The sequence below is a fragment of the Rattus norvegicus genome, chromosome 6, assembly GCF_021556685.1.
Source record: "Rattus norvegicus strain SHRSP/BbbUtx chromosome 6, alternate assembly SHRSP_T2T, whole genome shotgun sequence".
Lineage (NCBI taxonomy): Eukaryota > Metazoa > Chordata > Mammalia > Rodentia > Muridae > Rattus > Rattus norvegicus.
This window is the reverse complement of record NC_141539.1, coordinates 132,029,586-132,101,674: the sequence shown is the minus strand read 5'-3', so window position 1 is coordinate 132,101,674 and position 72,089 is coordinate 132,029,586.

Here is a 72,089-nt window from a genome sequence, read left to right as displayed (position 1 = left end):
ACCCATATACATGTACACATACATATGAACACATAATGAAAACAGACATATGTGCATATATTCACATATTCAGACACACAGACACACAGAGACACATACAAGTACAGATGAACACATCCACACATAGAGGCCCACAGACATACTTCTCTAGCAACATGCTGTCTTGTGATCTTAGAGAATTAAAGGTGAGATGACATTTTCTCATCAGAAGGGACATTCCCTAGCTTCTTTCACAAAGGGAACAAAGACCTTAAACTACATCCGTGCTTTTTCTTCTGTCTTACTTCACGTTACATAATCAAAGCTGTGTTCAGCTCTTGGTGTCTGGGGGAGAGCAGACTTGAGTCTAAATGGCTGCAGTGTCTTTGGCTCTCCTCAGAAGCTCAGAGCTCTGGTCCCTTCTCCCCTGTGAGGTGAGGCTAACCCTGGTCAAGTGTCGGGCCAGACAGGGTGCCAGCTCATAGCTGTTTCTGAGTCTCCTGAGGAAGTAAGTGGAGGACAACTAAGACGTTACTGGGGATGTGGTTGTCTACCAGGAAAATGTGCTACTTCGGTGGCCCAGTTCCGATTGACCTGAAGGGTGGTAGCATCAGAATATGTGACCTGATTAAAATACACACTACTCCATCGACAAGTAACTCAGCAAAAGTTATGACCACATGAAGACAAGTTGCCTGACCCACACTGTCTCATTGTTGCCTCTTTGTGGAAATCCACCTTAGTGGCACGTCTCAAACCACCCATCCTCAAGGGTCTTGGCCATTACTGTCAGTGACAGTGTCCCTGAAGGCATGGGTCCTACCTGGTCATCTGGGTACATGCCCACAGCACCGATTCAGTGCCAGGTACAAAAAGGCTTCCTGTTTATACACCTGCCAACTGCACAGGAGTGTGCACAGGGTCAGGCTAACCTTGGGGTGATGGACAGGACCCAGATCTGTTTACGGTCAGATTTCCAGCTGTTTCTGTAACTGATCTCCTAAGAGTCAAGTTTGTAGGAGCACAGCCCATGGTCAAAGCCTGCAGGAGGTTTGTCCTTTTGACCCAAGGCATTTGGTGGATCTTTCTAAGAGCTGCACCACGTAATCTACCCATAACCAACTCCAACTTCACCCTTCCTCCCTGAAAGCATTACAAGGAAAAAGAAAAAAAAATTATCACCTGCCATGAATATCACAGGAAAGAAATATTGGCAAGAATGCGAGGGGAGGGGATCTCACACAACAACCCCAAAGAGAAATTCCAGCTTCTAGTATAGACATGATTTAAATTTTCATGAACAAATCAGATGGTTCTCACAAAGGCAGCAGTGATGGGGATAAAGAAAGAAAACATAAAACACACCACAAACCACAGGGGGCTGTGTGACCTGGCAGGGTCCCCCCGGAGGATCCTTCTGACCAGGCCGTGGTGCACACTCCTTGTCACGGAATACACCTTCTGCTCCGGCTAATTACTTTTTTAAAATTCATATCTAGAGCCACGGGCTGCCTCGTGGGATTAAGCACAGTATGCTGTGCAAATTGAAAATAAGATAGCTGTTAGGAATATATGCTTGCCTCTATGATTACTGTAGCAAACAAAGGCAAAACATTAATTTACATCTATTATAATGGAGAAACAAAGACAGAGACACTCCTGGCATCTCAGGCAAGAGATGGATTTGCAAAGGTGATGTTCTCCAGGGACAGTGGAGGTGATGCTCTGCAGGGGTAAAGGGCTGCTGGGATGGGGTTGAGGGACTGAGGATCCCTTTGGAGGTTGCCACACTCCTCACCTACCTGATGGACAAGAGAGGAGCGGAGAAGATGGAGAGACGGCATTGCCTCCACCCAGCAAGCCGGGAGCAGAGGGACTTGGTTTCTCTCAAATTCACACCTGAGTTTCTGACAGGACATGTTTCAGACATGGGGTTTTTGCTTTTAATCAAAAGACTGAGAGAACCACAGAGAAACTCATGACAAAGTGTGCTTAACACCCCTCGGTATATTTTGGGAGGCCATTATATTTTCGTGTGCTGCAGTGTTTCTTTCTATTGTGGCAGACACTCAGGTTGCTTTTCTCCTGGCCCTGGCTGCAGTCCTTGGCCTTGATGACATTAAGAAATCTGTCCAGATTTCTACAGACTGAATGGTGTCACCTAGACTGTCTGTGTGACACTGGAGTGGACGTGGAAGTTTTATGGTCCCTGGACAGGTTTTCTTGTCATTTTTTACTTCTCATCCTGAATGCTTTTCACTCAGAGAGAGAGAGAGATGCCTGGTCTCAGAGTCTCTCGGAGCCATGAATAAATGTAGAGCATTGCTTCCTTGAGGTCTGCCATTTTGCATTCCCCCATGGAGGTAAGGTACAAGGTGTTAGGTATCAAGGCATACCCCCCAACGGAACAGTGGTGTGCAGGAGGGCAACCCATCTGTTCACATCAGAGGAACCAGGTCTTCCTTAGTCAGCGCTTGGGGTTTATCTCATAGCCTGGAGCACTCTGATGTTTTTCCAGAGGCTTGTCTGTCTTGAACCAGCTGTGACCCAGACCTTCCTGCATTTAGCCTGTGTCCTAGACTTTTCCCTGTTTTCCCATGTCAGAGCCTGGTCCTCAGTACCTGTCAACAAGACAGTGTATAAGCCTGTCCTTGTGGGGATATTAGTGGGGCCTCTGTGAAGTTTCAGGGTCCAGTTAAAGCAGAGTCTTGTAGGATAGTTTCCTGACGGGGGTGGAGGGGGACTGAAATAGCTATTAAAGATATTTGTAATGCTTAGCTCTTCCTAGACAAAGGAATAGCAAGCCATGCTAGACTTCATCCAAACACTTGAAGTGGACAGTTCTGACTCTCAACCACAGTTGTGCAGCCTTCACTAAGTCTCCTGGTGCCAAACACTCTGATGACCTCCCTGTCACTCAAAGGGTATAAGGCTTAGGAGGAAATAAGCTCTACACGCTGCCTACTCATTGCAATAGCTTGATGTATCAATCACCCGGTCTCTCGGACCCTTTGTTTTCTCTTCTGCCTCACGGGCTCAGGGCAAAAGTCCCCATTCTATTCTACACCCTTGTGGCTGAGATTGGGGCTTTGAGCAATGACATTAAATTGTAGCAGGGAGGAGGAAGGACAATTCCTAGGGTAAGAGGGGGTGAAGAGGCAGGGGGTGGGCAAGGTCTGATCACCAGGTCCTGGATTTTGAAGTATTTTATCTGGTAGAAATGCAGAGAACATTTACATATTGGAAATAACTCTGTCCACCTAGATAAGATTGTGCGGGTAACAATAGGCAGAAACAGTTCGCAACAGCTTCCTTTCAATTAACCATTTAAATCACAGCCCATACAAAGCCCCGACCCCTGTCGCTTTGTGATACAAAAAAGGAGAGTTCACACGGCTAAATGTGGAAGATGCACAACCTTCCCCTGAGGTCCACGGCTCTCTTTGAAAGAACTTTCTCCTGGCTGTTGCAGGAGATATGTTTGCCCCTGCCCTGGAGCAATTCCTTACAGATAGCCCCTCCTGATTCATTTTGCTTGGACTTTAACGTTGACATTAAAGAAAGAAGAAGATAGGGCTGTAGAGGTAAAAATCTCCCCTCTCTCACTCAGTGCTTAGGTATTTTTAGCCAGTTCTTGGGTTTGATGCAGAAAAGGGGGGGGGGGTGTGCTTAAATTTAGAAAGAAATGACATCGTTGATTGTCATTAAAAGTCCTGACTGTCAGGTTCGAAAGTCATCCTGGTAGGCCCTCTGTGGTAAATAACAAATCAGTGATTTCCTCGAGACCCATTTTAAGGTATGTCAACTAGAAGTGTTCGAGGAAGGTTTGGACGGGTGGGTGTGAGCTGGCTGTTCCACAGCAGGTGACTTCCCAACACTAACAGCAGATATGTAGGTCTGGAGGGACCACAGCCCGGTAGAGTGGCCACACTCAGTTGTCTGCAAAAGTCACACAACAGGAGCGAGTGATGCTGAGACTGAATTCTGTAGACAGCCATGGTGGGCAGCCAGGTCCGTGTCTCCTTCTGTGATCCTTGGTGTTCAGATTTGAAAAGGGGTTTGAACATTGCAAGCCACACAGGGATGTCAAGAGAGTCAAGATGACGGGAAATGGGTGCCCAGGAAGCAACTCTCGGAGGGGTCTTAGCACGGTGACAGGTGCCATGAGTGTAGAGTTAGCAGACAGGCACAGTAACTTCACCACACGGAATGCACAGGGGACTCCAGCAAGGGACCATCCAGTGAGTTTTTCCATCGTTACTCAGAGTTAATGAGTAAGTTGCTCCACCTCCCACCCCTGCTTACAGATGCTCAGGTGTCACCCGAGGTCAGAGTTCTACCCCACCACTGAGTGACAGCCGGCCCAGTCCTACTCACTGGGACAATGGCCACAGCCCACAGGGAGGGGGCATGAAATCTAGCCCTCTGAGGGGGCGATTGGGCCACTAAGAATAAAGCCAGTGTGAACATAGACACTGAAATTTATCAGGAGTCCTCTCCTGACACACGTCTTCCCTCTGCTGCCTCCCGGCACAGGCAACTTCTGGTTCTTCTGTTTGTGCTCTAAGGTCTTACAGAGAATAGAGTGTGTGAATGAAGGTTGTTCAAAGAAATGAAGTCTAGATAGTGGGATGGGGGAGCTAATAAAGGAGGGGAGAGAAGGAAGAGAACCAGAAGTGGGGTTGGGGGGGACAAATTTGTGTGTGGTAGGAGTACCTTACAGACATGTTTCAACATTTCATAGTTTTTAAAGTTAATTATGCATTTAAATCCTCGCATATATGTGGTGTGAGGGTCTATGAGGGTTCATTCATACCATGTTCTTTTGCTGGCCAGAGGACACCCCGTAGGGATCCCTTCTCTCTTTCGTTCTACCATGTTTGCCCAAGGGATGGAACTTGAGTCTTGAAGCCTGACAGCAAAAGTCCTTATCCACTGAACTGTCTTTCTGGCTCTATATTTTTTAATCAGTTTTGAGTCATGGAGTGGTAAGTTTGCTCTTCTCTCCATGATACTACACACATGAAAGTCATCCGATATTTACAGGATCCCAAGTGAGTTTGCATTTCATCTGGGTTGGTAGTGGTGACTTTTATGATTCCGGATGAACTCCATTCTGCATAATGCGTGCGTCATAGTCTCTACCGTTTCTCACTCAGGCACATTTAAAAGAAGGCTGGGTTGATTTAAGAAATAATAAGTAGGCATAACATGCACTGGCTTTTAGAAGTGTAATATTTAAGGTATAAGACTTGATCTTACATGCACATACACATACATGCATTGTACATCGCACAGATAAAGCCAACTAACATAATAGTCACCTTGTCTAGTTACTAGTGTAGTACCAAGTGTGTGGTACACATGTTAATGGTGTGTGTGTGTGTGTGTGTGTGTGTGTGTGTGAGTGTACAGCTGTGCCTCTTTCACTGCGTTCAGGTCCAAGTTGAGTGGGAGCCCACATTCTCCTCCTTTCCTCTAAGGTAATCTCAGCCCAGGTAGGACCCTTAAATTTTTGCCTCCACTGGGACTTGGTCTGGGTCTATGGCCTCGTACGTATCCAGAGAGGGCTTCCAAGGTGAGGGCTCTCTGGAGTATGGTATCATGCTTAGCCCATCCAGGGATGGCATCACCCTGGCCTGAGGAGAAAATGCTGCACCAGGCTGTCTGAACAAATTAGAGCAAAGATCAGGTTCCTCAGTGAGCCTTCCAGAACCTCTTGTAGCACTCTTTGATCAGGGCACTCCTGCTGTTTATAAAAGGTGTTGGCACTATGCCTGGTTAGAATTGGACTTTCAGTTTGTCTGCACATGGCTGCTGTGTTTCTAGAAGTTCTGAAAGTACATCCACCAAGAACCCCCTCAAGCTGGGGTAGAGCTCCAGACTCCAGAACTATGCCCTTTACTAAGGGAAGCAGAGTCCTGAAAAAAAAAAAGGGTGTAGGTTCTGCTCCTGAGATTGATGCAGAAGCTGAATTTCCAAAGATGAGGTACGCGAACAGATAACACAGCAACCCTGCTTGCCTCTGCCTGGCATCCCCACCGTTCCGGTCAGTGCATCCTTCCCAGAGGGATGCATGGACAGGGCAGGGCTGTCTTGATTTGCCTTGTGCTGCTATAACGAAACACCGGAACCTGGCTGTGTTATTATGAAGGAAAGGGGCTTTTCAAACTTGGAGGTACAAAAGTGTGCTGCCAACATCAATCCTGCCCCACGTGCCAGCATTCATTCTTCCCCGTGAGGGCTGGGTGGGGCTAGTATCAGAAAGATGGAAGGCCATGGCCAAAGCTCAGAACAGGAAGCAAGAAAGCTTGCTGAGAAACCCAGGTCTCTCTGCAGTGGGAGCTAACCCACTTTGTCCGATCAGAGCACACCCCTTCTAAAGGGGATTCACCTTGACTTGCTTGCATCCCGCTAGACTCTGCCTCTTAAAGTCCCACCACCTGTGAATAACCCTCCACCCTGAGGGACCAAGTCCCCAGCATGAAAACTTTTAAGGGGACACACCCAAGGCCCATCCAGACCTCAGCCGAAGCCTCACCCTCTGTCTAACAGAGGCAGAAGCAAAGCTTTGCATTGGGGAAGCTGTAAGGCCACGGATCACACCTCTTTGCCAGAGCCAGCCCTGTATCACTTCTGCAGGATAAAATCCACCCCTGCTTTCAGCATTTGTGACAGCTGTTTGGCTGTGGACACAGGGTAAGCCCAGACCCGTCACCTCCCTCCTAGCTCACTTGCATCACCTACATCAGCCAGACTCTCTGCACCTGACTCATGTCCGAAAGCCAGGTCCCTTATATATATGTAGACAGATTTGTATCAACACTGCATTGTTACACTTGACTTCCCCTTTTTTTTAATTATGTAAAAAAAAATCACATTAAGCCGAATCTAATTACTGCAATGTATATTAGAAGCAGGGCACCATCAAAATTTTATTTAAATTAATCAGGTTTTGATTTAAGATATTAAATTCAAATTAATCATGTAAAAATGGAAATGATCCTTGACGGGTTTCCAGCTGTGACTTCAGTCTGTTTCCTCGTGAGTCACTTTCGGGATGTCTTGGGGGGAACATTACAAAAATTCACGCCGGAGCTATTTCAATTACAGTTATTTAGCAGGACAGATGTAAAGAATATGCTATAATTAAGAAGGAGCTGATGACATGGTCACAGATTTTCAGGATTAAAAGTGGAAAAAACCATAATAACCCTACGTGGGCCAGAATGAAAACTGGCCGTGCTGCCCAGGTTCGAATGCAATGGAGCAGAGCGTCCAACGCAGACAGACGGAGAACGGCAGAGGCATGGGACTTTCTCCTCTGAAGCTATCTGCACCCTCCGACTTGGGTTTCAACTTTGAAGTTTCATTAGCAGGCTGCTACTAACTGATATTACAATTCTTATCACTCCTTAAATTGTCTTCCCCCATGGCTATCATAGCCATGGACTAATTTGATTCCAGGGCTATCAAAAAAAAAAAAATCTCCGAGAGCTAAAATAACACTTGAAGACCCATCTGAAATCAAATTGCCTATATTGGCATGTGTGATATCGCTTACAGAGAGATAACTTATTATTTATGCTCACCCGTGATTGTATCAAGATCTCCTTTTAAATTAATGCTAATTTCTCTTATTGGTAATATGTTTCATGGGGTCATAGAGTGCTTGGACATACCTTAACCCGATTTTAGATGGAGTGGGCTGTGGTGCTTTGTCCTTAAATGGTAAGACCGATGCATTGGTAAAGGCTTTGTGGCTCGCCCTGAGCCTTGCAGTTAATTGGACGCTGTAAGTCTCCCGTTTTTGTTTCTCCCAGTATTCTCTAGTGATGTGCCTACCTCTGACGGGGCTCACCTCAGGAGAAGGCTGGCTTCCAAAGCCTTAAGAATCCCTAACGATCACCACATCTTCAAGGGCCTAGCAGCACGCTTGGTCATAACAGAAACCCTTGCTTGGTGGCTGTGAGACTGGGCCCCCCGGTCTGTTTCCAGTGTTTTGGCTGAACCCCTGAGAAGGACTGGGGTAGGGGCTTTCCAGCCCCAGGACATGACTCATGTTCAGTTTCAGAGTCTTCAGCCATTGATCAGTGTTTCCATGCAGTGAGCAGTGCATGTGTCCTTCCTCACATCCTCTCGGACAGACAAACAACTCTGATCTTCACCTGGGCCCTCTGCTGTCCTCTGTCGCCACATGGGCCCAGGGACTCTGGCTGTATGAGCCAGCATTTATCCCAAGCTTGAGATGAGCAAAGCGTCCCTCCGTCCTCAGTGCTAGGCTTCCACTCAGCCTCAGCAGCTCCTGTCAGGCTGTTAATGTCCTTCCACGCTGTCTTTTCCTCTGGAAAGTTGACCTCAAGCATGGACTGCAGCTTTGCATGCAACCTGGCATCTCAGAAGTAAACTTGGCTTGAGAAACTGGAGGGACTTTGGTTTTTTGTTTGTTTGGTTTTTGTTTGTTTGGGGTTTTTTTTTTGTTTGTTTTTGTTTTTTGTTGTTGTTAGACCCACATCCACTAGTGTGGCGCTCAAAACCCAACAGGAACTCAGAAAATTTTTCCTTAATGAAGATGGAAAAAAGAGGGAAACACAAAAATAATGGGGGGTGGTGGGCAGATGAGTAAGTTTTCTGCCTCTAAGTTTGTCCCTAGTGCTCAGTGTGGAAATTATCCTCTTTATCCAAAACTTCCTCATGGGATTGTTTGCTGGGTGAGCCTGTCTACTCTGTGAATTAGGTGTCCTGTATTAGGGGTGTGTGTGTGTGATGTGTGTGTGTGTGTGTATGTGTGTATGTGTGTGTGTATGTGTGTATATGTGTGTGTATGTGTGTGTATCGGTGTATGTGTGTGTATGAGTGTATGTGTGTATGTATGTGTGTATGTGTATGTGTATGTGTGTGTATGTGTGTATTGTGTGTATGTGTGTATATGTGTGTGCATGTGTGTGTATGTGTGTATATGTGTGTGCATGTGTGTATGTGTGTATGTGTGTGTATGTGTGTATGTGTGTGTATATGTGTGTGTGTGTGTGTGTGTTGGTGGGGAAGCTGTGTAGAGTAGATACCTCATTAATGAGGTCAGAGTTCCCATGTAACAAAATTACATGTAATGAGTTCTTTTCAAAATCACCTTTTACAATTTAAAACATTGAGTCAGGTTTGAGGGTGACATCTGTCTTGCCCTTTGTGGAAATGAAGCTTTGTCTGCGGCACTGACTGTCCATGTATCCTGTCCACCTATCTACAAGGTGTCAAGTATTAGTTCAGAAGACGAGCTTTTCCTGGTTCCGATTTCCCTTAGTCTCCCAGTCGTACTTTAGACTTCTACCCTGGCTTTATGTGACACAGCGACAGAAAACAAAATGGCTTTTAGCCACTGAAGAAGAAATGTCTCCCCTGGGATTCCATCCCTCACTGAAAGTCACCAATTCCTTTGGGACTGTCTTGCTTCTGCTTGATAGTGGCGGGGATCTAGACCTCAAGACCATAGCTGTGGCATGTGCTTCTGTCATCAGAAGCCTGGTGGTAACTTTTCCTAGACAGGCCCTTAAGAGCTGTCTGTAACTCAGAGTCCCACTGGATATTTTCTGTTTGGCCCTGGCTGTCCTAGAACTCATCTGTAGACCAGGCTGGCCCTTACCTGGGAGATCCACCTGCCTCTGCCTTCCAAGTGCTGGGGTTAAAGGTGAGTGCCAGCACCACCCAACACCATTTGGTATTCTTTCCCCTTGTACCAAGGTTCTGTGGAATGCCCTCTGCTTCTTGCAGAGGGCCAGTTAGAATCTCAGCTCGGTAACACCAGTACAATTTCTGTGAAATCATTTGATGATAATCTCTTCATCTGAAAGTCATGGGTAAGCATGAGGCCTTTCCTGTCATGTTATCATGCCCTGACTGCTCTTCCCTTGTCTCTAAATACACTCAGCCAGCTTCTACCACAGGGCCTATGTTCTGTTTATTACCCCTGGCTGGGATGTTCCCCAGCTGGTCAAGGCTACACTTCCCTCAGAATGTGGCCAAGATACCTTGTCTGCAAGCCTGGTTGTTTCCTATTGCTCCCAACAAAGCCTATTTCCATGTCTGGTTTTATTTTCCTCATGGTATTTATTTCCTGACACAGCATTTTTACTTATTAATATTTCTATCATCTTATCCACCTCCACTTTCTCTCTGTCCTAGTGGTGGACCAGGTCATGGGTGCTCCACAGACATTTCCTGAGTAGATGTGTATGCTCGAAATGTGCTACAAACCCCTTCTCTTTGTAGAGCTCCCAGGCTCCCTTGAAAAGCAGGGAGCAACAGCTGTGGTGTCCACTTATATCTGTTGAGGGCAGCCAAGCACCCTCAAGTGTGCTCATGAGAAGAAATAGCCCAGGAAACACAAGAAAAACACACAAGGTCACAGATGAAAAAAAAAACCAGAGGAGGAGAGAGCTAAAGAGAGACCCAGAGCAGGAGAGAAACAAGCATGAGAGCAGAGATCCAAGGAGGAGAAAGACATGCCCGGCCCTGAATACAGGAGTGGACAGCTGAGGCCCAGCCCAGAGCCTCAGGCCATGCCTCTCCAACATCCCTGGCACCTGCACACAGGGAGTCCTTATTACATCATTTCCTCGCCCTTTGGAAGCCAAGTGCCACCTTATTTACTTGGATCTCCTGGTCAGCTCTGAGCCCTTTGTGAGTGGCGACGTCCCTGAGTGCTTCCCTAGAGACCCAGGCGTCCCCTGTAGCACCAGGTCAGGGACAGCCAATTACCACAGAAAAAGGTCTTGGTGACTCCGGCTAATTGCTGTGGCCTCAGCAGGTCTTAATTCTCTCTTCCCTCCTCCCCAGCCCCGGCTCCCAGGGGCCCTATACTTCTCCAAGCACACAGATGCAAACTCTGGAGAGATTAAACTTTCACTGCCTCTTTGCCCATGACCTGCAAGTCATCACAAAATGCCTAGAGAAGGGAGGACCGTCCCCCAGTACCCCTTTCTCAGGAATCTTCCATGTATGCCCACACCCAAAGCCTTGCTTGAAGGAGGCTCCTGCTCCTCTCTGACACTGGGCCTCAGTCTCCCAGGAGCTCCCAGTTGGCTGAGGACATCACAGACCACAGTTGCATGGGCCAGAATTGTAGTCAAAGCCACTCCATGTGTCAAACTGCCATGACTGACACCACCCGAAGCTGTGAAGGGACACAGCTCTGAACTGAGCCTATGGATTTGATCTGTGAGTCCTCAGTCTCTTTCACAGAACCCTGAAGTTGACTGTATTTTATAAATCAGAACCGCGTCTCTTTACTACACAGTGCAGGGTCAAGGTAACACCCAGGGACAGAACGTGTTTCTACGGACGCAGCGGTGAACATGTTTGTTCTCACCACGAGGGGAATGCGGGCTTTAGCTACAGACTTCAAGGAGTTTTAACAATTCGGGTCAGGTTTTACCCACAGAGAAATGGTAGGGAGCTTTGAAAACCATTTGACTCCAAGATCACAGGCCAGTCACCCGCCGAGCGGCACGAGAACAGCTTTCTTTGCTCCTGCTGCATATACGCTAACACAGGGGTGAGTGGAACTTCTGTTTATAAACCAGCTCTTCAGAAGCAGAAGGCGTGTGCAAAGCAGAGATAGTCCTTGCTCACAGCAGTGGAAGGCAGACCTCTCTGCTGCCCTGACTGACTTTACTTCACGCATTGTCTTCTGAGGTGGGTCACGTGGCCTTGGTCTGCACCCGTCACTCTGACCTCCTTTCGTGGAAGGCAACTGGGATTGAATGAAAGCATCACTTCAGGGGCTGAGGTCCAGACAGTGTCTGGTAATGTAGCCTGGGGCTGTAATGACCTAGAAGATCCATTAGAAGTGACCATTGCTTTAGACCTATAGTAAGTAAGTAGGTCTATGTGCCCAGCTCGATAACTGCTCGCTCAAATTGCTCAAGCCAGGTCCAGTCCACCATCATTCTGGGCATGTTAGAAATGTGTCTTCCCATCACCCGGCACCATGCAGCCCTCTGTGAAAACTAACACAGTACAGCTAGGAACAGGGAGGGTGGACTTCAGGATGGATCTTTCCCCAGGACCTTAACTCGAACACCTCTCCAAGAATTCTGGGAGACATTTTCACCTGTTCCAGGCAGTTCCCAGGGCAGACGGAGACCTATGACCTCGGAGCAGGTGTCCAACTCTGACCTTGTGGGAAGACAGTTGACTTGTCAAGCCTTAAGAAGACCTGTCACACCTCTCCTCTGACAGAGTTTCGACTTCCTTCGCCCTTCACCGTGTGGAGATCAGAGGTGCAGCTCCCATCCCCCAGCCATGTGACAGAGGCAAGGGCAGAAAACAGACTGGATGTCACCCAGGAAGGCCAGAGGCTGTGATTATGTATGGAGGTACAGCGCTTGCCTGTTCAGGGGCAGGCAGGAAGGAAGATAGTCATGGGGCTTTGAGGAGCCACTTGCCAGCAGTGACTGTGGTTCTAGCTGATAGAATTAAAAGCAAAACAAAACAAAACAAACAAACAAAAATAAAACAAAACAAAACAAAACAAAAAAAAAAAACCCAACAACAACCAACCAGGCTCTCTGTGCAGTGTGAACTCTCTGGTTTGGATTGCTTCAGCTACCCAATCTGTGAAATGAGCCGAGGATACCCCCTTCACAGGGCTGCTAAGTCATAGGATCTGGAGTGTGGGCAAGGCTCTGACAGGAAGCACCAGAGCTGATGAGTTTCCAGTTCTCAAGATTTGGACTTGGCAAACACAGTCCCATTTGAGCCCTTGTTGGCTTACCGTGTCCATCCTCTTACCCCTGCTGATTAGTAGGCTCACTCAGACACCATGTGCTGATAGAAATTCAGATTTGTCTGACTCTGAGCAAAATCACCGTAAAACAAGGTTGGGGGCGGCTGGCTGAGAGTTGGCAAAGTGCTTGCTTTGCCCTAGTTCAATTTTGCCTGAGTTCAGTTCCCAGAAACACCAGCATCACCACCACCACCACCACCACCACCACCACCACCACCACCACCACCACCACCACCACCATCATTATCATCATAATTAGCCAAATACTTTGATATGGGTTTGTAATCCCATCCCCAGGGAGGAGGCAGAGAGAGGTGGATATTTTGGACTCTCTGGTCAGCCAGTCTAGCTGGCTTGATGAGTTGCAAATGAATGAGAGATCCCATCTCAAAGGAAATGTGGTACCTGAGAAATGTCCTCTGACTGGTCTACAAGTATGTGTGCTTGGACAAGAGTGTGCGTATGTCCATGAGCACACATGTATGTGCACAGGTACACAAATGCAAGCACATACACATGTACACATGCAGTGTGTGTGTGTGTGTGTGTGTGTGTGTGTGTGTGAAAGAGAGAGAGAGAGAGAGAGAGAGAGAGAGAGAGAGAGCGCATCTCTGTATAGTTAACAACAAAGGAGATAGCTGATCATTAGTATAACACAAGGAAACAATGATTCTATCAGGGTCCTGCTTTGAAGAGACAATTACTTTAAGAATATAATCACTGTGCCTGCTGGGGAAAGCATGCTTAGTTCCCTGCCCCGAGCAGAAGGTCAAGAAGTGTTGGGTTACTTTTCCTTCATGAAGCAACCTTTTATGCACTCTATGGCCCAAAGGACAAAGATGAGGTGTCCCCTGAAACACATCAACTTCTCTGCCTGGCTAAGTCTCCAGGCCTGAAGCGAAAAGGGTGAAGCTTTGAGGCATAGTGAAGGAGAGCTGTGTCTTTAACAGTGAGCTGTCCTTGCCTTCTCTGGGCAGAGCACAGCAGCTGGGCTGCCCCCCAGGCCCAGGCCTCCTGTTTTGCACAGCCTCTGAAGCCAGCCTGACTGCTGCCCTGGGAGTCTCCCGGCCACAGGTGAGGTTCCATGGCCCTATCAATGCCCAGGGGGCCAATCAGGCTGGGCCTGCATGAGGTAAGAATGAGAGTCGCCCTGTGTGCTCTGGGCTCTTTCAGAAATCTCAGCAGATCAATGTCACTGTGGCTTTTAATTACCCCTCCTAGGCTTCATCATTATTTCATGGCCGCTAATACACCCAGCAGGCAGCCCTGGGCTTACAGATAAACAGTCACCCAGCATGGCCAGGCCCCTGAGGTGGTACCCACTGCAGCTGTCCAGGCCAAGGGACAGTAGCCTGACAGGGCCCTGGCCTTGCTCAGTAAAGACAGAGACTGTCCTTGGGAGGAGTTCTTCTGTGATTCTGACTTTACCAAGAACTTACTGGGAGCCAGGTACTGGTCCAGAGACTGGAGACACTGTAGTAGCCCCCATATGATTTCCGTAGGCAATCCTCAGTAAGGTCTCTGTCACCCACTGTCTGCGCACCCTGCTTTCCTCAGAATAGTATGCTCAACTAGGGATGATTTTTGCCCTCTGGGGACACTTGACAGTGCCCAGAGTCACATCCCCCTTGTCACAACTAGAGGAAGGCTGCTACTGGCATCTAGTGGGTAGAGGCCAGGTCTGCTCAACATCCTGCAGGGCATAGGCTGGCCGTGCCTAAAAAATGACCAAACAAGATGTCACCAGGGCCTTGGATGAGCAGCTCTAGAGATGGCAGGTGTTTTCCACTGCCTGGCCTAGTCAAAGCCATGATGGCGGGAGAGTGGGCCACACCAGCAACTCTTGGTCATGACTCTCCTAACAATTGTTCAGGACCCAACAACCCTTCAAGGACCCTTATGAACCATCCACAGCCATGTTTGTGACAGGCCTTTGAGGGAAATGATTCTTTCAGTTTTTAATTTTCTTGGGTTCGTAGACTCTCTCCGGCTGGAGTAGAATCTAAACCAGCTCTGTTCTACGTTTTGAATGAGTGAGCTTTTTAAGCGCATGGCAAGAAAAAGAAAAAGCACATGTCACTAATTCGTAGGGGAAAGAGAGAAGCAGCAGGCAGAGAGAAAAATGCTGTCAAATCAGGAACTTGCAGGACACAATGGGAACACCTGGGCGAGGTGAACCAGGCAGTGCGGGTTCCACATCGAGCTTTCTCTCTCCATGGACGAGTTTCCAGTTCCTAGATCCCATGGCAGGCATTCCAGATAAGCAACATCAATGTCTGCTATGACGTTTTAAACTTTAGCTGTCTCACTGTCCTCTCTACTGTGTCCTATAGTTAGGGGACAAGCTCTTCCCCCGACAAGGAGCCTTAAAAGGCACATTGAGACAAATCTGTTTGGGTCTGAGTGGAGGAATAGGCGCCCCCATTTTCAGAGCCATCTTCTCAGCAAGCTCCAACAGCACAGGAATGTGCACTGATGGGCTGTACACAATAGACATGACAGGCTTTGGCCGACACAGTCTGACTTCAAAACACACGCCCTCTCCTGCTCGGAAGAGGCCATTCACGCATCCTGAACCCGCTTCATTGGCGGCTGCACCAATGGACTTTGGAAGTCTGATCTGAACTTTATGATTTGAACTTTGCAGTCTTTGTTTTTATTTTCTGGATTAGACAAGAAAACTTTCATGGTTTTCCCATAATGTGGCATTTGAAGCTAGATGAACAAATGTATACTTTCTTGTGCTTCTTGTTTTTTTTTTTTAAAGGAGGGATTTTTCTTTATATGAAAGATATAGGTTGAGCTTGACACCGTTGACTGACCTCTGGGTCTCTTGCTGAACTCCGAGTCCCTCTGAACTCTTAAGTGTCCAGGACTGATGCTTGGCCTCTGAACTCCAGGCATCTCTAACTAAATGCTGATCTCATTTCTCTTTCTGGACTCTGGTGTCTTATTGATCCCTCATTCTTTGACTGCATTGTGTCTCTGGATGAACTCTCATTTCTCTGGTAGAATTCTGGTATCTCTGACTAGACTACGGCCATTTTGAGATCTGATGTCTCCCTGCCTGAACTTTAGGATCTCTGGTTGAATTCTGGGGCCTCTGGCTGAGCTCTAATTTCTCTGACTGAACTGTGGCAGCTTTGACTCCAATCTGATGCCTCTTACTCAACTCCATTGTGTCTGGTTGTACCGTAGCATCTCTAGTTGTACTGTGTTGTCTGACTGAACTCTTGTACTTTTGAATGTACTCTAGTGTCTCTGGGTATGCTAGTGTCTGACTGAACTCTGGTGTTCTGACTGGACCCTGATATCACTGACTGTCCCCTGGCATCTCTGGTTGTACTCAGGTATGCCTGAATGCCTCTTTTATGTGGTAAGTACAGTGTGGGGCCATTGACATTTATTGAAATCCTATCTATTACCGTTCAACATCCTCCTTTGCTTTCTGTGTCTGTTGCTAACACTTTAATGCCGGCTCCTTACACCTTCTTAGAAACTCTTCAGTGATGTTCCTACCTAGCTCTCACATCTGAGCTTTCCCCCAGAGAGCGGCAATTATTTCTCTCACCGGCCGGCCAGTAACAACCTCCAAAACCTCAGTTCATCTCTTGAAGAACATTCTTCTTCAACTATGATCTCTCTTCCATCTTCTAATGGGCATTTACTCTCTCTCTTGTGTGCAGTTTTCTTCCTTTAAGAAATACAACCAAAGTGGTGGGAGCTAAAGGAAAAAATAACTCACAGAGAAACTGCAGGACAACGTGTGACAATTAATTTCCTTCCCATCCTGCCCCAGTTTATTGCTTTCAGTTAGCAACACTTCACCAGCAGAATCTGAGCTCTTGTCCTGGTCACGCTGGTGATCTCACGGAGGAACGCCCCAGTTTGGCAGGTGCTTCAATGGAGTTAACCACAAGCCATGGTGTCAACTGGCTAAACACCCACTTGAATGGCACGGGACAAAGTTTAGGGCAGCCACCTGCACATCTGCTCACACCAGGACTCAGGAGACAGAGAGGCTAAGTCTGAGTAGGAAGGAAGCAGGGGACCAGGCACTGTAAAGGCTTGAGGATACAACCCATGCCAGTTGCCTGGGACAACTGTTTCTTGGGAATCTTCTCCTGATGAGAGATCCGGAAGGCAGAGGGTTAGAGCCACAACAGCATTGTTCTGAGCTTGAATTTTAAACATGAATCAACCAGAAATCAGCTCTTTACAGAGGCTGGCTAAGGAAGTCCATATTAAGAATTTGGTATGGAAAAAAAAGTATTGCCCTCCTTTAGGGAGAAGCAGGGGCACATGCACAGGGTCCATTGTCTCTGGCCCATGTGCAGCCAGCCCGATTCTTGGTTTTCCCACGTTAGCAGCTCAATGTTCCTACCTAGAAGTGCCAAGGTCAAGACGAAGAAGGCAGAAGCACATCTGAAGACCGTGGCAGCCTTTTGATGTAGAGCAGGTGGTCTGTCCGGAAGTGAGCAGAAGGGAAGAGAACCTATCAGTAAAGTCACTGTGTGGGACTGGGTCTGTTAGTCACGGCTGAACTTTCTAAAGAATGTGCTTTTCATTGAGGATCAATAAACGCAAGGCTCATGTACCTCTTCCTGTGCAGGCTCGCTGTGAGGCAAAGCATCAGGACCAGAGGGTGACCATGCCAAACCTACCCTCACGCCATTACTGTGGCCATAAGCCCTGGCTTCCCTTGATAAGGAGTGCCCCCTGCCTTCTCTTAGGTGCCAGCACATAACCTTGTCATTGTCAGGTCAATGCCTGCTGTAGAAACTCAGGGTGAGTGGTGGGGGAGGCAACTTCTTTTCTACAAAGGAGGCAGGGACTCGTTGAATTACAACTCCTAGAAACCAGAACAGTCTGGCTTTTATTTTTAATGTTTTTTTTTTTTTGAGGAAAGACAATTCTAGCTCCTGAAAGTGCCGGGGTTGCTGCAGAGCTGGTACCCTCAAAGGCAGCGGAGGAGCACCCTGGGAAAGTCCGGGAGAAAGAAGCATCCAAAAGGAGGCAATAGTGAATCCGAAGTACCCATCCAGTGGGTCTCACTCCTTCTCAATAATTAAGCCAGTGACCTGGGGATGATTTACAGCTATGGCTTGGTTTATCTGAGGAACAAGAAAACTCAAGAAGTTGGCAAAGGCAATGAAGGCCACCAAGACCAAAATGTGTCCGTGACATTGTTAAGCTAAGAAGAACGCATCTATAAATCCCATTCTCTGTCCTGTCGGGGGCTGCAGACGAGTGTCCTTACACTGCAAGTATTTCAGACTCAAAAGTCAGTCTTGTAAAATGCTCACAAAGAAAGAAATATCACACAAGACCTGATTCTGAAACTTGGGTGGGGGTAGAAGACTTTAATTGCGGATCCGTCCATGTCTCTGTGTGTTCATCTGACCTTCTGTGAGTGAGTGAGGCCCAAGGGGGAAGATCATGGTTTCAGGAAGGAAGGATGCTGGCGAGGTGTCATTCAGCATTCCCTACATGACAGACCAGAGGCTGGCTGCTTCAGAGGGCATCTCCTTTGGTCTCCTCACATGGTAGAGTGTTGAATTTTCTGCAGAAAGCAGAAAAAGGGGAACATAATCACCCAGAGCCCTCAGCTCCACAGTGGTGGGAAAACTGAGCCTCACACCTAGACAGGGGCCCCCCCAAACCCCAAATGTTCATCTAACTGTCCAGGCTGACTGAGAACAGATGCTCGTGGAAGGAGCTTAGGTCATAGAGTAGCCTCTTGCTTTGTGGCAGGGACAAAATACCCAAGTAAAAGCAGCTTAAGGACAGAAGGGAAGAGTCTCAGCAGTGAGAAAGACAGGAGAGATGGATATGGATGCTCAACCCACTGTTTCCTTATCCATTCTGAGCTGAGATCCCAGACTGTAAAGTGCCACCAACATTTAGAGTGTGTCTTCCCTTCTCAATGAACCTAAGATATGTGTGTGTGTATGTGTGTATAATATGTATATATGATGTATATAAGTATGTAGGTACAATGGTATATACAGGTTATAGGTATATATGATGTATATATGTATATATGTATATGTGTATATATGTACATATGCATATAAGTATATATGTATTTATGTATACATATATATGTTAAGTGTTATGTTATATGGTATATGTGTATATATGTACATATGCATATAAGTATATATGTATTTATGTATACATATATATGTTAAGTGTTATGTTATATGGTATATGTTATATGTATATATGTTATATGCATATAGGTATATATGATGTATATATGCATACAGTTATATAGGTATATATGTATATGTTATGTGTTATAGGTATATATGTTATATGTGTATAGGTATGTAGGTATATTGGTATATATCTACATAGGTATATAGACACACACACACACTACAGATATCTTTGGAAAGTTGTTTCTGTGGTTATTCTAAGTTCAGTCAAGGTGAGAGTAAAAATCACCCACCATGCACACCCACATCCTATCAGCCCAGGACCTCCCTTCTGGGTCTCTCGTGTTTGGCAACTGTAGAGTGGACATGGATAGAGTTGACTTAGGATGCTGTTCAGTATCATCTGATGAAAACATTGATCTACCACAGCAGAGAGCTGTCAAGAATTTGTGGTTTCTCTTTCTTTCCTTTACTTCCTTTCATAGAAAATGAACTGAATCGTACGTGACTTCGCATTAATCAATCACACTTGATCTGCAAGGTGGCTGGCTATCAACAATAGATAGAATTGGATACAAGACTACCAGGAAATGCTCCAAGCCATGGATGGTGGCTGGATGGTGACGAGTAGTCAGACATTATGGCAACACAGGCCAAGACCAATAACTGGGATTCTACAAGACTGGTAACTCTGGGACCACCAAAGTTATTCACGATGATTCTCTCAACTGGCCCAGTCACATGACCAGAAAGTGTCACTAAAAGAGACCTGGGACATTTGCTCAATTTGCTCAGAAAGACTACTACAGCATAGTGAGAGAGGTTTTAGTTCTAGCTGGCTCGACTTGGCTATGGGAATTCTGACTAGAACCATCCATCTCTCAAACCCTTGTTTGGGAACGCTCACTTCTGCTCCTGCCTGTGCACTGTAGGTCTGCTCTTAAGTGTAGAGAGCATTTAAAGTCAAATGGACTCGGGTGTGACGCAATCAGTACCTGCACCTTAGGAAGAACTCACACCAACAAGATGAGTCTTGGGGAAGTCTCCTCAGATCTGCAATAAGCAGGCCGCGTGTTTTCATTCCTTCAGAAATAGTCTTCTACCATGAGTGTGCATGCACTTGCCCTCTTCCGTCTGCCAATCTCGCATTCATTGACTGTTAGGTGTCTGCTCATTTAGAATGACTTTGTTTTGTGCTCTCTCCCTCTCTGTCTCTGTCTTTGTCTGTCTCTGTCTATCTCTGTCTCTGTCTCTCTGTCTCTGTCTGTCTCTCTGTCTCTGTCTCTCTGTCTGTCTGTCTCTCTCTCTCTCTCTGTCTCTATGGGTGTGTGTGTGTGTGTGTGTGTGTGTGTGTGTGTGTGTGTGTGTGGTGTTCACCTGTGTCAGTGAGTCAATGCTTTGCCTTGTAGCAAATAGTAGCTTGTTGTCATGTAGCAGTCAGGGGTCATATGGGGTATCTTCCTATATCACTGCTCCTCTTATTTTTGAGGCAAAGCCTCATTGGATTTGGAGATGAACGTTTTGACAAAGCCAGCTGGCCAGTGGCCTTGGGCGCACCTGTCTACTCCTCACCAACCCTGGTGTTACAAGTTCAGGCTGCCACATCTGGCTTTGGTTTTGTGCTCTTTATGTGGCTGGATTATCACTGTGACCCCTCTTTAGGTGGACATTTTACCCTATCTTTCCCATTATAACCAGTTATTCTATCAGTGACAGTGGTGTGTTTTAAGTGTCTGTAAATATTGAAGTTCTCTACCCTTTATATTTTTATGATAAAGGTCAGGATTACTCTTCGGGTTAGACAAGTTATAATCCAGAGAGACCTGTCCTGTGAGCCTTTATGACCTTCTCGATCTCTGCTACTCCCAATTCTGAGAGGTGCATTCTCTTCTCATTATCAATCTATGTGAGCTCCTGTAAGCATCAGTAAGAATTAGATTCTTCTTGTGTCCATAATACTTCACGACTTGCCGCCTCCCTAACCATCTACTTTGTCAATTATCGTACTGTTCGCAAGGACGGTTGGCCATGAGCTTGCCTCCACTTGATAGGTCAGTCAGATTTGTCTTTCCTGTGTATTGTGTGTAGTCTTCTTTGCTTTGTGATTGTGACCACAGCATTTAAAACCTTTGTATCTTTGAACCGTCAAGCATTTCTCTTGCAGATATCCTGTTTTATTTTCCTGGCTTAGAAATGAAGCCTTCGCCATGAGATTGAAGGAAATATGTTTTCCATGTTTTATCATGCTTTCTCTGTTGTTTTATTTTTATGGACCTCAAATATTTTCTTTTTTTTTTTGAGATTAATTACAACATTTCTTCCTCTCTCTAAACTCCTCCATATACCCCTCTCTTGTCCTCTTCAAATTCATGGCCTCTTTTTTTTGTACAGATTGTTATCAATGCATATATGTATATACATTTACATATATGTTCCTAAATAAAATCTGTTTGGTTCATGCAATGTTACCTGTGTATAGATGCTTTTTAAGATAGTGATTGCCCACTTTTATTAAACCACATCAATTCTCTCATCTAGCTGGAAAAGGGGGTTGGTGAAGATCAACCCAGATGGTCAGATGGCCAGGACCTAGAATCATTTAAGAGTTAACATCTAGCCATGACTGTGAGGAAGTTTCTAGATCAGTTGGACTGCGATGGGAAGAGCTCACTGGATGCATTGCCTGGGCTCAGGTCTCAGGCTAAGTACAATGGAGAAAGTGACCCGTCCCCAAAGTGTCTCTACCTCTACTTCATGATTGTGGGTGCCATGTGGCCAGCCACCTTGCCCTTCTACAGCTGTGCTTTCCCCACCATGGTGGACTGCACCCCAAAATAAACAAAACATCTTACTTCCTCAAGTTCCATTTTTGTCAATGGATCCAGAAAAGAGAAATGCAGGCACCAAAAAGGTTCTGCATCCTCTTCCTTAAAAAGGATGTTTGGTGGCAAAGTATCCTTCCTCCTTGTTGGCTAAAGTGGGGGCTGAGCCCTTCATCTCACCTCATAGCTCACTGGATGCATTGCCATCTGTTCCCTTCACTCGATCCTTCTCCTGGAACTCCTCATCTTCTGTGGCCTCTTTATGGGGGTACATGTTTGCAGACATTTCGTAGAAGCTTTACCTCTCTGGTTGGTCTATGTGTGAGTCTTTGACTTTCTTTGCTCACTGTAAACTTAGTCTAGTGGTCCAGCCAGTCCCTGCATCCCTGGTTCTGAGCCTACTTAATGCTGCGACCCTTTAATACAGTTCCTTGTGTTGTGGTGACCCCAACCATAAAATTATTGTTATTGCTACCTCACAACTGTAATGGTGTCCCCACTGTGAATGTCATGTAAATATCTGTGTTTTCAGATGGTCTTAGGTGACCCCTGTGAAAGCATTGCTATCAGAGTGGTTGACAGGTTGAGAAGTGCCTTAGAGTGGTCATGCCAGGATAAGAACCACTGCCCTAGACTCTATCAGTCACCTTCTGGACCTAGAAATGTCCCAAGAGGGATAGTTGTCAAAGGTACTGTGAAGATGGGTGTGGCTGCTTGAATGACAATGTCCTTCCTAGGCTTGGGCATTTGAATTTGTACTACCTAGCTGGTGGTACTGTAGGACAGGTTATGGAGATCCACAACCTCCTGGAGGGCTCGCATCTCTGGAGATGAGCTTTGAGTTTAAAGTCTAGGGGAGGGGGGCTTCTTCCACTTTGGCCTCTGCTCCTTGATTGCATTTGAAGATGTGAACTCTTAGCTCTCTGCTCCAGCCACCGGACTTTTCTTCTTGCTGCTCTGTCTTCCTGCTAGGATAGACTCTCATCCCTATAGAACCATAAGCTCAAATAAACCCTTCTTGCTTCTCTAAGTTGCTTTCTGGTCATGGTGTCTGATCATAGAAACAGAAAGAGGGAAACTCTTCTGATAGGTTCTGGAAAGAACCAGCTATATCCTGCATGATCTAAGTGGCCCTGGACAAAACACGAGGCGGATCCTTAAAAACGGGGGAAAAGCTGTAGTGAGGGTTCTGTCTATAGGATGCCTATGTGGTAGCCCCAGGATTGGGACTGATGTACTTAGGTGGAACCCTTCTGGGTTCTGGGAGCCAGCCAAGGTCTGTGAGAGTTGGTGGGTCATTTGTCCCTCTTGAAAACTAGGGACAATGTCACCAAATTCTATCAAAGGACTCTATAGCCTTGAATTCTATAGCCTTGTCCCAACCTTCTTCGAAATAACACTGGCCCCTCCCTGTGTGTTCTCCCTCATCCTGCTCTCTGGAAGAACAACTTCCACTTTTGATGAATGATATGAATGGGCTCCTGGAGCATAGCATGTCTCTCTGTCAGGGCCACTGAAGGACATCAGAGCTCACAATGTGTGCCCAGTGCGCAGTGACAGGCAGGTATGAGTAAATAAATGTTTTATAGAAGGACCAGTGAATGCCATGGCTGAGGACAAGTTCTTTGCAAAGTCTCTAGCATTTTGTACCAGGTAAAGGGAGATTTCCTGTACCAGATAAATATAGATCATTAGTGTACGTGTGTGTATGCATGTCCGTACGTGCACACGCATGCATGCTCATACATACACTCACACACTCACACAGAACACGATGCTGCTGCTCTTCTCTTTTCCTTACTGTCCCGCCCCCTCTGTAGAACAGAATGATGTTTGAGGACATGTAGCTCTGGCTCTATCCCAGGTCTGTGTTCACTGGTAGCCAGAACTTGGACAAGGCCCTCCCTGAACCAACCTTTCTTTATGCCCCTCTGCTCCTCTACAGGAGAGAGGGTCAACTGAAGTGAGCTTTCAGAACCTCAAGCAGGCTAGCCCATGTGCAAAGGTCAGAGTTCAACAAGAGCCTCAGATGTGGCAGGGACAGCTCTCCCAGAAGCAGCCTCTGCAAAGTGCAAGATTTCAGGGCAGTTCGGAAAGCCAGTGATGCCACTGGGAAGGGACTGTGTGATATGCATTCGGAAAGCATAGTTAGCAGGGGAAGAGCCTGTAGTCACCAAGCCTGGGATCTTTCTGTTTTCTCACAGGAAGCATTCCCCAGCTAAGTCTCCCACCAATCCAGATGCTTCCCTCCCCTCCACTGGCATTTAAATAATGCAGCTCTTGTGGGAGGTGGGGTGGGTCTCAAGAAACTTCCTGGCTGCATAGGGCCCCTGTGCAGTCTCTGCTTCATGACTCGGGCTGCCTCCAAAGAAGGAAACTTGGTTCAAAATGTATGAGTTCATTTTTATGTTCTACCGAGAAAATTTATTCAGTGTGACTGCTCGGCAGCCAGTGCAGTAAAACACCTTAATCCCTGGTTGAAAAAAGGTAATGCTTTGACAGATGTGCGCCTCCTACTTCCCTCCCGGCCATGTCTCAACAACAAACCTTTATTTCTGCTTCTCGGCTGTAGCCGGCAAGAGAGAAAAAATGAGGAGAGCAGTAAAGCAGTCAGAAATCTCAGGAGCCAGGCGGCGACGCAACCGTAATGACAGATTTTTAATGTGGCGAGAGAGATTGACAGGGAAATGTCTTCGGAGCAAACACTCACCAGATGGAATGCAAACAGTTTATTGGAGGAGAGAGGTGTGCCTGAACCATGGAGAGGGCGGGCACAAGGTGGGCTTCTGCTGTGCTGAGAGACGGCCAGAGAGAGGAAAGGGAGTGGGGGAGGAGAAAGAGAAGGGGAGGAGGAGGGAGGGAAAGGAGGAGGAAGAAGAGGTGGAGGAGGAGAAGAGGGGGAAGAGGAGGCAGAGGAGGAAGAAGAGGTGGAGGAGGAGGATGGGAGGAGGAAGGGGAGAAGCAGGGGAGGAGGAAGAAGAGGAAGGGAGGAAGAGGGGGAGGAGGGGAGGAGGAGGGGGAGGAGGAAGTTGGTAGTCCTGTTCTGGGAAGTCCCCTGAGACATTTCAGGGAAAAGCACGATGTCCCCTGGCATCCCAAACTGGGTTCCACTGTGAGTCCCCCAAAGTGGAGGACCAACGAGAATATGTCCTCATAAAGACCAGGATTCGGGATAAGAGCTTGTGAGTCAGGCCTGGAAGTGTGCACCTGTCATCTCATCGGGCAGATGAGCAGGCTAGCCCAGGCTGTGCAGTGAGAGCCTGTCTGGAACAAACAGCAATGAGGAAGAGGATGAGGAGTGACAGAGAAGCTGCCACTTGGTGGAAACTTCCCACAGGCCGCACTGCATGATAGCTTCACGCGCCTCTGGCAGGCAATGGGGGCAGGCAGCAGATGTTTCTATGACTAAGTCCTTTCCCACATCTACTTGGTTCCAGGTGTTGAGGGCACCAGGCTCCGAAGCCAGGGAAGGGAGGCCAGGTCCTGCCTTGGTGCAATGAGAGGCCTATTAGAGCATCCAGACGTTAGGGGTCTGTGTGCACAGCAAAATAATTAGTCATTAAATGTCATATGTGTACAAATGCATAAATATGTATCTGTCATCTGTATTACGAATCCCTCCCTCCAGCCATATGCCTGCCACATTCTCCGTCCTTTCAGGATCACTTCCCTGTGTACAGCTGACTGTATGTTCAAAGAAGTCAGGAATAATAATGGGTGATGGCTCAACAGATAAAGGTGTCTGTCCTGTAAGTGTGAGTTGATATCCCTAGACCCTAGGGGAAAGTCAGGCGCTGCGCTTGGTGGTGGCCACCGATCATCCCAGTGCCTGGCAGACCTCCACAGGGAATTGCTTGAGCAAACAGGCTAGATAGACTGCCCCAAATGGTGAGCTTTTGTCTCACAGAGAGACCCAGCCTCAAAATACAAGATGGAGAGAAAATGAGGAGGATTTGGACTTCCATGTGCAAGCATGAACATATATGTGTGCACCCATACTGTTGTGGTCTCTCTCTCTCTCTCTCTCTCTCTCTCTCTCTCTCTCTCTCTCACACACACACACACACACACACACACACACACACACACACACACCATACAAATGTGATATTTATCCCTAGCTCAGAGATCAAAGGGGGTCTCTGAAAACAGTTGACACATAGTAAGCAGAGCGAGCCGTCTTATAGAATGTTGTGAAGTGACCACCTTTAAGCAGACTCTACGAAACCAGAGAATGCAATTTGACCCGAGAGCTACCAATTTGTGTGACTGTGTTATTGAAGACAACGAGGATGTTTGTACCAGAAAACAGAACGAATGTCACAGGAACCCTGGAGCCAACACTGTCTTGGGAGTGCAGTAAGAATGCTGACTCAAATTCCAAAATTTTTGAGTGGTGTCCTGAGCCTGGTCTGACCTTGAAGCTGTCCCTTCTTTTGGCTAGCCTCAGTTTCTCCAGCTTAGAAGATAGATACTCCAACCATGAAATTCCCTATATCCCTGTACACTAACATTTTAGGGTGCTAAGTACAAACCCAGTGACTGTTCCCCAGGCTCTAGCACACCTCCCTGCCACCTCCTTCCCTCTCCCCCTCCCTCTTCCCCTCCCTCTCTCCTTCTCCCCCTTACCCTCTCCTCATGACAGGGTCTTACTATGTAGCCTGCCTGTCCTGGATGGAACTTGTTATACACACTGTGCTGGCCTCAAACCCATCCTCCTGCCTCTGTCTCTGGACTGCAGAGATTATAGGAATATACCACCACCCAACCTGGGGGATAGGGCAGGGACCTCCCAACAAAGCAGCAGCATGCAAAACGATTATAAACTGCACTTCCATACCTGGTGCAGTGCATGTGTGAATTCATCTTCTCTTCAGGAAAATTTGGTTGGAGAGAAAGTTGTCCCTAGTAGGGGCAGAAAGCAATGGAAAGACTGCAAGCCAAGCCCTGTTATCCCAACCCTGTGGGAAATGGGAGGTGTGAATCTGTGAGGTTCTAGGCCGGCCATCTCATGACAGGAATGGAAGCTGAATAAGAGAGAAGCAGGAGAAAGAGAGGCCAGAAAGGCCAATCAGCAAAACTAAGCCTATGCTAGCATTGTGGGATGCCCAGTTCTTAGGCCCAAAGAAACTGCAGACATCATGAAGTAGCACCTTTCCTGGGGTCGGGGAGGTTATGTGTCCAGACCGGCAGGGTGAGGCAGGCCTTTGAGTCACGCTTTTTTGTGTGTTTGTTTTATGTTTCCCAGATGGAGAGAGTGCTGGGAGTTGGGGGTTAAAGAAACAATTGAAAGAAGCCTTCGGATCACCGGGTCAGCTGTATCTGGAATTACACACCAGGTAGGCTTGCCAGTCACGCCTTCTCCTCCCCAGTCTTACAGCCTCAGAATAGACCTCCGGAAGACTCTGCTCCCCCTAACGCTTCTACTTTTGTCTTAAAACAAATGGTGAACTGAGCGCGTTGGTTCGGCATAAGCTACTTGGCTGTTCACGTAGTGTCCTGTCTACCGGCTCGTCTTGAAAAATTCAAAACTTTCTTGGCTTGAATATCTGGATGAGTAGGGAGCTTGTGGTTCAAAAGCTAAACAGGAGACAAACAGGCAGCTGGGCCTGTTGGATCTAGAAACAATGGCGTTCGCTGGATTTACCTATTTTTGAAGAGCGCTGTGATAAATTCTTGGTTTGGGTTTTTTTTTTTTACTACATTTCCAAGTTGAGTTGAAATCCAAGGACAGAAAACCTTTCCTCATTCTGTCCCTCCAGAAAGAACAATAGAGCCCAGGGATGATGCTCAGTAAGGGGTGCTTGGGTAGGACACAGGGGGCCTTGGGTGCCACTCTTATTAGCATCAGGAAGAGGGGACCAGGAGGAAGAGACAGAAGGAAAACAGGAGAGGGGAGGACTATGGGGAAGAGGATGGAGATAGGGGAAGGGGAGGCCAAGAGAGAACAGGAAGGGGGCAGAGTGGGGTAGCAAAGAGGAAAGGATGGGGAGGTTGGGAGAGGCAGGAGACAAGAGTCAGGGAGGGGAGAAAAGAAAAAGAAGAGGAGGGAGAAGGGAGGAGAGAGGAGGGAAGAAGAGGGGAGGGGAGAAGGGAAAGGGAAGGGAGGGGAACAGAGGAGGGGAGGGAATAGAACAGGAGGAGGTCAACCAACTGGTACCACAGGGCTCCGGTCCCATCCACTTCCCAGCTGCTTCTGGAAGCTGGTGCTCTTCAGACCCTCGGGGGCTCTGCTTTGACTGAACACAGGCTCTCAGAGCTCTATCATGCAGCAGATCGTGACTGAGATCCTGACCGAGAAGCACATGTACAGGCGTATCCTGGATACACTCCTGAATCCTCATCCTGACACCGTTGTCTGCCGGGAGGACATCGCCCAGCCTCTCACTGTCTGCCCACCCAAACACTGACCTCCAGACCCCACGTCTTGATCGAAAGGGACTTGAACAATTTGGGCTCAAAGTAGACACGAGTTTTCCTTCTGCTTCAGAGATAAAATCCTTCATTGCGCTGGCTCCCAGACTCCCTGCACATGGGCAGGAGGGAGGGGCAGTACGGGAACTTCATGATGACGGATAATTCAGCTTTGGTTTTGTATAGATGTTGAGCTGTGATCACTGGCCATTCGTGGTGGTCTTTCCTTTTCCTTTATTTCTCTGCTAGGCAGGCAGGACTGGACTCTTTCAGAGCTTAGTCAAGTATCGTTATCCAGGTTGGATGGCCTCTTCTGTCCTTTTGATGTTCATTAGTTTCTTCCACCGGAATAGAGGGTTGGGCACAGGTCTGGGGTCACTTGCTTAAGAGCCTAGCACTTCTTTTAGTGCACAGACACAGTTTAGAAAATGACCCACTTTTACTTTATTCTACTGAACTAAGAGGCCAAATCTTAGTGTTGCCACAAACTATACGTGAGCTAATTGTGTGTGTGTGTGTGTGTGTGTGTGTGTGTGTGTGAGTATGGGTGTGCTAAGTCACGTGTGTGCTTCTGGAGAACACAGGTTGGCACCGAGTGTCTTCCTCTGTCACTCTTCAGCACACTCTTGAGATGGAGTCCCCTTGAACCCGCAGCTCCCAGTTCCGTTCCAGGTAACCTGGTTGGTTGATGAGTCCCTAGGATCTGTCTGTACTGTCACGCCCTTAGCACTGGGGTGTCAAGTTCATGCTGCCACACCAGGCTTTTATGTGGGCTCCGGGCCCTTGAACGCAAGGCCTCACGTTTGCCCAATAGTCATGGTGCCTGCTCAGCCAGGGGTTCTCAATCTGTGGGTCATGACCCCCTTTGTGTGTCCAGTGGCCCTTTTACAGAGGTCACGCAGCAGATATTCTGCATATCAGATTGATAACAGTAGCAAAATTGCCGTCAGGAAGTAATAACGAAATAATTGCATAGTAGTCGAGGGTTGCAGCGTAAGGAAGGTTGAGAACCCCTCAGTGTTTATGTTACCTCTTCAATCCATGCGGTACAATCAGTAACAAACTAGCATGAGGTTGACTTGGGGAGAACTGCTTCCCTTGCTGGAAGTTTTACATTAAAAGAAAAAAAAATCGAATGCAGAAGAGGTAGAAAGCACATAGGTGCGACTCCTCGACTGCCCTGCTGCCTTTGTAGCGGCAAGCGCATGCGCACTTTTGCTTATGTCTATGCATAGCTTCAGAGCATCCGGGCTGTCCCATCCAGTGTTCTGGTTCACTTCCCATTCTTTGCCGCACATTGTAAAGCCTAATCCCACAACTCCATGATCAATTTTAAACGTCCAGCTTCAGCGTTAGACTCGGAGAATGGCTGTGTTGGGCTGAGACAGCCTTGGAATCATTTGGAGTCCCTGGTGCCCCCTCCCTTCCTTTATTTAAGTCTCTATCTTTATTTAAGTCTGTATCTTGGCGGTGGAACCTGATCCATTCTGCTCATAGATCTGTCGCAATGTTTGGAGCAGGGACCCAGCTGGCACCAGGAAGGTGGGGTGGAAAGAGTGTAAAACGGGGAGAGTGCATGAAGCACTGTCTTCTGTGTTGGACACAGGGCAGGTGACTTCTTGAGTTCAGAGACCGGGGTTACCAGCATCAGATGGAGGTCAAAAGTCAGCATGGGTTAGGGCGGGGCTCTGGAGGCCCCATCCCTAGCTTCCTAGTTATTAGCTAATATATGAGGGAGCAGGTCTCTTCTCTGGGACGCTGGCCTTTGGTAGGGTCCCCATACTTCAGTGGACGGTCTCTCACTCATGCACATATGGGCAGCGCTAATTGGACTTAGCCATTTAGGAGAGAGAGAGGGGGAGGGAGGGAGGGGAGGAGAAGGGGGAGGGGAGAGGGGGAGGGAGAGAGAGAAAGGAGAGAGCAAACATGAAGTGGTAAAACAATGCGCTGAGGGTTGTGGAGAAATTGGGGGATGGTGGATATGATCAAAATATATTGTATACACAAGAAATTTTCAAATACGAAATCTAAGTGATTATTAAAATATTTAATAAACCGCATGATTAATTCAGCAGAAGAAAGGCTATTAGTCCGTCAGTGTCACGTCGTGTCTCTTCGAGTCTAAGGAGATTTCATCTTTGCACGCATCACTCCAATGTACGTGCCCTTATTCATCTTGTTCTGCATGCTTCGCTCCCATTTAAATAAAATCCACAGAATCCTGGCGCTCCGTTTGACCTGTAGCCACCGCTCTTCACCGGCCTTACCGCTTACCGGTTATCTTCCTTTAATCAGTTCTAAGCATTTACTTACCACAAATCATCCGAGCCCACTTAAGCACACCACTCCTTGTGTTTGCCACCCGTGTTGAAAATGTTCTGTTTATTAATTTATTCGATAAGCATTTTATCTCTCTCTTGTCACATCCCCACAGTATTTGTTCTTTATATATATATACATACATATACATACATACATATATATATGTATGTATATATATATATATATATATATATATATATATATATAATGTGGCTTCTCTCTCTTTCAGGCTAATTTACCTTTGAAACGGAGCAGGTTACAGCTAAGACACATTTCAAGCTCATGAAGTATTTATGGGATGAATTGAATTTTGGAAAACGCCGGCCAAGTAAATTATATTATTAGGCACAATCCTATTTTGTTTGCGACTTACACTTTCTAGGCAGTCCGCTGCTCTGTTTCTGGGGGTATTTTGAAACCCTTTCTATGGCAGATGGATGGTAGTAATATACCTATTTTTCTCCACACAGTTAACAGTACTCAGCAAACAAGGACTGGAATGTGTTTTGCATTTATTCAGGGCCCTGTGCATTTGGCTTCTTCCTTGGGAACCAGAGGCAGCGATGGCGGAGACAACTGTGATTCAGGCTGGGTCTGTCTGCAATCTTCTGTGCTCTGGGTCACTCTCTGTTCTCCCACTCTCCAGTCCACAGGTTGGGGTGACAGCACAGCTCCCTGCCCTCACCTTCCTGCTCCAGGTAGCGAAGTGATCCATTATCCCACCTCGTTTTCCTTTCTGAAAGCACATGAAGGTCCCGTGACGAGGCCCCCACCAAAAACCCAGAAAGTGTGCATCCTCGGCCGAAGGCTCACCCTCCCAACTGCAGCACCGAGCCTGCCGCACCAGCCCCTGACTTTGAGTGGCAAATTACAGCCTGCCTGTGTAATAGCTCTCCATCTTAGTTATTCATTTTTTTTGAATTCCTAAAAAAAAAAAATCATGGCAAGAAGATCAGCATGGCCCCCTGCCCCCCGCACTGTGGAAGTTTGATAATGTATGTCCTAACCGCTTAATTGATTGATTACCTCGCTCCAGCTTCCTGAGGTACCAAATTTATCTCTAATAGCCAGCGTCAGGCTCGGCAGGCAACCGTGGGGGGGACGGGGGTCCCTTGGTGTCGATTTGCTCTTAACTGGAAAGTCATTACCACTTAATACATGTAGATTGTGTTGAAAGAAAATTATGTGTAATGAAATGAGGGGGAAATTAGTGGAGTGTTATGGGCGAAAGCAGATGTTAGGGAGGAATTATGCTAGCAGAGATAATCACCTTCGCTGGTATTGTGTGTGCTGGGGTGTTAACTCAGGGAGAGGCCGGGAGAGAGCTGAGCCAGTGGATTGTTGGGCCCAGATTTGTCCCTGGAACCTCAAGAAGGAACTGTTCCTACCAAGGACTTGGATCCTGGGCCCCTGGAGCTGGGCTCACCGATATCTGTATCTCTTTCCAGTTGGGCACTCAAAGCATTTACCTGCTGGTGCTCACAGAGACAGCATGCAGTCACCCAGGAGGCCTGAGGACAGTGATCCACTTTCGCTCTTGCATTAGCTGAATCTGTTCAAAACATGACAGATGCAAAACACACACACACACACACACACACACACACACACACACACACACACACAACAAAACCAAGAAACAATGGAGCAAGAAAAAGCAACAAACTAACAAATGACAAGAGGCTGTGAGACCTTTTGTTAACAGTCTTACCCACAGGGAGGTATTTAAGTGCACATGGGTGATGCCAGGAAAAATTAGATTCCTTGTTTCCCAATCCTAGGATGCTAGGGAAAGTGACAGACGTTCACTATCTCCACCTCTCTGGAGTCCCTGCTTCCAGGGTTAGACAGAAGTAGACATATTTGTGCACAGTTATAGCTACAAGGAGCCGGAGGGAAAGCTGGCCCTCGGCTCAGGGTCAGCCAATACCTCAGAGCCCACGTGGAATTTGCAGGACTCTAGAGTCTAAATGCAGTGAGGCAACACCACACAGTGACCACTGTCTCAGCGTAGGGTAACAGACACGTATATGTGTTTCATGTTGCCCCTCAAGGATGAGGCTCAGGGCAAGGCTGCTCCTGTGGTCTACAGCACTGCATAGAGACTCCTGCATCATTTGCAGTGTAGCGGTGGAGAGGCCCATGGTCCCGCCCACAGCATCACAAAGAGCACTGAGCAGAGTGGATATAAATGGTACTGGGCACCTTAACTGGAGTTTCTGATGGGAGAGTACGTGAGACCTCGGGGCCAAAGAACTGAGGAAAGCTACTATGTCTACCTGCACTTGCAGGCTCTCGGCTTAAAGGTCAGGGGTAAGTCTGCTTTGTGACTATGTCTGGTGAATAAGCCCTCAAGCCAGTGTTCAACAGATTCACAACGAGTCTCCCTGATGTACTATACTCAATCTCTAACGCCTGTAGGCACTCAGTAGTTGACATTCACTGGTTATGAGAACCAACACACACACACACACACACACACACACACACACACACATATATATATATATATATATATATAGAGAGAGAGAGAGAGAGAGAGGCAGACAGACAAGAAGAATGAGATGAGGAGAGAAAATGGAGAAATTATAATAAATAGGTAAATAGATGATAGATTGATAGATAATAGATATAGAGTAGGTAGATAGACACACACACATATGTGACAGACAGACAGCAATGAGATGAGAAAAGAAAAATGGAGAAATTATGATAGATAGGCAGAGAGGTAGATAGATAATAGATTGATAGAAGATAGATAAGTAGATACAGATAGCTAGACAAATACAGACTCACAGAATATAGCAAATCATTTAAAATGTCTTTTTAAAATAGTTCTTTAAATAGAGCATTCATTCATGGGCTTGTCTTAGTCACTTAAGGCAGTGAGTCTCCAAATGACCTCCAGAGACTTCTGTAGGTCATAACGTAAGGATACCTGACTACTTGAGACCTGTGAAGGTGTTTCCTCTCCATACACACACACTGTGTTCTGGCAAGGACGGACAGGAAGTCAAAGGATTAAGAGCTGAGCTACCAAATTTCACTCCTCTAAAGTGAAGTTGCCACTACAGGAAGCACAGTCTAACTAGAGAACAATTGCTGGGCAGACTTAACAATCCAGGTAGAAATTGCAAGGATTTTCCTCCAGTCAAAGGTAAATGTTAAGACAGCAACCCTCTGGGTTCACTGAGAGCTGGCGTTCTTCCAGTTCTGGGGAGAGCATGTGGTTCACTGGGGTTAGGAAGTTGGTATGAGTGCTTCCGAGGGTTTGTTGAAGCCTGGGTGATGCTCATGCCTGAAATCAGGGCTGGACTATGCATCAGAGGATTAAGGCAAGGGACTGCAGAGAAGCCTCCGTGGGCAAAGAGAACATGAGGACCTGAGTTCAGATCCTAGAAACTGTATAAAAACTAGATACGGCGACTTGTGTCCATAATGCACTAGAACAGGACCTCAGGGTCTCTCTGGTCAGCCAGTCTAGTCAAAAGGGAAAGCTACAGGCTCAATGAGAGACCTTGGTTTGAAAAATGAGGTGAGCAGTAACTGAGGAAGACATGCCATGTTGATTTCCAGCCTACGCTCACACTAGGCTACACACCTGAGCATGAATGAGTGAGTGAACGATGAATGAACGAACAAATGCAGTGCTCAGAAAAATAATCTGGAAGACAGAATTTAATAAATACAGCACACACCATCCACACCCCACCACCAAGACTCATCCATAATCAGTCTCCTCCCAGAGAGGAAGCACTGACTGAGCAGTCTTCCTTGGAACATTTGTGGGTGTGGGTGTGTACACAGGTGGGTAAATGCATGCCCATGTGTGCACACATAGACTTGTATGTGTCCACTGTCTTAAAGGAGCTCCGATGAGCAGTTGAGTAAATTCTCTGTAATACAATAGCATGTCTTTGGAGTTTTTTCATTACGATCCGGCAGCGGACAGCCACGTGTAATGCACTGAATCTCTGATGATTTTCTCTTAAGGTAAATTCCTAAAATATGCATCACTGTGCCATGTCATGTTTTATAAAGATGATGGACACCATAGTTAGTAGTCCCAGAATAAAATCCAGGAAAGAAAAGGGGATCAACACGCTTTAGTTCTCTTGGCAAAAATCAAAAAGAACTAAACTTCGCACAGTTGACTTCAGAACATCTAAAGGCTGGCCATCATCTAGATGCCTGTGGACTCAGTAGTCCAGAGGTAGAAGTAAGAGAATCAGGAGTTGGAGAGCACTCTCAGCTACACAGAGAATTTAGGGGCCACCTGATCCCTCCTCAAAATAAACACTCTCGTATCTTCGATCTATATGCGGGCCATGTGTCATGAACTGACTCATTCTAAACATCTCAGAAGCCCCTCAAAACTATTACCTCTTTAACACAGCGGTTCTCCTGTGCTGTGTGCCCCCCTGGGGGCTGAATGACCCTTTCACAGAGGTCATCTAAGACCAGTGAAAAATGTGTATCTATGATAGGATTCATAACAGTAGCAAAACAACAGTTATGGAGTAGTAGCGAGAAAAATGTTATGACTGGGTCACCACAGCCTGAGGAACTGTGTTAAAGGTCACAGAGTTAGGAGGGTTGAGAGCCATGGCCTTGACAGAACAGTGAACTCTATTTACCCATTGACCAATATGGGAACCTACCAAGATTTCATTGTGACCAATGGCCAGGACAGAGAACTTAGCAGCACCTTCACAACGGATCCTTAAAGAGATCGGCATCTATCCATTTTCTGGGTTACGTTGGCTTCTTTGTACTCCTGTATTTGACAACGAGAGGCTAAGCACCCACAGTTCTCAGTAGACGCTCTTCTCTGTGTGTGTTTATCTAGAGATTCTGGGATCCTTGTGAGGGCTGTGTTCCCATGGCAGACACACAGTTGACCTTGCTAGTTGTTTAGCTCTATGGTGCTAACCTTTATTACCTGTCAGGTGAGAGGGAATACATCTGCCTGCTTAGGGTCTCTTGAGAAATCATCAGAATATTTAACTAAAAATGGACCACCATGGAGCCTGGCATATAGCAAGGGGTTAGGATGGCTTTAACTTTTTTTTCTCAATTTTTTAAACTTTTTATTTGTTTATATTTGTGTATATTCCTGCACATGGGTATGACGTAAGTATGTACATGATATGTGCATACGTATGTTCATGTGTATTGCCCTGTGTACACACAGAGGCCAGAGGAGGACATCAGATGTTCTGCTATATCCTTCTGCACTTTATTCTCAGGACACAGGGTCTCTTGCTAAACCTGAGGCTAGGCCGGCAAGCCTCAGTGATCATTCCGTCTCTGCTCCCACAACCCTAAGGTTACAGACATGCAAAGGCCACATGTGGTCAAACTCAGGTCCTCAAGATTGCCTAGCAAGTGTTCTCACCCCCTGAACCATGCCTCCAGCCCCCACCTTTAACTTTTCAAACCCATAAATAACATCTGCAGACACTGTGTTCCTAAACACCTCGGTGCTCACATTTCTCCTTGCCGAGCTTCACAGCCGAGAGAACTCTCCAGGAGGAGTCCCGTTCATGTTCCACCCATCTCTCCACCAAGAGGAGAGCTGACTCTCGAAGCCATTGGAAAACCATGATGGATGTCCCATGACTCAGAGAATAATTAAGTCCCTCAGTGCTGGATGCCATTAAACAGAAGGGGTGCAGTCATGGCACACGGATGTTATTATTTATAAATACTCAAAAGGCAGCAGGCAGCTAACACTTTGGGTCTGCCCACCGCAGATCGCTCACAGCACAGCCCCCATGTGAAGCTTGGGCTCTGCCTCCCTCTCATCTTTACCAGCAAGGCAGAGAAGAGTGGGGCTCAATCTGTAGAAAGGCGACGCTCACTCCCTATTTTTCAAGTCATTGCCTTTACGGCCTGGGCCTCAGTTTACCTTCCTGCATCTGGGATTGAAGTGTCATGGGGCAGAAGCATTTACAAACCTTGCAGCTCGGGGTTTGGGGAAAAAAGCTTGTTTTGACTCTCCAAATGTAACTTTCGAAAGGAGAGTGGGGAAGGCTGAAACTAAGCAGTCACCTATGACAAAAATAAACATGAGGAAAGTCTCAGGTAGAAGCACAATGGGGAAGAATTCCTCTCCTCTCTCTGGAAGCAAACTGATTCCTGCTGTTTTAGTTTTATTTCTCTGTTTGACATCAACATGGTATGAAAACTTTTCAATATACATGTACATACATACATATACATAGACACATACACATATACCTACACACATATACATACACATTACATATATACCTATATGCACATATACATATACACATATACATACACATATACCTGCACACACATAGATATACACACATATATACACATACACATATACCTGCACACACATAGATATACACACATGTATACACTTACACATATACTTACACACATATACTTATACACATACATATATACCAATGAACACATATACATTTACACATACACCTATGCCTACATACATACATATACACACATATATACATACACATACATATATACATACACATACATATATATCTATATATACATGTACATATACACATACTCATATACCTGCACACACACAAATACACACACACATATATATATACACACACATACATATACACATACATATATACATACACATACATATATACTTATATGTACATATACATATACACATACACATACTCATATACCTGCACACACACACAAATACACACACACATATATATATACACACATACATATACACATACATATATACATACACATACATATATACTTATATGTACATATACATATACACATACACATACTCATATACCTGCACACACACACAAACACACACACATATATATACACACACATACATATACACATACACATATACTTGTACACATATACATACACATACATATATACCAATATACACATACACATATACTTACTTATACACATACACACACATACACATACATATACATATACATATGCATATACATATACATATACATATACAGCAATAAAGTACTCTTCAATCTTCATTTTGTATAGAATATTTAACACTTCCAAGGCTCTGACCCTCCATCATCAAATAGCTCCCAAATGGCATGATGCATCATTCTCATACTTACTAGTTTCTCTTAGAATAGGTCTTTATTGTCTTTCTTTTCTGGGTTGACTGGTTCCCTGAGAATATAGTGCTCATATCAGCGACCTCTTCCTCTATCCTTTAGGGCAAGTCTAAAACCAGGTGACTATCATCCCGTTTGTTGGTTCTGAATTGAGCCAGTACTAAAAGACCAGGGCTTCATTAATTTCCCACCGTGAAGAACAGAACACAACACACCAGGTGAGTTATAAAGAAACAGACTTGCTTGCCTCGTGATTCTGGCTCGAGGACGAGGGATTGATGGTGACTGTCTTGCTGGCAGATTCTTCAGGAGCTCAGGGCATCCAAGGGCAGAGATAGGGAATGAGCAGGGAGTGATGGAAAACTGGCTTTTATAGTAAACCCATTCTCTATAATCCATTAGAGACAGTGCATTAAGCCTTCAATCTATGAATCACATGTGTAGACTGGCCATTCATAGGGGCATAGCCTTAAACCTCTCACCTGGTCTTACCTATTAATAACTCATAATGGAGATTAAATGCTAACATGCATTTCTTGGGGGATGGGGCAAGCCATGTCGAGCCTTAGCAGCTTTGTGCACATTTGATTAAACCTACTTCTTGGGACACACTTTCAGTTTCTTGACAGTGCTCTGCAGGTTTGACAATTCCCAGCAAACCTTAGATAACATTGTTCAACCCTGAACTAAGACACAAGATAGCACATCCACCTCTCTTACTCATTCATAAATATTCACATAGCCTTCGTTTTTGAGGAGAGTTTACATTTCAACTCGTTGATGCTGAAGCTGATGTTCTGATTTGCTTCTGTCAATGGGATGTAAAATAGTGTAATGCTAACAACATTTAAGCAAGAGCCTTTGGGAGCAATGTGAATGACCGCTCATCCTATCTTCCACTGCTTTCAGTAAAAAATATGTATTAACCTGTGTTTTGGAACACGAAGAGGAGCAGATCTAAGCCCCACTAGCTGATTGGAGTGGGGTCTGAAGGCAGAGCTGCAAACTTCAGTCTACTCATGCTTTACATGAACTATGGACACCAAATGAGGATCATTTGTTACACAGCACTATTCGGGCATAGCTGACAGTTACAGATCAGAACGCAAGTTACAAGGTCGAACCCATAAAAGTAACAGAAAGTATCTAACTTTAATCACAAAGTGACAGAACACACTTTCTAGACAGATAACATCTGGAGAGCAGGCCAAGCACTGTGGGAGGAAGGGTATACATTTGTTTAAATGTTGACAGTATATCTGATGCAGATTCACCTATGTTGTCTCTGGAGAGTACAACAGTTAGTTTGCACAAAGGGATCAGTAGAAGAATATGTCCAATGTGCTAGTCCCCTGGCATGGTTTGAATAATGGCCCGCATAGGATCATGTATTTGAGTTCCCAGTTTGTGGAACTCTTTGGGAAGGATTAGGAGTTTAGCTTTGTTGGAGGGGTATGCGTGACTGGGGTTGAGCTTGGAGATTTCAAAAGCCCGGGACCATTCAGAGTGCCTCTCTGCTCTGTGCTTGTGCATTAAGATGTAAACTTTTAGCGACTGCTCCAGCATCATGCCTGTCTGCCTGCTGTCTGTTTCCCATCCTAATAGCCATGGGACTCTAACCCTCTGAATCTCTCAGCCCTAAATAAAGTCTTTCTTCTACGAGTTGCTTTGGTGTCTTCAAGGTGATAGAAAAGCTCATGTCATTGCCGAGTTTTTGCCCTTTGGTGGCATAGAGCTTCCGAATCTGAGTCTGATCTTGAATTTCTTTCAATTATTTGGAATGCAATCCCTGATCTGTAACTCCAGAGCTCTAGAACCCCACTCAACCAGAGGGAAACACACGTGCTCGCCTCGCTCAGGATGCGCATGTTCAGTCAAAGCTTTCTTAGGGAACGTAAGCATTGATCTGAAAGTCACCGCATGGAGTGGTGGGTTCAGATGCTTCTAAATTGTTCTTTGAACATGAAACACAGTTACCACGTGTCTTCCCCTGTACATGTTTATAATATTTATGTTTGCATGGTTTATTCAGAACCCCTTCCTGGTCCACAGGCATTGTGTAAATTATGTAAGTTCACCTGACTTCTTTGAGAGTCAGTAGTAGTCTCATTCTCCAAACAAGGCAACCATTTGGTGTCATTATTTTAAATAAGAACAAATGAGTTAACACCTGCGAGGAAAACAAAAAGGACTAACAGAAAATTAAGTAGTTTCTCCCCCTCCCCTTATCTTCCTCCCTCTTTTTGCTTCTCCCTCCTTCATCTCCTTCCCCTCCTCTTACTTCCTTTTTCCTCTCCCCCTTCACTCCTCATGCTTCCTTGAACTACGTAGAATACACTTGCTATTTGCATGCTTTAAGATTATTTAAATATGTGTTTAAAACCCATTAACTACAAGAACCTAGGGAGAAAGTAATTACATGTACACAATTGGAAATAGTTGTCTATATCTAGGAAATGTTCCTTGATCCAAGATGCCTGCCATTCTCCCCACTCACTGATAAATTTCATACATCTCCATTCATTACAAAATGGCCTTTGTCCCAAGCCAGCCGTTATCCTGGAAACACAGGGGATGGATACAAGGTTGATAACTCCACAAGTGATCCAACCAGTCTGTATGGTGGGCTTCTAGAAGATTCTTCATACATGGGAGACAAGAGAAGAACAGGAGTTTAGGGTTGGTTGAGGAGTATGGAAGTAGCTAAAATGTGCAGGACTTAGTCTTATGCCCATGAGGCATCCGCTGACAGCTTTGAGCCTACAGTGGTCTTTCTTCTAAGGAGAAACAAGCATTCCACAAAGGCCTGGGCTTTGATCTTTTCTAGTTTGCAAAATTTGCAGATAAAGAAATTCTTTACAGCAAGAAATAGCTACTAATGCATGCATGTTTCAAATTTCCGAGTTTCAATTTTCCTCTTTTCTCCACATCTCATTTTGTTATAAAATTTTAATGGGACTTTTTAAACTTAATTGGGAAGGGCACCCCCTGCCCCCTGCCAGGCAGGCATGAGCAGTTTGTATCAGTCTGTCCTCAGAGATGAGGAAACTTTGTTTCAGGAGGTGGAATCCAAGGCTTACACCAAGGTCTTAGAGTTACTAACCAGTCAGACTGAAATCCATTCGTAGGGCGGTATCTACGCATCTACCTCCGCTTCCACCACTTTGAAAAAGTACTGCTGTCTGACAGAACGTTTAAACTTATTCAACACAAACGGAATGGAAGGAGTGAAGAAATCCAGGCTTGATCAATCAAGACATTAACATATTTAAATTTCTGTATCTTAGTTAGCACATTGCCCACAGTACGACTGCTTTACCGATGTCTAATAAGTCTGCCTGGGCATTCCACGCTTCGATTTTATCTCTTCTCTCCCAAGAAACCCAAAGACATCACTTGACTGAAATGGTGATGGACCGCAGTGGCAAGTGTTTGGACTGAAATGAATGTGGTACCTGATGGATGGCTACTGGGATGGGTCTGCCTGTTAGAGCTTGTCCACCAACTCATCCATCCAAAGAAGAGTTAGAAATCGTCACTAATGGAGGAACAGCAGCAACCGGGATACTTCAGAAAAACTTGAGGTAAGACTATTGGCTTATGTGTGTGTGTTGTGGCTATGTGTTGTATGTTTGTGAGAAGTATGATGTATGTATGCATGCGTGTGTGCGTGCGTGTGTGCGTGCGTGCGTGTGTGTGTGCGTGTGTGCGTGCGTGCGTGCGTGCGTGTGTGTGTGTGTGTGTGTGTGTGTGTGTGTATGTATTAATGCATGAGGAGGCACACATGCTTGTTGAGACCAAGCAAGACTCACACATTTCTTTATAAATGGCCTTAATAACTTCAGGCAGTGTCTCACCAAACCAGAAGCTCATATTCTCCTCAATGCTGGCTGGCCAGTGAGCTCTCAGGGTCTGCGTGTGTCTCCCAGTATTGGGGTGATAGGCACGTAAAATCATGGCTGTCTTTTTTTGCGGAGGCTAGCAGTTCAAACTACGTGCTTCATGCTTTCAGGGTGGATATTTTTATCCACCGAGCCACCTCTCTAGCCCTCGAGCAATTGGTTTTTGATGCTTCTATCTGTGTAGCCTTGTCTGGGCTGAGCTCCTCATAGAGACAGCAAGGCCATCTGATTTTAGGGTTGAATCACATGTCCTCGTTTACCAGGCGCAGATTTGCTTTAATGATTCTCTGCAGAGTGACTCATCCAGGATTCTCTCTGCATCCCTTTTGTGCCCGGTCCAGATGTGCATCTAGAACAGGTTTAGTTCAACAATTTCAAAGGGTGGACGCCCACTTTGCACATATGATTAATTCTACATGCGCCTAATTATACCCACAATTGGCTAATTGCATCCACAATTAGCCAATTGCAGGCCCAATTGGCCACTTGTCCCATAATTTGAAGGTACGAGTGGACAACTGAAGGAACAATTAGATGCATGCCGAGTTTTACATATTTAAAGAGAAGGCTGGGAAGGGAGCTCAGTTCAAAATGCAACTGTGGTCTTGGGTGCAAAGGGAAGCACCCACGGTGTGGCTCTTCCTGGAAGGAAGGGAGAGTTCCCTGAGTTTTTCCTACTTCATGCAATTTCCAAAGCCAATGCTTGCTTTTTAATTTCTTTTCCTAAATATCCATTGAACAAATCTTCACTTTGGATTTGAAGGAACTAAGCTCTTAGCCTCAGAGTCTATGAATTACAAGGGTTACCCACAAAAGTCAATGTCTACCTATAGAAAATACACAATGCACCAAGCTTGGAGCTCAGTTTCCTTGATGTTTCACACCCCTGCTCCTCTGGAAAGTTTTTCCCATCTCCTCACACTGTTCGCAGGAGCCCAAGAAGGACACTTTGCTTCCCAGATCTGTATTATCACAATGAGGAATTATAATTCCACCAAAGTGCAGCGACTTAACTGCACAGCCCCTGATCTATGAACCCCCTATCAATACCTCTTCTCAGACTTCCCTCTCAGACACCTCAGCCTAGAAATCTCAAATCCAGAGCAAGAGCTCGAAGGAGACAGAAATCCTTCACAAAGCCACATGTGGTAGACACATGCCATTCCTGAGAACTGTGAAGGCTCAGGTGAGTCCAATGTAGTGTGTGGCCTTTTGTGCTATTGCAGCTTCACAAGGAGGATGCTTGTTGTGGAGTCTCTTGTTTCTGCAGTTTAGGTGTCCAGAGTTAGGTCTCATTCCTTTATGAGTTGCTTCAGAGGGTAGCTAAGCGAGAGTTCAGACCTACCCTCAGGGAAGTTACTGAAACCCACTGAAGATGTCATGGCCCCCAAGGCTCTCGCCTACTGTGTGGCCTAGAAAACATGAGTCTGAGGGGTATTTTCTGAGAACCAAGAATTTCACAAAGGTGAATAGAAACACAAATGGAAGACAGAAAGTCCTGCAATAAAAGAACTTTCCAAAGCCCATTGAACTCCTCTTTTAAACTGGATACTTCAAGTGTAACTGACCATGGAATACATTATAAATACATGTGATATAATTGATATCGCAGTGCAGAAGCAAACCACTGAACCCCAATGGAGTGTTAAAGATGCTGACATACACCTTAGACTTCATCACCCAATTTTCTACTCATAAGACCTTTTATTTTAAAGGTTTCTTTCCAGGCTGAAAAATTGAATTTGCATCTTACTCTGTCTATCCAAGATACCTCACTCATGACTCTGAGCCCCAGGGCCTAGTTCATACAGTAGGAAATAAATTTGGGGGCCACCTAGGTCTTCCCATTCCACAACCTGAAGAGAGCCAGGGACTGAAACAAATGTCTCCCCTCTTTTTACTCAGTCGTTAAAGCTTGCTGCCCCAGTCGTCAAAAGGTAGGATGCCAAGTTCTAAGTGTCCTGCATTAGTTCATTTTTCTGAGTTAAGTCTCTCCATGTTTCCCAGCGAAAAAGCAAGGTCAACAATACAAGTTAACAGACTCAATAAGGAAGCTCTGTGGGCAATCTACTGCTGTTGCTACTCAAGAGTCTGGTGCAGTTTGTAACAACGCAGCCAGGAGCCTTGTCAATGGCTATTGTACTGATCAGTCCTTATGGGTATTAATTGCCTCATACCTACTGCTCGTGCACAGATTCTGATGACAAACCCAGGCTGTGCTCCCTGAATCACAGCAGCAGATTTTGGTTCTGTTAAACTTGGGGTTTTGCTCGGAGGGGAGACTAGCAATGCTGGCCTTCGGGCCGTGCCAGGAAAATGTGTGGGCCAGATGGCAATCCAAGTTGGTCTGATAGAGCGTTTCTATTTCTGTGGATTCTCAAAAACAAACTGACAGGCATGAAGAAAAGCGGTGACTCATAGCCCACGGGCCCTTGACTTCCAGCTTCTGAGATGCAATTTCCTATTGTCCCGGGAACCCTATTTCTGCAATGACACAGCCTCGTACCTCCTATTGCCTTTGTCACCATTGGTGTTACCCTAGTTACTGATGTCATTGCGAACACTGCACCAAACACTTGCTGTGGGCTGAGGCGGATATTTTCTGCCTAATAAAATGAGCAAATTTAGTGTAAGTGCCTCATGATGCGCTCACACATCCTTGCTTCTATTCTGTGTATAGGTGAAGGTACTTACCTTTACCCAGACTCAGAGAGATGGAGCAACTTCATCACAACCACAAAGATGATAAAGACGTTGGAACCTGAACCTTGGATGTGTTTTGGGTCTTCTCCATGATGACGTTTTTCTAAGTGACAACTTCCCAGAGATTATAATTCTCCTGCAGGCAGATACTACTGCATGCACGCACATGGGCATGTGTATAGAGGACTATGCACTAAGGCACACGCCTGTGGGTATTATAATTATATCCTCCACATAGAGGACAGCACTGTTTCATAGGATAAATGCTTTCTGACTTGCGCCGCTAACAATGCTCAACCTTCTTCGGAAGCTATGCTTCTTACCTCTGTAAACTAATAGAATAAAAGTGTTACTCCCAAATTTTCATTATGTAAATGCAGATCTGGGGGCTGGAGCATGAGTCATTGGCTGAATGAGTCCTAAACTCAAGAGTCTCTGACTCCCGGGCCAATTTTCCACACGTCATGCCTCACGAGGCAGGTGAGTACGTGTTCCTTGTCACAGTCTTTCTCCTTCTCATGTTGCTGATGAGCTTGTGATGCTTTGATGCTAAGAAGGCATTGAGATCCCCGAAGCATCTTCATACAAGTATAATCAGGAACATGAGGGGAAGGGAAAAATCCGAGTTTCTCAAGTGGTATTTGAGTATGAGGTTGGATGGCAAGAAGGCCTCTCCTTCTACCAAGCTTTCATTGGACTTGGGGGTTTTGGATTAACTTCAACTTGGGATGACTCTCAGTCTCAGAAAAATTTTACCGGTAGCCATCAGAACAGATAGGGAGGCCACCTGACATAGACGTCTTGGTACTGAGGTAGCAGATCACACAACATTGTTTTGGCACGCACTCTAGAAGGGATTGGCTTATTTTTAGACACTCAGTGAGTTGGTTTTACGAAATGAACATCCGATTTAAAAAATGTATTATCAAATTAATAGCATAACAAGTTTTCAGGGGAGGTTTATTAGAGTCAAATATTTTAAAAGCTGTCATTTAAACAGAAATGGTTGTTAAATTGAGGAGATAATTAGGTACCTGAAATTAATCAAAGTATGTGTTTTTAAAAATAAACTCTACGCTTGACTCATTGCAGATACATTTCAGCCTTGTCTGCTTCCCTGGAATCTACTTGAAATCGGGAATTCTGTAAACTGATTTTCAAGATTGCCTTTGACTGTCAAAATCCAGCTCTGTCCTTCACGAGGTAGATTCTGCAAAAACAAACCCCTAAATTAAAAGTCAACCTTTAAGATATGGGGGCAATGTATAAAGGTGATGATGGTACTAAATGAAATTTTTAAATTTAATTTTCTTCTAGCACCTCCTTCTTCCCTACTGGTTTTACTCTATTCCAGTTTTAATCGGCTGTTTTTAACCTGTGAAGTGTACCACAATTATCCCAGTTTAGTGGGCTATAGAAATTTAAGTGTGAGAAAAACAAGATTTGAGCTATTCTCCTTGTATGAGCCAAGGAGTGAGGTGAAATTTATTTATGCAAAGAAGACACCCATAAGAGCGCCTGTTTTGAGTTAGGGAAGGGAAGAAGTAGACATTGGGATATCGAAACAGGGGATGAGACAGAGTGTGGCACTGAGAGCAAATGACATGGCCCGGAGGAACAAAAGTACAGAGCAGGACAGGAGAGGAGGGATTAGGAGGATGGGGAAGACACTGCTGTGAGAGATGGGGATGGACAGGGTCCTCCATTTTCAAACAGGAAACACAGTCAGTCATGTTAATATCTCATATTTCAATATCAATCCAACTTATAGTTTTTCCAAGCCATTTTAGTTCTGTAGTAGAAGAGACGATGAAGGCACCACAACAGAGGCTTCTGCGTGGTCTGCATCCCGTTTCCTGGTTAAGGAAAACTGCCCCAGGGTTTACATACCCAGTGCTACCCAGGTCTTACTAGCATGGCAGCTGGCTAGGCCCAACACTCCTACCCTCAGCCACCCAGAGACTTGGAGGAATTCCTGCCCCATCCAATGTTGGATGCATTCATCACGCCAACCGTCAAGGTCCACGTTGCCTCCATCAACTCAGTTAGTAGGATGCTCCTTTTCTCACCCCCTGTGTGCAACTGGCTGTGCCGAGACTGTGGCTCACATCTTTGTTCTGAGTTAACAGAGTAGCTCCCTTCCCAACTCCTTGGCTTCTCCTCTCAGCCTTTATTGACTTGCTTGGCTCTTTTCAAATCTCTTGGTCAGAATTTCAGAGAAATAGGCCATGGTGCTAGAGCTACAAAGGGAAGTAAGGAGGTGACGCCATCAGAGCTGGGATTTTTGGAAGCTTTAACCTTATTAAGAGCCCAAGAAGTAAATACCCCTACTTTGTGCTGGGGTATTCCCAATAGCACAGAGACAATAAGGTGCTAACTTTCCCACAAGAGCTCTCAGACAGCCTGGAACACTTAGTTAGGGCTTCTCAAGTCTTCTTTTCTTCCCTTCCTGACTGACTCTGCCTCACTTTGACTTTTCACAAGTACTGATGCCCTCCGACAAGCCATCGTGTCTTCTCTGAGTGACACAGCTAGACCACAGTTTCCCTGTCAGTAGCAATCATGCCTGGCTCCTGGTAAGTGCTCAGTGAATTAGTTGCGATCCATCTTGACCCTGAAGTAGAAAGGCCTCCCCTTGTGGAGGCTTCCATTTCCCCCTCTAGAACTGTATTTAGTGGGCTGCCCCTTCTTTATATCTGTACCAGTCCAGGGTAGCGCTGAGTTTTCAAGACCCTGGGCCTTCCCTATAAAGGCTATGCCCTTTTCCCTATCTAAAACCAGAAAGTCTGGAGAAGACTGGCTGTAAAGTCATGAGCAGACAGACACTCCAGGAACAGTTGTGTAGTCAGAGCTTCTGACAGCAGATAAGACCAAAGCAGCCATCCCGTACAGCCTCACAGTCCTGGCTTGGTCATGTGGGTATCCTGTACCAACTAGGCAGCGTTTGTCAAGTCCTTGCATTTCCTCTGGCCTACCTTTACAAATCTGTTAAGAAGTCTACAACATCCCACGCCTGGCACTGTGCTTTTCGTTTGACAACCTTTGACCTCTGGGATGAGCATTATCTCCTGGGTAGGCTATCTTTGACAAAAGTAATTTATATGAACATGTATATGTGTGTGTGTGTGTGTGTGTGTGTGAGTGTGTGTGTGTGTGTGTGTGTGTGTGTGTGTGTGTACATAGATGGGCACTTTATAAAACAGTAGATTCAAATATGGCCTTTTCAATTATCTTCAGTGTTAATTATTCCTCTTTGCCTTCTCCATTCTGCCTTCCTTCTCCCTCTCTAAACACTCCCCCAATATTTCCCCTTCCCCTGGTATCACTATGGACTACCTCCCTCTTATGGTTGATCATGGGTATCCTAGAGATATCCCAGAGAACACAGGCTACTGGTATCACTCTTGGTTTCGTATAAGCACTTGAGGGTCAAAACATTGTAAATCACTGTATACTTTGCCCATAGGAGGTAGAGACTCCAAGCTGGTCTGACCAGGAAGTTTTCTTCCTGTTGCAGAGCCCTCACAGGGCTGTAAGGTCCTATGCAGGATTCTGGTAATCAGGGGTCACCTACAGTCTTACCCAGATGTGAGCCCTATAAACAATAATAATGGACAGGTCAGGAAGACATACCCATGGGTACAATAGTGGCATGAAGGTTACAGTGGTGACTAACTGCTCTTGTTGTGTATAAGTTTAGCTTCACAAGAGGAAACCAGTGTCTGAACCTATAAATCATGCCAAGCCTACTTGATTGGGGAGTGAACCTAATACAACTATTTTGCTCAATTGCGCCCTCTAAATTATTATCTGTATATCCATAGATCAGTGATGTTCCCAGACTTTTCAGTAATGTTTCTTTATTCAGTGAATAGAGATTAAGACAGGAATTCACAGTTGGCCAAAGTGTAAACATAAATGTCTGTGGAGATTTTAGCCCCAAATGGGACGTCTATATTATCTCTGTCCCCTCAAGGCTCAGGGACATTGAAAAAGAGGGAGCTTATAAGAAGCAGAGGTTGAGGAAAATTGGTAAGAGTGACTTCTGGACATGATAAGATCATGATACTCATGGAGACAAAACAGCTGTGGTTACCTGCAAAAGACCTTTATCAGGAGTCAGTCAGCATGAAAGAGGAGGGGCTATCAGGAACCCCACCCCTCTCTAAGGAGCCAATGACAGCCACAGATTCTTGGGGGAGGAAAGGAGAAGTCAGTTTTCCTTGAGTGGCTCCTGAGAGGTTGGTGATGATAAAGTGGGTGCTCCTTCAATTGTGAGTAACCATACAGACAAATTGGAAGGGGCGGGGCAGGAAGTTGTAGGAGAGGTGGGGGTGGAGCTACAAGCAATTGGTAGGATTCTGAATATTTTCAGAATATATTGTATTCATGTATGAAAGTTTCAAAATATGCCATTAAGAAGTCTAAAGGAGAAATGCTAATAGGTTAAATCACTTTAATGTTTGTATAGACAACAGAAAAAGATAGTAAGTGCATACCTACAGAGATCATTGATTTTGTGTGTGTGTGTGTGTGTGTGTGTGTGTGTGTGTGTGTGTGTGTGTGTGATTTAAGAGTAAACTGTTGAAATAATGAAGGGAAATGACGGAGGAGGTGCAGGACAGGACTGGCTAAGACCCCCATCCTTCCAGCCTTGAATTGGAGATCAGGAAGCCTTGGGAACAATCCCCACCACCAAGATGAAATGAGGCTTGACCCTGCAGTCCAGTCATCCCAGGCTCTGGTAATAGAGAACTTCAAGAGCATCCTTGGCTTCATGTTGAGTTTGGAGCTTGACAGAAGAGAATGCACGTGACTCTGCCACAAACAAAACAAAACAAAATCTGTTTAATTAAGGGCAAGGTAACCCTTCCAAGGGGTCCACTACCAGCCAGCTGCTTCCACCGCCAACCAGCACTGTGGCAGCGACAGTAAATCAGAGCGAGCAAATAAAAGAGAATCTAGAAGATTCCACAAATGCCATCCATAGATACTAGAGGACAGACTGGGACTATTCCCCGACTCCACCTGGACCCAGTAAAACCAGTAGGTGGCTATTAGAAGACAAAGCCAGTGTCACCTTGGGTAGCACTGTGTAGACTGCTACCAGGGGAACTCCGAGTTTATTGCCAGCTGCAGTGGAAAAGCATTGCTTTAAATGTCTTTTCCCTACCTAATTGTCAAAACTGAATAATATTATCAGCTTTTTTTTTATCCTTTGAGTATTTTTTCTAATAAGAAAGCACAGAGATACACAGCAAATAAAAGCGTAAGATTCCAGGATGCAGTGCAATCATGCAAAATGACTTTCATATCAGTTTGATAAGCAGCTGAAATTTAATAACTACATCCCTCCTATGGTGCTGGATGAAAGTCTAATACTTTCTGCTTTGGCTTCTTTCTTCTGTAAGATGCTATTCAGGACTGTAGCCGAGGCTTTTATAGTCAGAGAGATGAGAGGTTCAGTGGATTAATCAAAGCCTTGAGAGGCTGGGCCAAGTCCCAGCCAGGCCAAAACACAGTGACTTCGAAGTTGAACTAAAAGCCAAGCCCAAGGCTGCCCATGACTATGGAGAAACGGTTCAATATCTCCATTAGCTCAAAGTTACAGGTATGAATCACACCCCCGGAAAAAATGTCCCTTGTTAAGAGCTATGAAATAACTAAGCCCCCAGAATATCTTTATGCCTTATCTTAGGGCAAACTATCCAATGGAGAGCGAGGGGGAGAGGGAGAGGGACAGAAGGAGGGAGAGGGATGGAGGTAGAGAGAGAGGGAGCAAGAGGGGAGGCATTTGGAGTTGAACCGAGATCCCTTCCACCTTTACAAAGAGAACAGGAATGTGATGCTACATACACAATGTCTTGGTAGAGAACTTACAACTGAAAGCCCTCTGAGATGATATCTATCCAAACTTCTTAAACTATGGTTAGGAAAATCACGATTGACTAAATGGTAAGTAAATGAGTCCACATAGGCCTGGTGGGACTGGGCACCTGTCTTTTCTGATCTAGCACAGTTGTTCCAGACTCCTCCAAGGAGTCTCCCGTTCACCCCCAGGGCTCCCAGCATCCAGCTGGCAGTGGCCACAGCTTTCGAGGTGCTATTAGGGATGCCTAACCCTAGAAAATAGAGGGGCATTCGATTGGATATGATCCACACAGGTATGGGGGATGAGTCCCAGGGCGGTGTGGTGATACATGCTAAGAGACATTTCCAGTTTAGCACTGGGTTGCAGGTGCATAGGAGAGGCCAGACGTCCCTGGGCTGGTGGGCTGGCTGCAATGGCGCTTGGCTGTCTTGCTCTTCTACCGCCCCCTCCTGGCAGAGTTTCCCCGCCAAGGCATAAAGAGGGCTGCTTCTGGCGTGTTTTGTCAAAAGGGTGGCAGTTAAGGGGTAGAAAGCAGAAACCCTTTCAAAACAAAGACAGCCAGGCAGATGTGAGCATTGGAAAGATTTTCAAGATGGATCTTGGTAAGGACTCAAGTGGCCTCCTGGGTGAATTTGTATGAGAGAACCCCAGCAGCATGGTGTCCCCCACCGTTGGTTGTCCCTATGCAAGCATGAGTGCAGATAGGACCGCTTTAAGATAGGTGTAGACAGGAAGTCCCTCAGTGGAGGAGCATCGGGTCCTGTCGTCGCATCTAACTACAGCTTTTAAAAGAAATTCTAACTCCAGATGCCGGCTTAGGGAAATGAATCAATTAAGCAAATGAAGCTTTCCCCCATAAATCAGTGAATGAGAAGGTTTGGTCCAGGCATGGCCCCTGGGGAGTGGGGAGGGGGGGAGGGGGAGGGACACTGGGCTTGGCCAGGGGCCAGGGAGTGGACACTTTAGCCATTTACCACAACCAGGTGACCTGGATCCCCTCTGCTCTTCTGAAGTTATGTTTACCCCCTTGGGAGCTGGTTTGATTTAGAAAGAGCACCGTGAGTCTCCCACCCCCTTTTACTCAGAAGATAATAAAGCTTAGGGCTTCAGAGTGGGACGCAGTGTAAGCTGGTGTCCCTGTTCATAAAATAATTGAGTTTACACAAAAAGTGATTTCAGTAATAGCTGGCTTTTTATAAGTATGTACATTTTATTTAAAATTACTGACTCAAAAGGCAAGGTAGAAAAAAAAATCACCTCCAACAACTTCCTGTAATTGCGAATTATTGTGAGGGAAACAGAAGGGAGAGATTTCGAAATTATGAACCATTATGCTCAAGAGAGAAAGAGAGAGAGGGAGAGAGAGGGAGAGGGAGAGAGAGAGAGAGAGAGGAGAGAGAGAGAGGCAGTGGAAAGGGGAGAAAAAAAAAGAGACAGCTCGGCTTCATGAAACACAGCTGACGAGCTCGGCTAAATTACCCCCGGACCATTACAAAAATCACTTAATTGCCTAGCATTTTGTTAGGTCAATTGACTCTAATTGAAAAAATAACAAAAAGCTTATTATGCTGCAAATGTGGCCGTGGAAAATGAGTCTTCTGTTAGAAGGAAACAATAATTCTAAATTTCAGCTGCCTCTTACACTGTGAAGTTCACTGTTTCCTTGGGGTAGAACCCACTGTAGCCGAGAAGGAAAACTGTATGTATTGATGCCTTTCTCCTTTTAGCCCCCCCACATCTTGGCCTGAGCTTTCTTTCCTGGCCTCACCTTAGCCCTACAGAAACCCACCTTTAATCCCAGAGAGCGCCACCCACCTCCACCCCTGGTTAAGCAGATACACACATCCCATGACCCTCCACCCCAGCTGCCTTTTATCCATGTGAAAAGTTCAGGAGACAAAGGGCAGGCTGATGGCAGGGTCCACATCTGTGAACTGTCCCATTTCCATCCCGACACCCCATCCAGGCTCACCTCAGACAGACTTATTTGAGGGTATCAGGAGGCCCCCAGCATTGTCTGCCAGGGAGCAGGTCCTTCCTGCCTCTTTCCCCTTTTACAGCATAGCTGACAGGAGCAGCAGAAAGCTTAAGTCCATTTCTCTGAAATGGCCCTGGATGTGCACATGTAAGGCTGGCCCTGATTGACATCAAGTGCAGCAATTAAACCCACCAGCTGATGAAGGTAAAGGCTTACTCTACTCGTGATTATATATCTTGGGGACGGTTTGGCCAGAGTTTGGTGCATTTTAAAAAGCCAATGGACCTCGGCTCCGTTGCTGCCCCAATTATAGACTTGAATGGCTGGAGTTCATAATGGGTATGATTTTACTCTGAAAAAAAAAAAAGACCAAAGTAATTGTTTGTCCAGAAAACCAGGAAGCCTGGGAGGGAGAGTCTGATGGTGTAAAGCCTTTGTTTGGAAAGCTGTGGGGAAGAAAGTGTCTGTGTGTGCATGAGTGTAGTACCATGTGTAAGTGTGCACCTTTGATTTGTACCCAAGTGTGGGACTCTGTGCACATTGGTATGACTGACTATACTATATGTTGTATATACATCATGAATATGTTTATGTGTGCATGAGTGTGGGACTTTGTGTGCATGGCTGTGTGTGTCTCTGTAGGCAAGAGTGTGAAATCACATGCAGTGTGTGCGTGTGCACAGCGTGTGGCGATACCGTGTGAGTATGTGAATGGATACATAGGTGTCATATTACATGCAGTGTGCGTGTGATGTGTGGGGACTGTTGTAGTGAGTTCGTGTGTGTGCATGCATGATTGTGATATTATGTGTAATGTGCATGTTTGTGCCTGAGTATGGGACTATGGGTAGTGTCCAGTGCATGCCTGAGTATGCATGAATGTGTGACTATGTGCACGTGTGGGGAGCTACTGCACATGAGCTTATGTGTGTGCATGCATGAAGGTGATATTATGTTCACGCTTATACATGAACATGGGGTTTTGTGTAGGGTACAGTGCATGCCTGAGTATGCACGAATGTGTGACTACATACACATGTATGTATTTACCAGTACACGTTTACACATGTGCCTGTGTATACACTGACATATATTGAAGGAGAGTCATGAAATGAAATCATGACTGTAGACCCTTGAGCAAACCCAATGCTGTACTTCACCAACACCTCCCAGCCTCTTTAATTTATATATTTCAGCTCCTGCTGAGCTTTGGCCCAAGACCATGAAGTCCAAGGCTCATGCCTGGGAGACGGGGAGCTTTACTGGGGTCTGAGGAGGCAGACACTGTGGAGAGCATCTGCTTCCTTCTAGTACCTCTTCACAGTTGCGCCAGTAGAATAACTCGATGCCCCTCGGTGGTTCAAGCAGGAACCAGCAGATCCCTTCCGCTGATGCAACGCTCAGGGCCAGGCACCCTGTATCTAAGAGGAGGCAGAGGTCTCAGGCTGCCTTCCCACATGTGTGGCTTCTGAACGTCTCCAGTAAGAGACAATGGCAAGCGGACTCTTGAAACCCTGCGAGTCACCTGGTGTCTTGGCAGACAACTGTACCAGGAGTAAACCGAGCCATTCGAGAGCCACAGGTGTTAAAAGCACCAAAGAATCATCCTGAAAAGTCGAACATGAGAGAACCCATGACCAGAGGCATTGCTTTAGGGGGAGAAGGGTTAGGTGCTCCCCCATCCCCTGTTCTGTGTGGCCTGACCAGGGTGTCAGGATGTGGTACTCTGCAGAACTAGGATGCTGAGCCAATGGCTGGTCTGATTAGAGAGAAGAGTGGCAAGAGGGCCAACAACCGTCCTTCTTCCTCAAGTGGCACAGAGAGGGGACCAGGGAGGAGTGGGGCCTTGTGATTGTGCGGCCGAGCCCATCTGAGAGCCACAAGAGCGCGCAATGGCGAACCGGGTTCCACTTGCCAGACCAATGGGCTTCATCAATTAATCACAGCCAAATAATCACCCCCTCCATTGAAGAATAAGACATGAAAGGACAGAGCCTCGCTGTAACGTATTCAGAAAGGGCCGCCTTCCTAATCCCTCTGAGTCCTGACATGTTAACTGGGTAGCGACTAATTAGATGTCAAAAATTCATAAGCGCTCTTTAATATTGCATATATCTGCAGCCGACATTTCAATATGAGACTTGTATACACAGAAGTCACCGTGGCATTCAAACACAGTGGGGTGGGAGAAATAAAAGCAAACCAATAAAAACAAGGTCCCTAAAAAAAAAACCCCAGAGAGTGGCGGCTTTGGAAGTGTGTGCTTTCTTCCTCTGGAAAGGTAGTGCCTTAATAAGAATTAAAGGAGAGGGGCTTTCCCTGCTCCAAACTGCATGGACAGAGAGAGGGAGAAAGAGAGACAGGAGACGGTCTTATCAAAGACACTGCCAGGTAAATAGTAATTTATTGTTCATGCACAATGAATATCACCCGGTGTCCTGACACTGAGTAATAATGAAAGATGTGTTACTGTAGCATCCCAGGAGGGGATCCCTGCCCCCTTCCCCTCTCATCTTTCTCGAGCAAGGAAGCAGTGATGGGTGCTGGCAGCAACGGCATAGCTCAAGACATTTCGCATAATATAGGAAGCACCTGAACTTTAGTGGATTAAGTAAGTGAGTTAGTTTGCTGGCTCCGTGATATATATGTTGTCTGGATGCAAACTTATATTTCAAACGCTGGAGACTATATTTTTATAAAACAAGCTTTTTCCTGTCGGAAGAATTATAGGGACGTGATATAATACAAGGCGGTGAGATTAAAAACAATGCATCACGGCAGGGAGGAAAACGCGCTGTTTTATGGCTCGCATCCCTTAATTGAACCTCTCAGGAATACAGGGGAGAACTCAACTAGAACCTGCTGGAGCAGCTCACTCCCTTCTGACTTCCGGGGGCATGGCTTTGTAGGTGGTTGTGCGTTTTTATGTTATAGCGTGTGTGCACTTAGCATGCAGTGTGTCTGCGCATGTGCAAGAAAACACGTACACACATAAATGGAACCATGACGTGGATAACACTTTCCTTTCCTGACCGAACCATTCCCTATTATTCTTAATGGAAAGCTTTCATTTGCTTTATCAGCTTATTAAATCTTTTAATTATTAAGGATCACTGTGTCCAAGTGTGATGTATATATATATATATATATATATATATATATATATATGTTTATCTTTGTGTATGAGAGGTGCCCATGTGCATGTGTGTGTGATTGCAGGCCTGCACATGTGCATGTGATAGCCAGAGGACAAGTTCGGAAGTCAGGTCTCACCTCCCCCTCTCTTAATTATAGGTTTATGTGGCTGAGCATGTTTGTGCATGATTGCATGCGTGAGTGTGTGTGTGTGTGTTTGCATGTATATGTGTGTATGTGTATGTGCATGTGTGCAGTGGCCACAGAAGTCAGAAGACAGCATCAATCAGGACTCCAGGATTTGGAGTTACTAGCTATTGTGAACCACCTCATATGGCCTCGAGGAGCCAACTCTGATCCTCTGAGAGAGCAGCAAGTGCTCATAACCACTGAGCCATCTCTTTAACTGGAAGGAAACAGGGTCTCTTGTCCACCATTTTGTATAGCAGGCTAGTTGCCTGTGAGCTTCTGGACATTCTCCTGTTTCTGCCTCCCATCCTGTCACAGGAGCACTGGGGATATAGGTACACACCACTGTAACCCCACTGTGTGAATTGTGTAACCCCACTGTGTGGATTCTGCAACCCCAGTGTGTGGATTCTGTAGTCCCACACTGTAATCCCGCTGCGTGGGTTCTGTAATTCCACTGTGTGGATTCTGTAGTCTCACGCTATAACCTCACAGTGTGGATTCTGTTACCCCACTGTGTGGATTCCCTAATCCCACTGTGTGGATTCTGGAGATCTGAACTCAAGATCTTATCCTTCCTTATATAGCAAATAATTTACCAGCTGAGCCAACTTCCCAGCCCAAATTTATTTACTTTTAATTAGCTTCCAAAATCCAGGTTTTCTTTAGACATTTTCATAGAAACTCAGTTTTGGTTGGCCCTCTGCCCTGAAAGACTCCACTTCCACATCTCCCTGAGAAGGTTAAAAAATAAAATCCTTTAAGGAAGAGAGTTGGAGAGGGGGTCATACAACATAACCGATGTAAGAGTGGACTCAAGAATATTTAGGGTGGGAAGGCAAAAGGAACCTTTTTTTTCATTCTTTTCCTATCTGACCAAGGAGGAAAGTGTGGGGAATTTGTGCTGGGGCACAGAAGGAGCTGCAGGCATTGGGACATCAGTACATGGTAGTTTTCCATCAATCTGATTAGCAATCTGCCCCCGGGATCTGTCTTCTTAAGACAGTGAAGTCATACCTGCCTCTCGATTTGCTAAGCCCCAGGTGCGGTGAGGACTCGAGGCAGGCCCAGGCATCCCTAGGGACCGCAGCAGCTTAAAGCTCAAATCCTAGCTGATTTGGATCATGTCTGTGGCCCCTGCTCCTTACCACACACGCTGTCCTGTTGACATGGGCTGTCTTTAACATCAGGTGAATTGGGAGTCTTCAGCATGGTCCTGAATCCCTGTGAACATCGGTGTCCACCACACTGAGGAGTGAGCGGTGTTTGGATGGGAGAAATTCCCTTCAAAGCCCTCTCCTACCTCTGCACTGGTCCCCTGGTTTGGAGTTTCTGAGTACCTACCTGTCTCTGGCATGCCAGCGCCAATAGGACGTTCCTAGGAGAGGAGGAAGAACTGGGCTGGGACATCAGGCACAGTGCCAGAGACCAGTGGTCAGTCTCAGTTGAGAGTTTGGAATCCTCTAGACTGATTCAGGCTGGCAAAAACCCATTCTCATCAATACTTACATCATAACCAACTGTGTTTGCTTGCTACCCGGGAGTCTCACTCCTTGTTACAAGATGAAATTGGGTTTCTCTTGCCTTTTAGCATCTCTGTCGTCAGGACACGAGCCCTTATCAGTATTGACTGGTGGCTAGGGAAACACAATCTCTCCTGCTTGCCTCAGGCACTGGGAAAGTCTCTCTTGTCTCAGTTGGTTTAAGATTAAAGTCAGGTCACTACTCAGACTTCATTCACTGGCTTGTTCATCCATCCCTGCTCTTAGCTCTTAGCTTCTGGGATTTTGAGCCCAGTTACTAGTGCCCATAGGGGATTGCCAATACTGCAGAAATCCACTTAACTTTCTCTCTCTCTCTCTCTCTCTCTCTCTCTCTCTCTCTCTCTCTCTCTCTCCTTCCAAGAATGGACATCCGGTGAGGTGGGATGATTCCAGGGCATCGATCTGAGAGCCAGGAGAGCAGCAGGACTCTTACGGGAGCTATAGGTGATGCTTGCTTGGCCACGGCACCTAAGATAATCTAGGAGTGAGGGCTTCAGGAGAGCATTCTTCACTCATGGCAGAAGGAATGTGAGGTGAGAATGCAGGGGACTTGGTGAGTGGATGGCAAAGGTAACTAAGTTGTCACAGACCCAGGCGCCAGTCATCTTTAAAGAACACCATTCTTTTAGTTACATCATTGTTTTGCCCCAAGTACCCACAAAATCCACTGGAGGGATGAAGGTTTTTGCTACGGCTCATAATTGTTGGAAAAAGCTTGGTTGGACCCAAGTGCTTGGGCAGAATATTGTGAGGCCAGGAGCATGTGGTGGAGGGCCCAGTCAGCCTCATGGTGGACAGGAAGCAGAGACAGAAGGACAGAAGAGGTAGCCAGGGTGAGACACACTCTCTAGAGGGCAGGCTGGGTGCAGATAGAAGTGAGGCTTCCGTTTGGATTCTGTTCTTGCCAAACCTGCTTCTCCTTGGTCTCTTCCATTTCTCCCAATGTTGAATTTCACTGAAGCATTTGCCACAAGGACATCTCAGATTCAGCATTGGGGAGTGGGAGGAGACGGCCACACCAGGCCTTAGGGATTATGTCTTGTGCTCAACATCTAAGCCTCTCGGACTTGAGTCCATGTTAATGCAATAGGATGATATTTCAGAGGGCTGTGTGCAATAGCTGGGTCTGACTAAGTAGCCAGGGTCTCCTGGTTCCCCTCGCACTGTGTTCTGAAAGCTACATGCTCTGGGTTCCCAGGGAATGATTGGCAGGTGAGCTTCAACCACAGCAGAGCTTCCGGTGGTGAAAGGGCCAGGAGGAGCTCAGCAACGGAAGTAAGTTTTAAGTTCACGTAAGATATTAACTTTGTCAAAAGATTAGGAGCTAGGTGAGGGAAACTGGGGTAAGGGCTTTGTCCCTGAGGTCACAGCTCAAAGTGGAAGGCCTACATCAACAGCATTCATCAATAAAATGCTGACTCTTTCCAGGAGCTCCTGGTGGTAATCGATTCTCAGCGTAGAAAATGCCTCTGTGTGTAGGATACATAGGACTTTGCTGTCACACCTAGACGAAGCAAACCATGATGATGAGGGTCCAGGGCAATGCCTGTCTTCCAAGAGGAAACCCGAATCTCCACACATATTCCCAAACTACTCAGTGTCCTGGCTCAACATCTCAGTATCAGGAAGTTTTTTGCACTAAGACTCCTACAGCATGTGGAGCAAAGAATGCTTTCCCCAGAATGAGGAACTGGACAGTATTAGGCCAGCACAACCCACTTGAAAAGTCCCCTTCTGTAGATAGAACCCTTCACTCTTGAAGACGGACTTGGATTCATCCATTCCCAACACAAGTGACTTGAAGCTAACAGCTTGCTGGTGCAGAAGAATAAATGACCAGTGGGTGTCCACGTAGGTCACACGGAACTCCATTGGCCATCCATACTCTAGGGAGTCAGTCTTAGAAGCCAGTGCTGTACCTGCCTGTCCTGAACATACAACCATCCAGGCACAGGCCATGAATTTGAACAGCTTATGTGCTTTACACTTTCTGATCATTCCCTCGGTTTTGTATTCATTCCCCTCCATGTGCAGCCCATGCTTCATGAAGTAACGCAGAAATAATAAATTCTAGATGAATGTTGTCCAAATAGATGTTTAAAACTTATGGCAGAGTTTGGACATAAATCTATGCAATCTGCACAAGAGATTTGCCGTGGTAGGAAACAGGGAGACTGAAAGTCTACCCTCAGCCTATCAAAGGCACCGACAGAATAATCAGAAAAATAGTTACTCTCTTAAGACAAGACTAGGGTATGGCATGAAGAGAAAGGAAGAGAGTTTCCACAGGGTGGGAGAATCAGCCGTGGTAGCTTTCTTTATGGATGTAATGGTCCTCAGCACGTCAGAGCGTGGGACAAGGGGGAGCACTCATCTGTTTGTTTGTTTGTATGGAACTTCTGTGTTTCCCTCTTTCAAGATGCATAATTGTCCTGGGGATTATGGAGTCCCTCTAACCAGATAAGCTTAAATAGCTTAGCCTTGTTTCCATGGTGACAGAGATGATGGTGGTGAGGATGAGGATGGCAGACAGGGCTGCTGGTGGCAGCGGCAGAGATCAGCATCAGCTCGGCTGTTTCTGTGTGCAATGCTTGCCCATGCTTGTGGGATGCTGGACATCACTGATTACAAGCTTTCAGTGCGTTGAGGGCACAGTTCTAAAGAAAAGATGGCAATGACTATGTCTTGTCCTATGCCTAGGAAGATATTATAAACAGGACAACATAGGAAATCTAATAGCAGACCCTTCAACACTTAAGATAAAGGCCCGTGAAGGACAGAGGTAGTTCACTAGCTGTCAGCAGGGCAGATTTGTGTTAGCATACGTTCCAGCCAGATCCTCTGTAGTCAGGATGGGTGTGCATTCCTGATTACCAAGAACAGCTTAGTACAAAAAACAGGATGTCCTGGGAAGGACCCAGCCAAGACATGCTACCAAGATGTCATCTGGGTTGGTCCATCTCTTCCTCTTTACGAACACCTACCTTTGTAACGAATTGTCATGCTTCTCCTAGACAACTGAATTATGATTATGAAGCCCACTCTTCTATCTATGTAGCTGCAAGTAAAGGGAAGTCAGCAGAGGTCAGAGCCAAAGACGCTGCAAGGATGCCGATCCCTTTTAATCCACGAAGTTAATCCTTTGAAAACATTGGAAGGGAATGGTCCACAGAGAAAGAAGCCAAATAGACAAGGGTGACTATGTCCAACAAAATAATCACAGAAAGGATACCACCTCCTCCCTAGACCAAAGGACGACGTATCACAAGAGAGAAGGATGACTTCTATGGGGCAGTGTGGAAACAGAGTGTGCAGTTGTGAAACAGGTTTGAAGAGATACTTTCCTCAGGAAAGTGCTTGCCATGCTAACATGCAGACATGAGTTCAATTCCCAGTATGGCTGTAGAAAACAAGGCATCATGGGCTGTGCTTGTAATCCCAGCATGGGAATGTGAAGACAAGATCCCTGGGCCAGCCTGCCTTGCTGAACCAACAGGCTTCAGGCTAAGGAAGACTCTGTCTCAAAAACTAGGCAGACAGTGCCTGATGACTTCCAGCTCATGTGCATGTGAACACAGGTATGTGCGCATGCGTGTGCACGCACACACACACACACACACACACACAAACAGAGAGAGAGAGAGAGAGAGAGAGAGAGAGAGAAACACAGATGAGAAACACAGATATACACACACACATACAGGGAGAGAGACAGAGATACACAGAGAGACACGGATACACACACGGAGAGAGGGAGAGAGGGAGAGAGAGAGAAACACAGATACACACACACAGAGGGAGAAAGAGAGAGAGAGAGATACACACACATGCACATACTCTCTCTCTCTCTCTCTCTCTCTCTCTCTCTCTCTCTCTCTCTCTCTCTCTCCCTCTCTCTCTCTCCCTATCTCTTCTCCATCAACTCCAGTCCCATGGTACAGAATTTGAAGAAAAGCAACAGGACTGATCACTGACCAGGAACAGACCTTCTAAAAGCAATAGCTGGAAATCAGGAGCATGTTAGCAACAATTGCTTAGCAAGAGAGGAGCTGTGACTCCTCTCTAGAGTCAATAAAGCCGATCATGCTTTCAGCACTCCATCACTACAGGGTGCCCTATAAGTGACACTGTGTAGTCTGATCCATGTTTCCAAATAGAGGTTGATGTAGATACGCGATTCCCACTCATACATCAGGTAGCAGTGTGTACAATTCTTGAGTCTTTAGCAGCCCCTCTGCCCCTGACATCTTCTTTCTGATTTCATGATTAGTTAAGGATGTGTCTGCACCCCAGATCATCTCAAAGAGGATCCCTGCATCTCCTCACCCAGTGCCACCTATGGACCTGTCAGGGCCACCATATCTCCACCTCTTTCATCTCTACTTGTACTCTTATCTCTCTGTCATCCCCACTTCTGTTTCATCTCCACCCCAGTCTTCTCTTTGCTCTCTCCTCCCTCTGTCTCAGTCTCTGCCATCTCTCATCTTTCATATTCACATCTCTCTAGCACAGCTCTTTCTGTCATCCGCCTCCACCTCTGTCATTTCTCTCTCCCTCCCTCACCTCTCTCTCCCATCCCTATATTCATATCCTCCGATCATCACCACCTGTGCAAACATTTATAACTCTATCAATTTCATCTTCAACTCTGCCATCTTCCTCTCTACCTATCTCTTCCCCATCAACTCCATCTACCCAGGTCCATTACCTCTGTCATCTTCATTGTCTCCATCACTCAGCACCTATCTCCTCCTCCTCCTCCTCCTCCTCCTCCTCCTCCTCCTCCTCATTCTCGTCCTCCTCCTCCTCATCCTCCTCCTTCTTCTTCTTCTTTTCCCTTTACCTCTACATCCATCTGCTTATTTAGATTTTATCCCTTCTCCCCCTTTTCAGGTACGAGGTCCCTCCAATCCTTGGAATTCATTGAATGGTGACTTCCTTTTTGTGTATTAACCAGGTGACAGGTGGCTTGAAGGTTGTAGGTTGTAAAGGACCAACTCTGGTGGTGAACATTGGAAATGTCCCCATCTATCTCCATGGGACGGGGGAGAGGATGAAGGTAATGATACAATAGGTTATGACTGTAGAATGAAGCCCCTTAAATACTCACAAGGAAGGCTCCACATGTGGCACAATGGCAGAGCCCTTGCCAAGGATACTCAAGGCTGCAGGGTAAGTTCCCAACACTCAGAGGGGAATAGAGAAACCCTCAAAAGTACAAGATTCAGAGAACTTCTAGATGGAGGTGACCAGATCAGAGGTGGAGTGGCCAAAGGGGATGCAAAAGCTACACCCAGGCCTTGTTCCATGTATCTGTCTCTCTGTATGCCTGAATGTTGTAACAGTTTAGAATAAACCTAAAATAAAATAAATTTAGAAGTGCAAATGAGTCACTGGGCTCCTAAGCTCCATGAACTGCCCCAGAAAACACAGTGAAAAGGAGATAGGGAAAGGCAGAGATCTTAGTTTTTAGCCACGCTGGACAGACACACATGTGGGTGTCTACTGTGTGTGATGAGTATGACTTGGGAACAGCTTTATGAGACTGAGACCTTCACCCTGGAATGTGAGCCAACTCAAGATAGACTTGTCAGCAGTGAGCTCTGCTGTAGGCTGTCCTCTCTGTGACTGTAGCAGGGACAGATGTCTGATGAAAGTTAGCTGATGTTAGAAATCAAGCTAAGGAGACCATCACAGAAATCAACAACCTCTCTAAAATCAGAACACAACTGCATGGTGTGCAGCTACATTTGACACACCTACAACAAAACTCCTACACCCAAGGCTCAGGGAACATTGCAGAAGATGCTGCAGAAAGATTGTAAGAACCAAAGGAGAAGTTGTCAGCTGCCAGGTAGTGTCTTTTGTAAATGATGGAGAAGCTCTGTACCTATAAGAACTTAACATTATAGTCCCCTCAACAAGGCCCAAACAAATGACAACTGCAACTGACATGTTAGCAGGGATGGTGAAAATCTCAAATACTCACCCACATCTAGAGGTACACGCTAAGAGAGGGAGTGACAAGTCCCCCATAGATACCTCAAATGGTCATCCCGAAATACGCCCACCACATATGCATAGAAGCAATACTATAGATAGATAGATAGATAGATAGATAGATAGATAATAATAGATAGATAGATAATAATAATAATAGATAGATAGATAGATAGATAGATAGATAGATAGATAGATAGATAGATAGATAGGCTAGGTGGGTGGGTGGAAGGATAGATGGATGGATGGATGGGTGAATAGATGGGATAAATGGGTGGGTGAGTTGGTAGGTGGATGGGTGGATGGATGGATGGATGGGTGGGTGAGTGGGTGAGTGGAAGGATGGAAGGAAGGATGGATGGATGGATAGATGAATAGGTGGATGGATGGATGGACGGACGGACGGACGGACGGATGGATGAATGGATGGGTAGATGGCTGGCTGGCTGGCTGGGTGTGTGGATGGAAGGGTGGATAGACAGATATGCTTATAGATATGCATATGTAACAATAATAAACATAGAGAGGTCATGAATTTGAGAGGGAATGGAGTGGTCGTGAACACATGAGGAATTGGAGAGGGGAAAGAGTAGACTGAAAATAATATAAGTACTCATAACTGAAATTTAAAAACAAACAAAAATAAAAACAGGAAGCGAAGCAGAGAAGGCAGAGACAGCGAATCAGAGCAAAGGAGTCTTCCCTGTCTACCCCCATGGTGCTCTCCATCACCTCCCCTTCCTCCTCAGCACCTGCATTATCTGAGTGACTCCATTCACTTCCTTGTCTATTTCTCACCTATTGCCTTCACTTCCACAGACGCTCCATGGAGCTCGGTGATACTTTGCACACGGTTGCATCTACTGCAGAACCAATCCTCAACACCTGTGTGTTTAATTAATCTGAAGGAAATACTATGTATGGCGTACATGGAAAGATGGCATTGAGTAGCTAAACTTTCTGCCCTGATACAATGCACGTGGTCAACCAGCACAAAGTGAAAATTCAAATGAGATGGTTTCTAGACTGAGACTGGGAAGATGCTAGATTTGGCTGTGGGGAAAGAATAAACACAGGAGTAAGACTCCTCAGGGCAGAACTATCTGATATGTGCTTTCACTGTCTCTGATTTTAGTCCTTAGTGGCCAACTGTAGCCTAAGGGTTTGATGGAAGACTGTGGAAATAAGCAGCGCCGAAGGTTTCATGACCGTTCTGAGCGTCATGGTGTCATCTTTTGCTGTCCTGCTTCTTCCCAGCCAGGGTAAAAATCACCCTTTGTTCAGCGTATCCACCCAGTATGCACTACCTGCTCATTAGTTCCTGCATCACACTCTCATTTATCAGATCAACTACTGTAGTGCAATACCCATGCTCCCTCTCACCCTTACATCACTGAACAGTAACCCAAAAGTGCAAGAGTAGCTACGCCAGGGCTTCAGTTGCCAAAGAAAGGCCACCAAATGCTTCCTTTAAGTGATCTTGTTAAAAATAAAAGACAACTCCAACAAGCTATAAAACCTTTATTCTGGGATCGTCGATACCCACTGTAGGTTCAGATCTTCAATCTGTGAAATCGTGAATGAGAACACAAATTTGTTTTAATGTTGCTATTTTAGTCTGAATGACAGCTCATTACTAAGATGAAAAGAGCATAGTTTCAGCCACTGAGAGCTCTTGGGATATTTCTTTCATGGACAAGGAGGAGGCTAACGCACAGATAACTATTTGTGAAGTAATATGAAACAAGGGCTTCCTAGTCTAATTGTGCCACAGGAATATCTATTTCCTTGCAAATAAGACTAGGCAGGCTTCTCTTTGAGGATGGATGATGACCAAAGCAGCAGCAGCACTCTCTAGCAGGTCATCACAGGATGTAGAAAGAAAGGGAAGTTCCCAGCATCAGAGAAAGAAAGGTGAATGGGGAGTGGTGATGAGTGACAGGGAGTGTCAGGATGCTGGCATACAGCCCAACCCTGATGATCACAGCCTGTGTGGTCTCTTCTCTGTCCACTGTGGTTTTGAACTGTTGCACAGAGTGATGGTACTTCCTTGTATAAATTGCCTTACTGACAAGGGCAAAGGTGTTTCACAAATGAACTTAGATCTTGAATTAATAGAGATTCTGCAGATGGGCCTGGCCTAAGCAGATAAGACCTTCATTGTGGGGACCATGTCTTTATTGAAGGCCTGAGTGATGACACAGATTAGGGCCTTCAGAAAGGGATCCAGGAACAAGCAGCGGGAGTTGTAGGTGATCCTCAATTAGACCTGAGAAACAGGAACAACAACCTCTGTCCCAAGCTAACATAGAATAGATTTCACCACCAACTTGGGGGAACAGGAAGTCAGCTTTTCTTAGCTGGACCTCTTGATGGGGCCATGGCCAAAGACTCCTGACTTCTACAGAGCAGAGCCAGGAGATACATTGTCCTGTGCACCAGCTTCCAAGCTACAAGACAGAGTTCCAAGGGGACAGTTTGTTCCCTTAAGCTACTGAGTTTTCAGGTTTAAGATCTAACATGGCGAGGGAGCTGGAGAGGGACAACTTAGCTAATGCTGTTGGGACAGCCTCTGGCTACTTGGGATTTGTTAATATGATTCTTCACGGAACGCTTCATTGCAGAATGAATTCTGGAGGGGTGAGCTAGACAGGAGAGATGAGCAGTGCTGCCTTCCTTCCTCAAGTCCACCTTGAACTACAGACAGTCCTATCAAGCTGCCCTGGGAACTGGGAGCTGAGGTCATGGGTGAGGCCTGAGGGAGTCCCTTTCTGGTTTGTAGACAGAAACCTTTAGGGCACTGTCCTGAGAAAGTGGGCACAGTTCTCATTGTTGATAGAGCACACATGTCCTGGGATACAGCCTCAGGGCCCTGCCTAACACTGTCCTATTCGAGTTTCAGTCTATGAGTTTTACTTGTGATTTATAAAAACACCTTTTACACTTACTCTTTGAGGATTTTACGCATACCTCATATCATTTTATATTTCTTCTTTCCAATTCTCCTCGACCTTCTCAGCATGTTCTCCTCCAAAAGTTCACATCTTTTTTTGTTTGTTTGTTTACTTGACATCAAATTTTAATGGGATGGGAATGTTCAGTCCATGTTACGTACCTTGTTAAAGTATAAGTTCTCTGGTCTCAGGACGAAGTGCCATTTTGGAGCATGAAAATAGGAGATCTTATACGTTTCTACCTTCAAAAGGAAATCTTATACTTTTAAATATTTAAACACTTGAGACCCCTTCCAGTGCATAATTGCTGCAAAAGTAACAGGTGCAGAAAGGATCATTAATATATGGGGAAGAGGTAAGTGTGTCCAGCATTCATGTGGCAGCACCACAGACATGTGAGCACAGTATGAAAGACCTCTCATTAAATTTCTCAGTCAGATTCTTCCAGAGGGCAAAGGTATCAGTGATTTTAGGATTCCTTCTGTGGTTTCTTTCCTTCCTCTGTGTGCATTTCCTATGATCCTGTGATAATGTTATGAATGGGAAAATTGCACACATAATATTTCAGTCATCAATGCAAAGACACGAGATGAACAGTTTTGCCTCTGTTATATTTGTAAATTTCTTTGGGTATTGAAGAATTAGTTAGGAACATTAAAACATTCTATATGTATGCCATGATTACAACCATGTGATTACACACACACACACACACACACACACACGCACACGCACACGCACACGCACACGCACATGCACACACACACACACAGAGTAGGATTAGGAGTAAAGAGAGTTTATCATGGCCAAAATAGGAATCACTTACCTGATGGACCATCTGAAGTTTAAATCTATTTCATACTGTTTTATACTTGAAATAAATCTGTCTTTTACAACTGTAGAGAGAGATTATATAGATTCTGGGAAGATAATGAGGATGACAGGAAGACAGATAAATACACAGGTGAAGCCAGGCAGTGATAGAACACGTCTTTAATCCCAGCACTTGGAAGACAGATATAGGTGGATCTCTGAAAGTTCGAGGCCAGCCTGGTCCACAGAGCTAGTTGTAAGACAGCCAGTGCTATACAAAGAAACTCTGTCTTGAAAAGAAAACTGAACTCCCACAGGTGATAGATAGCAGAAGATACATACAGATAGATAAGTAGATAGATATTTAGATAGATAGATAGATAGATAGATAGATAGATAGATAGATAGATAGATAGATAGACAGACAGATGGATGATATAGTGGATGTAACAGACATAGATAGATAGGTGATAGAACATGATAGTGTGCAATAGACAGAAACATGGGTGATAGGTGATATCCATAGGTGATTGATAGGTAGTCAACAGATATAGGTATAGATAGATTGAAGACAGATCATTAATAGTAGATGATAAGAATTGACAGATGATCAGCAGACAATAGAAATGTTTGTCTTACAATGTGTATCAGTTTCTTGAGGCAACTATAACAAAATGCTGGACCTGGGGTAGTTTGAACACAGATGTTTATGTAGTCATTTTCCAAGAGGTAAGAAGTTTCAGCATACTCTCATTCATGAGGCCTCCTCTTCAGCAGATGGACACTGGCCTTGCCGTGTGTCTTTCTTTGGAGCCTGCCTTGTACTTCTGCGTGTTGTAGTGATAAAAGACAGCAAACCATGTTGAGTTTGGACTCATGTTGATGACCTCATTTCTACTTACCAACTCCCCTTTAAACATGGTCACTTTGGGAAACCAAGATTAAAACTTCAGTCCCGGGCACACACACCATATAGCCTGTGACACCCGCAAAGGGTGGCTCCTTGTTAGTGAAAAAATGAAACACACCTTGCAATTTTATATTATTGGAGAATGTGACCCTTGAAAATTGCTCAATGGCATGATAATTGTATTAGTGTTGATATTCAAAACTTGATGTTCCTGCCTTAGTTTGGTCAGAGATGAAAGTGAACAGCACAAGAACACGAGGAGACGACATGTGAGGAAGATCAAGTCCAGCAGATGCTATGTACTTGGGCCACCTCTGCCTCCATCTTAAGGCTTTGAATTTTCCAAGCAGAGGCAGGAATTTGTCACCTTCCGCAGTGCCAGGTCCTTGTATGTTCCCTGGACCCTCAGAGAGGTCTGTTCAAACATTTACCTAGGCATCACCTTGTGGTTGCCTCTTCCCTACAGGAAAGCTTAGGTATACTGCAGACCTTGTCCCAGAGACCCAACACACAGCTATATCATGCAAGCATTCACACTGGTAAAGTCTTAAAGGAAGCTTGGAAAACACCCTGAGTCCCCACAACAGCTCAGCTCTCTGTCTCTGTCTCTCTGTCTCTGTCTCTCTGTCTCTCTGTCTCTCTCTGTCTCTCTCTGTCTCTCTCTCTCTCAAATTCATTCCACCTCCTAGTTGACAGTGTGTTTGTGTGTGTGTGTGTGTGTATATGTGTGTGTGTGCGCATGCGCATGTGCCACACGTGCAGGTGAGCATGCCCTGTCACAACATCTTCTGCTTCCTTCTAGTACTCATCTCTCTGATCTTGTCCGTGATACACTGTTATTGCTGTACACGCTCTGTGGTCTTCTCTTCTCTGTGCCATATTGACTGACTTCACCTCTCTCCTGGCCAGACTTTCCAGAGGGTGGCTGTCTTGCTAGACATTCCTGGATCACAGACAAGAGCCACAAAGGCCTCCGCCAGGATGAAGGAGTTGACAGAGTGGGCACTTGGAAAGTAGGTCATCTGCCAGGCTAAGGGATTTTCCAATAGAAGGTGCATTGTGACTGACTAAAGCCGGTGCCCTTGGACTCTGGGCTATAATTTAGAGTCACAGACAATCTCATGACCAAATTGTGGGAAAACATGATGCCTTTGGATGGGGCACTTTGAGAGAGTGTTTCTTCTGCTGACTATGTCTTGTTGGCGTCTCTCTGGTTCATTCTTCTACTTGTGTTCTGTAGCAAAGACTGGAGAAAGACTTCCACAGTCTAAAAAGGCATTTGTCTGTGCTAATGGTGAATTTACTTAAAACAACAGCAACAACAAAATATTGACCTTATCTATAATAAATCCAAATCCAGACTTCTGAATATGAATGTCTTCCATCCCTGTGATTAAAATTGATGTGGGGGAGCAGAACACAATCTTTCTGTGTCTACCTGCGCACCCCCAGATGCATATTCACATGGAAACCCTCAGAGAAATGAGACCCAGTGTTTCTTTGCACTTCCTGCATCCCTCATAACATGTTCTTGGAGAGAGAAGAAGATTGGAAAGTCAAACAGTAGAACAGTTTGCAAAATAGCTGAGGAGAAAGGAGAAAAATATACACACAAAAAAAAATGGGTGTTCAACAATGCCAGCAAGACAAACAACAGATGGACAAACAGAACGAGAAAGCAAATGCCAGCAACCAGAAGAGGCAGGGGCTGCATTGGACAACATTACTAGGGGGATTGCAAAATAGTCACATGTGACCAATGGAAGTGACACCTGCAGGGCCAAACCCGAGGGTGGTAAAGCTTTGTTCAGGAAAAAAAGTAGGGTGGTTACTACTCTATTACCAAGCAACTCAGGAAGAGGGAATCTCACGTTCATTAATAGGGGTTAGGGTTAAAGGGTAATTTGCAGTGTGGTGTGGTGTTGTAAACGTCTCTTTCATATAGATGTCCCTAAGAACCTTGATTGTAAGTATTTACCACCTGCAAGGCCATTCCGGGATCACCTTGGACTCTGAGCCACGAGATGATGATGTGCCCAACACCAGGCTCGCTCACCACGCTTACATCAGAGCCCCTTTGTTGACTTGCACTGAGGCTCATCAACGTTTGCTCATGTAAACAAGGAATTTGGGTATACTTCAAGAATCTGTTCTGGGAGCTGCTCTTGAAGTTCCCGGTCATGGGAAAAACAGTGCCAATGGAGTAAGCAGACTTGGTTTGTCACCATGCTTGCTTCGTCATGAAACCAGCCATGTGAGAGATGGACTCCTAGTGTCAGCTCCTGGAAGAGTGGATGAATCATACATGAAACATGTGGGTTATTTACTGGGCATTGAGTTCCTCCCAAGCTAGCGGTCAGATGGAGATCTGGCTTCTTTTTTGACTCTAGTTTGAGAGTACATCCAATCCATCACAGCAGGGAAGGTGTGGTGGCAGAAGAGGAAGGTGGCCAGCATGTCACATTGTATCCAGTCGAGACTCAGAGAGAGATGAGTGCTGGCTCTCAGCTCACTCCCTCTCTCCACTTAAGTATTCAAACCATGAGATGATCTCGCTCACATTTACGGTGGGTCTTTCTATCTAAACCTAATGTAGAAATCCATCCTTAAGACTAGAGACCTGTCAGTTGACAGTTATTCCTTATTAACCCCCACTTAGTTTATTTGAATGTCATTAAAGGAAATCCCCTGCTTCTGGGCTGAGTGAGAGGAAAGTCATGATAGCAGGAGAGTCTGGTGCGGCTTAGTCATCCAGTGCTTTTGTGGACTCTTGTGATGAGAGAGTTGTTATCTGGGAGTTGGCAATGTCAACTGCATATTCCTTTCCTCTGGCTCTGGAAGGAGACGGAGAGTTAAATTTCTTAATATTCAAAGTGAGAACCTGAACTTTATTGCAGCTGGTTTTCATGATGCCTCTAAACACGGCTGTGCCTAACAACGTCTCCCAGGCTGAGTCATGCACCCAGGAACCCAGCTCATTTGTGTGGGAATAGATTTCCTTTCTGGCTGACCCCATCAACAGATTTGTGGTGCCAGTTCCCTAGCCCAATGGCTTACCCTCAGCCACTGTTACATGAGACTCACAAAGGTCAACTGTGTTTAAATCTTTTATTTAAAATCTTTTATTTTAAATCTTGATCCAAGATGTTGAACTATTTCTATGTGTCTGTGAGTGAATTAACAAGAAGAGCTAATTTTTTTATACTCGAGGAGTCATGATGCCCTTGCTATTGCTACAACGATGCCTGACTTCTTTGGAGTAATGCTCAGAGACTTGTGTCTGTTAATTTGACAGGCCCCAGAATTGATCCATAAACAAAACTGAAAGTGTGTTCAAGGGATGCAGAAGCCACCTGTCCCCTCTCACCTTGATAATTGTCAAAGGTATGGCACTGGATCCTCAGACACAGCACACCTGACTTAGCCTTAAAATATAATTTCCACATTGAGGAGTTATTATCTGAGCTTGGTCAAATCACCTACCTTCTTAGCTGAATCTCAGTTTATTTCTCTGTAAAATGGATGCACTAAATTTTCCTCCCTATTTAGAGATAGGAATAGACATGTTATTTACCCAAATTATTTATTTATTTACTTATTTATTTATTATCTATTGTTTATTCATTTATTTATTTGTTGCTCCACCAAAATGCCTCTATTAGTAACTAAAGGTCTTCTTTGCTGTGAATACTATCCTGACAAATGACATATCAATCATAACTCAAATTTAACAATATTTTTCTTTATACTTTTCTCTGGGGGAGAATTGAGGCTGGGGGGCTTGGGAGTTAATCAAGTATGGGCTCAACTCTAAAACTTATGTTTATGGTTAGGTTATGTCATCTGTTTGTGCTTAGTCCAAACCCCATGGGGCCATTGTGTGGACGCTGCTCTATAGGTAAAGGAAAAAGACAATGCAGTGTTATTAGCTAAGTAGATACCATATGGTATGTCTTGTATTCCTGGGAACTTAAGAAAAATTTTGTTTACATTCTGAAAACTGTAGATGGAGGGAAATATAATTCTCCTCCTCCTCTTTCTCCTATTCCTCTTTCTCCCCCTCTTCCTCCTTCTCCTTCTTCTTCTCCTTCTTCTTCTTCACTTTGATTACAGGGCCACGAGGAGCTTACCCTAGTTTCTGTCACAAGCAATCAATAATGTATTATCCAGGATGAGAAAAACTCTGTGAATGGGCCCACTGATGATCTTCTCTGGAAGTCACTGGAAGTCATAGATGTTTAAATATCCATATACAAAGTTCATGGCTGTGAAAAGTGGGAGGATTGTGCTTGAGAGCATCTTGAATGCTGTCTCTAGTGGGAGAAGTGGTAGGGAGCTTTGTAACTGATGTGCCCTCAGACTTAGGGTGGAGATACAGGAGCAGAGAACAGTGCTAACTGTAAGAGCCCCCAAGACCCTCATCAAGACTCCTTGTGAAATTGCCCCATAACTGGGA